General features: G+C 43.5%; 1 protein-coding gene across 1 annotated transcript; it reads right to left on the bottom strand.

The window, feature by feature from the left end:
• Nucleotides 1-22318: 22318 nt before the first annotated feature.
• Nucleotides 22319-46784, bottom strand: MYLIP (myosin regulatory light chain interacting protein). The gene is made up of 7 exons (XM_037518900.2): nucleotides 46675-46784; nucleotides 45394-45584; nucleotides 33671-33856; nucleotides 30672-30869; nucleotides 29161-29325; nucleotides 27872-28292; nucleotides 22319-24370 (listed from the first exon to the last, which is right to left on the bottom strand). The coding sequence occupies exons 1-7, from the start codon at nucleotides 46759-46761 to the stop codon at nucleotides 24281-24283; spliced, it is 1338 nt and encodes a 445-aa protein (XP_037374797.1). The 5' UTR covers nucleotides 46762-46784; the 3' UTR covers nucleotides 22319-24280.
• Between the last annotated feature and the right edge of the window lie 25305 nt (nucleotides 46785-72089).

The raw sequence follows: 72089 nt of genomic DNA, 5'->3' as shown, positions 1-72089 counted from the left end.
AGTGCTTGTATAAATAAATAAATAAATCTTTAAAAAAAAAAAAAGAGAATGAAATCAAAATACAAGTCAAGATAAAGGCTCCATTGTCAGCCTCCCCACAGGTCTCTTACCCACATCTCTGTCTCTTTCAAGAGTCTCCTTCCATGTCCCCCAAGTCCCTGGTGCAAGTCCAAAGCAAGCAAGACTTTTCCCCATGTGTCTTTGCTCCCTGTGCCTCCTCCAAGTCCTCTTCTTGATCTTCCTTCTTCCTATCTTCCCCAGCTTCTCCTCCCTGCTCAGCTGCACCCTCCTTTGCCTGAGACAGGGAACCTGGAACCTCTCCTTTCCCTGGCGATTACCCTGTTAAATTCCATTTTAACAAACAAAATTTGTATAAACTTTTGTGGTAGTTGAGGGCTGGGGATAAGGGAAATTTACCCTAAGGACAGGCAGGCTAGCTGTGGGTGAGTTGTGACTTCAGGCTTTGCCAGAGAAGTCAAGTCTGTAAGGACAGATTCTGCTGGAGAAGGCGCTCTAGACCCTAAGGCAGAAAAAGCTAGCGGCTTTTGCTCTGAATGCAAGGCAGTTTAGGGGGCATAAATCTCTCAGATACTTTCATCTCAGCTGCCTTTGCTCTCTCTGTCTCTGGAGAGCCATTTTCCATAAACATATTTGGAGGGCGGTGCTAAAGAAACTATCATTGACTACATTCTGTGGTTAATTGCTCTTCAGCTTCAATATACCTTGGAATAAATACTTCAAAAAGTGAAGACTAGAAGGCCGGATTCCTAAAAGGGATAAAAGTTGTTTTAAGATCAGACCAAGCACATTTATTAAGAAATCATTCATTCACTGGTTCATTCATTCATTCATTCATTCAGTGTTTTTAAACCACCTGCTATGTTCCTGATAATGTCAGCAGGCTCTAAGGTTACCCAGAGGTCACCCAGTGGCCACTTACACAGCGTTGAGTAAGGATGTGTTAAGTTTTACTTTAGTTAAATTAAATACAAAACCAGTTGTTATTTAAGCATTTATATCATTTCAGACAGTCATTATCCGGTTGTTTTGCAAAGGCCCGATTTGACTCAGTGCACCTTTGATTAGGAGACAAGGCAGCAGAGCCATGAAGCATCTCTTCAGAACAAAGCACACCAAAGAGATGATTACATAGGAGGGTTGGCTCAGGAAAAAGGAACAGAGAAATAGCTCGGGGTGCAAAACTCTTTATCTTGGTTTCCAAAGTGCAATGGTTTAGCATTTAAAAGGCTACTCTGGGGAACGTTTTCCCCTGAAAGTTTCTTTCATATATTTACAGTCAGGAAGTACAATGGAGTCAGGAATATCTTCCACTCCAGAGAGGATTTTCCAGCTTCTACTTCTGTATTAGTTAACAATAACACTTTACTTCTATTCAAGCCTGAAGACAGGATTACATCTGAGTTGTCTTCCATTTGAAAATGTGAATTGTTAACCAGAACATGAAGTCTGACTCTTAACCAGGCAGCACTGAAGCTTTCAGGGTTCACTTCATGTGTCCATCCTGTTCCCCCAGGGAGAATGATCCTGAGTTCTGTAAACATTAAAAAACTGTCACTGTCTTGTTGCACTAACAAATATTTCAGTAGATGTCTCTCCCGGTGAGATTTAGCTGCCTCAATAATTATTTCTTTACTTATTTCTCTCCTGAATTTGATTAACTTTTCTCTCCTTAATAGAAAAGGAGAGAGGGTCTCCCTGGTGGCACAAGGGATTAAGAACCGCATTATGAAGCAATCTGCAGCCTCTGCAGTGGGGGTTCAATTCCTGGCCTGCCAGGGAGCTACCCACATGGCGCAGCAGACCTCTCCTGTCTCGCCCGCTGCTCCCCTCAGCAGTGTGTTTCGGTCTGCCTGTTCTGTTCCCCACTCCTCTCACCCCCCTGCATCTCTGGCCTGTACCCCAGCTCTTGTATACATAAATAAATAAATCTTTAAAAAAAAAGAAAAGGAGAGAGAAACAAAGGAGAGACAAGAGGAGAACTTCTGCAGGTGCCTCTCTGGTATCATTTGCTGACAGTTTACACCTGCCACCAGGTAGATCCCAGTTATTTGGGACCTTATCAGCATGTCTGAATCATCCTCCCGATTCATGGAAATGCTAGGATTACATGGCTTCTTTTCAAAGAATTGATAAAACAAAGAGATCTAACAGACAAACTCATTACAAAAGAGTATTAGTCATGTCAAATGTTGATTAAAAATATAGATGTTGGGGCCTCCCCTGGTGGTGCAGCGGTTGAGCGCTGGGCTGCGAAGCTGCCCGCAGCCTCTGTAGCGCCGGTTCGATCCCCAGCCACCTGCGAGGGTCCCACATGGCGAGACAGACCTCTCCTGCTGCGCCCACTGCTCCCCTCAGCAGTGTATTTCGTCAGTCTGCCTGTTCTGTTCTCTGCTCTGGCTCTGGTGAACTCTTTCACTCTCCTGTGCTTCTGACTGTACCCAGTGCTTGTATAAATAAATAAATATATCTTTTAAAAAAAAATATATAGATGTTAACTGTTGGAAAAATCCAAATAGTGCTAGGGGGATTTCTTACAAGGCATCTCATTGATCATCCAGTCTCCTTATTTTGCTATTATGCAAAGTGATGTCATTCTGATGAGATGTTGGGGTTCACTGAGTGGGGTTCTAAGGTTATCTCTGAGAAAACTTTCAGCAGAGGGGCCTCCCTGGTGGCGCAAGGGGTTAAGACGCAACCTATGAAGCTATCCGCAGCCACTGCAACACAAGTTCAATCCCCCGGCCCACCAGGGAGCAACCCATATGGCGCAGCAGACCTCTTCTTCTGACTCGCCCTCACCTGCTGCTCCCTTCAGCAGCATACTTCGTCCAATCTGCCTGTTCTGTTCCCCACTCTGTCTCTGGTGAATCCTCTCACCCCCCACACCTCTGGCCTGTACCCCAGTTCTTGTATGCATAAATAAATAAATCTTAAAAAAAAAAACTTTCAGCAGAGTTTCCCTTTCACTGGCACATGGTCAGTTTACCACAGACGGAAGATGTAACAGGCAGGCGAGGGTTGCAGGTTTATTAGGAAAAGGAGAAAGGGAAAAAAGAGACACCTGCAGAAACATGTTACAGGACAGGGTGAGGGACAACCCAGAACCCCCAAATCTGCCCATTCTAAATAGGTTCTGCCATCCGCCGCATCAACACAAAACATATTCTAGTGTATAAGATCTTCGATGGAAAGGAACTTTAATACAGTTAGTGCACAACAAAGAAAAGGGGAAGAATATAGTTTCCAAATGAAGCACCTGTAGTTACCCTTCCCCTCATGGGTAAACGCCCAGCCAAACAGGGTTGGCCCAAAGCAGGGCTGCTGAGGCCCCAAAGCCTGCCCTGAGTCTAAGTCACATTCTGACGGGGACCCATAGAAAGGGGTCAGAAACAGTCAGAAAAGTTTGGGAGGAAAAGAGCAAAATCAAAACCAAGATAAAAGCTGACATTGTCCCCTCCCCACGGGTCTCCCCCACATCTGTGTCACCCCTTCCACGACCAAAAGGCAAGCGCAGTTTCCTCACGTGTCTCTCGGCTCCATGTGCCTCCTGCAGGTCTCCTTCTGGCTCCATCCTGCTTCCTTCCTTCCTCAGTCTCCTCTGCAGCCTCTTCTCTCCCTGCTCAGCTCCACCCTCCCTTGGGTGGGGCAGAAAACCTGGAACCTCCCCTTTTCCTGGGGACCACCCTGCTACAGACACAGGTGGGCAGAAAGCTGCTGCTGCTTTTCAAAGGGACAGGTTTGTTAAAAGAGACACCTGCCTAGATGCTGGAATTGCTCTAATATAGTCATCCTTTTTGGGGCAGAGGGATTCGTTCCTTTGTAGAATTGTTATCTGTTGTTAACTCAGTCCTCTACTGGCCCTCAATCTCCATATCCCCCCACCCTTGGTCGGGGCCTCGGAATATTTCCCATAACAGTTCACACCTGAGGATTTCCTGTGCCTAGAGATTTTTCATTTCCGTAGCTGGTTTAATCATTTCAGGCCCCACCTATTATTCCTGGCCTTGTGAAACCTCCATCCCAAATTTCCTACCCTAAGCCTCCCTCAGAAAGTGGGGGTCAGAAAAGTGAGGGCTTTTCCCCAAAATCACACCACTAGACTTTAATTTTTCCATTTCATATTGTCACATATTTCTACTGAAAACAAAAGAGGTAACTATCTAATGGCGATCCAAAAGCAAAAAGTCTTTAAAAAAAGAAAACTATTCGTTCAAAAGGCACCTCTTCAGAGAGGCTTATCTAAAAAGAACTGAGCTGTTTTCAGGTTTATACCTTCATTAATATCTAATTGTGACAGGGTGGTCCCCAGGAAAGGGGGAGGTTCCAGGTTCCCTGCCCCACCCAAGGGAGGGTGGAGCTGAGCAGGGAGAGAAGAGGCTGCAGAGGAGACTGAGGAAGGAAGGAAGCAGGATGGAGCCAGAAGGAGCCCTGGAGGAGGCACGTGCAACAGTGAGACATGTGAAGAAGATGCACCTGCTTCTTGGTCCTGGACAGATGTAGATGAGAGACCGTTGGGGAGGTTAACAATAGCAGCTTCTACCTTGATTTTGACATTGCTCCTTCTGTCCCAGACATTCTGAGCCCATCCTGCCCCTTTTCTATGGGCACCCACTGGGAGGTGCCTTAGACTTGTGGTGGGCTTTTGGGCCTCAGTGGTCCTGCTTTGGGCCAGCCTTTTTTGGGCATTTACACATGAGGGGGTAGGTAACATTGGGTGCTTGATTTAAAACTTTATTCTCTTACTTTGTTGCAGACTAATTGTATTAAAGTTCCTTTCCATTGAAGGTCTTACACATTAGTGTATGTTTTGTCTTAACGTGGCAATTGGCAGAACTTATTTAGAATAGGCAGGTTTGGGAGCTCTGGGGTGCCCCTCACCCTGTTTTGTAACATAGCATCTAGAATAGATTCTATGCCACAAGAAGACAAGGACTCTGTCTGTTCTGTTCACTGATGTATCCTGAGCATCTGGGCTTGCCTCCAAGGATAGGTGGTTGGTAAATAAATAAATAAATGAGCAAATGAACGAAATGCCCGGAGTGAAAACTAAAGACTAACCATAGAAGGGGGAAAATAATATATGACAGGGCTTGTTATTGTATTGCAATCAAAAGAGAGACAGAGAAAGAGATCAAATTGGCATTTTGAGACTCCCTCCTTAGTCTGTCCCAGGCAGACTAAAACGATTCTGATATTATAATCTCCCCAACATCCTTTACTCATTGGTGTCAGCATTCTGGCATTTAGTGAACTTATTAATTTATACATGCTAGATATTTTGTCATGCTGTTTTAGACAGTAGAATGAGCGGTAGCAGAGAGGTCAGGGAGCAAAAGGTAAAGCAATGGCCTAGAATTAGATATTCTATATCATGAATATTCACCTCCTGATTGTTCTGAGTTGCTTGAAAATAAGTATTGGGACCACAAATATTACTAACATCGAGTGTTCTTTTCAAAAAGTCAAAATTCACTCATGTTGCCTGTCACCTCGTTGTGACTATGAAAACTCAAAACATTGGGATGAGTGTCTGCTCAACAAATTATGACAGAAAGAGTTTGGGAGAGATACATGAAAAAGGTTGAGTTCTGGGCCTCCCTGGTGGCGCAGCGGTTGAGCGCTGGGTTGCGAGGCTGCCCGCAGCCTCTGCAGCGCCAGTTCGATCCCCGGCTGCCGGGCAAGGGTCCCACATGGCGCGACAGACCTCTCCTGCCGCACCCGCTGCTCCCCTCAACAGTGTGCTTCGTCAGTCTGCCTGTTCTGCTCCCCGCTCTGGCTCTGGTGAATTCTCTCACCCTACCGTGCTTCCGATTGTACCCAGTGCTTGTATAAATAAATAAAATTAATTAATTATTTAAAAAAAGTTGAGTTCTGATGTAATGCCTGCTTGGTGCGACGCCTATGAGATGCTAGCAGCAGGCTATTTTTTTTTTTCTTTTTTTTGGGACCCTCGCCAGTGGCTGGGTATCGAACTGGCGCTACAGAGGCTGCGGGCAGCCTCGCAACCCAGCGCTCAACTGCTGCGCCACCAGGGGAGGCCCCAGGCGATTTTTTTTTTTTTAAATTTTACATTGGTTGGATTATAGTGGAGGGCCCCTTTGTGTTGGATTAGTAAGGAAATAATCAAATCTGAATTGACAGAGGACAAAGATGTCAAATCTTAAACAGAGTTTGGTTAGAAGAAAGAGATCTGAATGATAAACATTTCCAACGGGGAGAAAAATACAAAAATTTAAAAAATGTAAGACAATAAAGTATTAGATTCTTTTCTTAGCATTGATTCTTAAACATAGCTTTGAGTGGACAGCTTTGATTTTATGTAAGATCAAGAAAGAGGGAGAGGAAGATTATAGATTTCTTTTTGATGTACAAGTACCAAAGAAAGAGGAAGGTTTAGACAGACAAAGACAAGAAAAAAAAAAAAAACAAAACATCAGAAGGTCCCATTTAAAACATACTCGGCCCAAAAGAGACCACAAAACATGAGGAGCTGAAAATTTAGCATCTAGCAGGAAAGAAAATAGAAAAAGAGGCAAAAAGGAATGCTTATCATCAAATCATACCATGTTGTCTAAATAGAACCAAAGACAAATTTTGGTAGTTTTTTTTTTAAAAAAATTTATTTATTTATTTATGCAAGCACTGGGGACAGCCAGAAGTGTGGGAGGGTGAGAGGATTCACCAGAGCCAGAGCAGGGAACAGAACAGACAGACTGACGAAGTACACTGCTGAGGGGAGCAGCGGGCGGCAGGAGAGGTCTGCGCGCCATGTGGGACCCTTGCCCGGTGGCCGGGGATCGAACCGGCGCTGCAGAGGCTGCAGGCAGCTTCGCAGCCCAGCACTCAACTGCTGTGCCACCAGGGGAGGCCCAAATTTTGATAGTTTTAAAGGCATTGTTGGCTTAAGTTTCCATTGAATTAGAAAGTGGCTTCATGGGTGGCAAAAGTCTAGTGTACTACCAAATCAGGCCAGTGTACTACCAATAGTTATGATGCTTTGGTCTATAGGGAACAGGAAAACTTAATAAAACAGCTTCAATCATAAGGGGAAAATGTATCACCTCCCACAGCAGTAGGTAAGGAGGTGGTAGGGGTGGGCTGGTTCTCCAGGGTCAAGGTGCAGTTTCTCAGTGCTATTGGGAGGGCCCACATCTTCACACCTGCCTGACCTGCCATCCTTGGCTATATGCTAGCATCCTCATTGTCACAAAAAGGCTGCAGGTGCTCCTGCCATCACATCTTCACATGATACCAAAAGACATAAGAGAGTGAACATGACCCACCAGAAGTCCCTTTTTATAGAGAAAACAGACACTGAGCCAAAATTTCCAGACCTTCACATCTTAGCCTGGCAGGAGGCTGTCAAGTGTCATTCTTCAGCTAAATAGTAATAAGAGGCATGGGATTACCAGTTGGTTTAGGTGGATCAAGGTGTGTCTCCGTGAGACTGGGTGTGTCCAGCCTCCCCTAAGCCCAACAGATGCCTGAATAAAATAGGGGTTGATAGGAAGGAAGCAGGGTGTGCGAGACAGGCTGTAGTGTGGGCAGTGATGGTGTCTGCCACAACCTCTCTCAATTTACACACAGTAATAGTTACTCTTCGTGGTGGACAGTCCTGTGGGTGCTGACAAACATATGGAGCCATACAACCATACATTCAAGATACAGAAAAGTGTATCTTGAAAGTGGGGCGACAGGTTTTTATGACCAACCAGCATGGATTTACAACTGTGCTGTAAACAGGTGACAGGGAATCACAGCTTCTGAGCCCTTTGCTCTTTATGATCACCCTTCCGGGAGATTGAGCAGTGCTGGGGCAGTCTATATGGTACAGGGAGCTGAAAATTGCATGTATGGAGCTTGCAGAAGAGAGACTTTCATTCCTCAGTGATGGCCCACTTTGTCCTCATGACCAAATTGTCACAAACGGTTCCCAGGATGCCTTCCTCCCGTAGCCACCCAAAGGCCGTCTCTGAGGGTGCACTGTGCTTGACCTCATGCTTTATTTAGCTCACAACCCTTGCTTTATTTTGCCCATCCTTCTTGTTTCCCCTCTGCTGGGGTAGTTCGGATCCCTCGTCCAGATTCAGGACCTGGTTTGAGCCGAAAGAGGAGGGTGGTGTGTGCGGAGAGCCTTATTCCAGGGAGTACGGGCTGGCTTCTGGATGGCCTGGTGCTAACGTGGGCTACCTTTCGCTCTTGAGTATGGCAGACAGGTGATGCTGACACACTATTTCGGGAGGCAGGCCTGGCCTCTGTGATGCGTTTGAACACACAAAACATATCATAAGATAAAATAAAGGCATAATAGGGCCCACAACACAGTGGCTAACATTTACAGAGCGTCCGGGGAGAGCAGCTTTTCAGAGCACTCAACAATACTTGCAGTGTTCAGAGCCCCATGAAAGAGCTCAACTGTGGCTGAAACCACAGCCATCTACCCGGGTCGCTTTCTTCCAGGTTGCTGGCGCCAGGGCTTGTCTGCACTGCCCAGGGCTGCCACTTGTCCATTTAGTGCCTTTGTGTGAGCTAGAAAGTCTCCTCTTCCTCCTGATACTTTATTTCCGTCTACTGGGAAATTGTCATAGTGTGCCATAAAACGGAAATCATCCATGTGCAAATCCCAGGGTTGTAAAAGCAAGAGGCCCTTTAGGGTGCCACCAGCACAGCTCTGAACGGTAGCCCAGGGACCCAGTTGTTTGAAGGATAAGAAGAAGCCCCCTTGTCTTAGAAATGGAGCAAGTTAGCAGCAGGCATGGGGGGCAGAATACCTGGCACCTTATGATTTTATGCATTTGGTGTTTAAGGGGTGGTTCATATATTCGAGGTTCTCTACAAGCAGTATCTCATTTAATGACGACAAAGTAACTGTGAACAGTTATTATTTTTAGGACCGTTTTACAGATGAGCAAATGAAAGTTTGGAGAGTTATTAGTCTTCTCTATTTCACACGGTTAGTCAGTGGCAGGGCTTATCCAGGATCTGAAGGGGCTGATGCAAAGTTACTGCTCTGCTTCTGAATATAATCTGGAAAATATGTAGCTAGATAGAGAGCGGTGGATTCACAGGCAACAATTCTGTTGAAATTGATGGTGGTACTTCTTTTGTATATTCATAATAATGACCCTGTTTATTTTATTGGGTTTCTCAGAAAGAGGCGGGGTTCCTGTGCTGTGTCTAGTGCTGCAGACGAAGATAATGCAAACACGTTCAAACTGCAAATATTAAGGAAAAATCGATCTTTTCAGATTGAATTACTGGAGACAATACCAGTAACCACTTCAGCACTAGAGGTGAATGGTGTGATTCATGGGGACTGCTACGTTTTTGTTCAATTAGGAGGATTAGCCTCCAAATTGGAAGCATGTTGGCACAGAATCAAGCCTGAGAGCTTGAACTTTCACAGCAATAATCCTCCTGCTCTTCGGAGAGGAGTTATGGCAGCTCACTCCCGAGCACGCGCCAGACAGGAGCCTTAGCAACCAAGGACCAGCTTTGCTTTTTTTTTTTTTTTTTGGTTTCTGTGGTCATGAGAGCATAGTTTTTGGCCCAATCAAACACTCTTGCTGAAGTCCTGCTCTCTTCCTCCTCTGCAGAAGCTGATTGAAGTGAATGAGGAATCACAGATTTTGCCCAAGAGCTTTTTATTGGGTTCACCTATGTGAAGGAGTCTTCATTGAACCAATTTTCTCTTCCTCATTAGATTAAGCAATTAGGGTTGCGATTAACCTAGGGTTTTCCTGTAAGAGTCTCACCGTCCATCATTGTCTCTGCCTACCTTGAAGACCACGACTGTCTAATTGCAGTGAAATCAGCATTTCCTCTCCAAAGCAGAGGAGATATAAGTGGTCAGATCCAGGTGGCTGGGTTTTCGATCCAGTCCAAATCAGAAGATATTTTCACAGCACTGGGCCAGCCACTCTGGGTGAAGGGATGAGCAGGGCAGTCTGTCATATCCAGATTCCCATGAATCATTCATGTATTCATTTAACAAATATTCATTGTGTATCTGCATGTCCTAGGCAGCATTCTAAAGAATGGGGCTACAGTAATAAAGCAGAGAATATCCCTATACCTTCTTTTTTTTTTTAGAGGCATGTATTTTTATTTATTTATTATTTGTTTGTTTTGTTTGTTTGTTTGTTTATACAAGCACTGGGTACAGTCAGAAGCGTGGGAGGGTGAGAGAATTCACCAGAGCCAGAGCCGGGAGCAGAGCAGGCAGAAGGACCTAAGTACACTGCTGAGGGGAGCAGTGGGCGGCAGGAGAGGTCTGCGCGCCATGTGGGACCCTCACCAGGTGGCCGGGTAGTAGCTGGGGATCGAACCGATGCCGCAGAGGCTGCGGGCAGCTTTGCAACCCAGCGCTCAACCGCTGCACCACCGGGGAGGCCCTATCCCTATACCTTCTGTTGGGGATAGACAATGAAGAAATCAATAAGTTAATGTATAGTTTGTCAGATGGAGATAAGTTGTAAGAGAACTATTATAATCTAGGGATATATATTAAAAGACAAATAAACAAAACCTTCTGATGTTATGTGCTGACACAGAGAGCTGGGAGGAAATAATTCATTTGGGGAGAGGAGAGGGGATTTGTGGGAGATTTGTGCAAGTGGTAAAACTTAAGCTGGACTCTGAAGACCATTTCGGCTGGCTGACTATAGCTGCAGAGCAAGCAGACAAGGAGAATAGATCCTCTAGACTTTTTTTTTTTAAAAAAAGATTTATTTATTTATACAAGCACGGGTACAGTCAGAAGCACGGGAGGGTGAGAGAATTCACCAGAGTCAGAGCGGGAAACAGAGCAGGCAGACTGATGCAGTACAGTGCTGAGGGGAGCAGCGGGCGGCAGGAGAGGTCTGCGCGCCATGTGGGACCCTCGCCGTTGGTCGGGGATCGAACCGGCGCTGCAGAGGCTGCGGGCAGCTTCGCAATCCAGCACTCAACTGCTGCGCCACCAGGGAGGCCCTCTCTAGACGTTTTTTATGAAACATTCAAGCAAAGGTGCAGAAGCGAGAAGAGAAGGGGTGGAGAGCACATGAAGAAGAGCTCAAAGGCTTGACCCCGCCTCTGCAGTGGGTAGGATGACAGATGGAACAGGGATGTGGTCTGGAGAGAGATGCAGATGCCAAGCAAGAGAGGATTTTGACTGCCAAAGAGTATGACTTGGACTCTGGGTACAGTGGGGACCCACTGAGTGTTTTGTGTGGGGGTGCCGTGAGCAGCTGTGAGTATTTTGTGTCAGCTGGTCACATGCCAGCTGGGAAACCTGGTCCAGATGCAGGGAAACACCAGAGATGGTGCTGGTGACTGGCATCTGGTGGCACCGAGAAAAGAAGTATCGGTGGTTTCTCTTAAGGAACAGATGACACCGCCTTATTACTGAGACGAATCAGGGTAACAAGCTTTCCTTCATTCCCAAGTCCCTGAAGTTCAAGTTTAAAGGCAGTAAACTGAAGTTCTAGCAAACAGATTCACAACTTCTACCTTTTGTAGCTATAGTGACCAAGTTGGCAGCTGAAAAGCTTAAGATCTATCAATAACTCTTAATGATTTGTTGAGCCTAGCAGCCTTGAATTAAGACTTGGATTAAGAGTGTGACTTGTGGGGCCTCCCTGGTGCGCAAGGGGTTAAGCACTGCACTATGAAGCAATCCGCAGCCTCTGAAGCACGAGTTCCATCCCCGGCCAGGGAGATTCCCACATGGCGCAGCAGACCTCTCCTGTCTCACCCGCTGCTCCCCTCAGCAGTGTATTGCAGTCAGTCTGCCTGTTCTGCTCCCCACTCTGTCTCTGCTGAATCCTCTCACCCCCCGCACCTCTGGCCTGTACCCCAGCTCTTGTATGCATAAATAAATAAATCTTAAAAAAAAAAAAAAACATGTGGCTTGTGGAGTCTTCAGGAAATTACATAGAGATGACCAGAGATGTTTTAGAAAGGAAGGAGTGAATTCCATCTTCACTCTCATAACACTCTCATGGTTGGTAAGAAACACAGGATCCTAAAGAGAAGGAGCAAAATACTTTCACTTCCCAAGTTAATTGCTCTGTCATCCCCATTGGACCACCTTGGTAACTTAGCAAAGATATTTGCTTCACTCAAGTTGAAAGCAAAATATTTTCCATGCCCTTGTGCTTTCCATTCTACCACATTTTCCTCGATGTACTGCCTTGGCCCCTCTCTTGGTTGATGTTTATGGTGCCTGAAAAGAGATATGGATGCGAAGGTGTTTAAGCACCTTTGCCATCCCGTGTGCATAACTTGAATCATACCCCATCTTTCCTCAAAGTCCTGAGTAAAGTATCCATTTCTTCGGAATGCTTTATGCAGCTGGCTCTAGAATGTTGGCTTCTTTCCCAGGGGGTGTGGGCCTGGGGCAGTCTGCCCAGGGGGTCCGCCATGTGGTTACTGAACTAAGAAGCTTTGTGCACACATTCTCTGCCTCCAACCTGACTGTCAAGCCAGCCCTGGCTCTCATTCTGGCCCCAGGGATTAGTGGTGGAAATTTGAAGCCAGTCGAGGAGGGCTGGCCACGAAATGGGTATTAACGTTGATACTTTGAAAGTGCGAAAGCTTGCCAGAACTTAAGTCCTTCAGTTGTTTTCTATGATCCCCTCAGCCGGTCAAGGATATGGCGCTGGGAATCCCAGAATCCTGATCCCATTGGCACTACCTTTATGCCTTCTCATTATTGAAGGTCTTTTTTTTTTTTTTCCCTGAAATAACACAAGAAAATTAAAAAAAAAGTTGCAAAATTGCTTTCTGAGATGAAATTGGATTGCCTCAAAGGGGAGGTGTAAGAAGCATAGAGTGAGGATCTCCGCAGTCAGTGATTGTACCCTCAACTCGAGGCACTTACAGAGGGAACGTGGGCTGTGAGTCATATTCCCTTATTTATTTATTTTAAAGATTTATTTTATTTATTTATGCATACAAGAACAGGGGTGCATGCCAGAGGTGTGGGGGGTAGGTGAGAGGATTCACCAGAGTGGGGAGCAGAACAGGCAGATCTACTGAAATGCACTGCTGAGGGGAGCAGCGGGTGAGTCAGGAGAGGTCTGCTCCACCATGTGAGTCAGCTCCCTGGCCGGGGATCAAACTCATGCTTCAGTGACGGCTGATATCTCGATAATGCTGAGATTTAACCCCTTGCGCCACCAGGGAGGCCTGAGTCATATTCCTTGGGGGGGGGAAAAAAAAAAAAAACCAGAACAAAGACAAATAAAACAATTGATTTGCTACTATGCCCTTCAGATGTTCTTTGTGAAAATATTGAGGGCATGTCTTTTCGAAGCAGTTTTGGGTGAGGCTAAAGCGCGCTGGTGAGAATCTACCTCTGAACCACCAGATGCTTACATCTGCCATATGACCTAGCAAATCCACTCCCAGGTATCTATGCAAAGAATACAAAAACACTAATTAGAAGGGATTTATGTTCAATGCCATTTACAATAGCTAAGTTATGGAAAAAACCTAAGTGCCTAATGATGGAAGAGTGGATTAGAAAAATGTGGTTTGTACGTACACACACACACACACACACACACACACACACACACACACACACACACACAGTGGAATACTACTAAGCTATAAAAAAGGATGAGCTACTGTCATTTGCAGCAACATGAATGGAACTGGGAAGGATAATGCTGAGCGAGTTAAGTCAGAAGGAGAAATACAAATACTGGATGGTCTCACTTCTATATGAAAGACAGAGAAACAGGGCAGATACAAATATATAAGCCTAATTTACCTCCCTAAACATAGTTTTTTTTTGGGGGGGAGAGGGAGCTATATTGGCATACCGGCTCTCCCTCTTCCTAGTTCTGTGGCCTCTGTAAGTGAGATCAATAGTGTCCCCACTTTAGAGGCCTGTTGTGAGGATGAAATAAGCCAGTTCCCAGAATCAACTCACTACAATGGCCTCACATCTACTACTGGACTTTTGCTACACCCTCGCTGTGGGACCCTAACAAAGCATCTTTTGGACTATGTGTGAATTTAGGTTAAATACCAGAGGAATGGCTTTTTGTCAACAAAAGGAAAAAGAACTTCCAAATACAGAGGTCCTATAAGGAGGGAAACACTTTCTAAAATCAGTTATGAAGTGGGGGTGGGGCTCCTGGCTCCCACTGACAAGAGTGTTGGGGTGCATACCTTATCCTTTCTCCTGTAAAGGGGGGGAGAGTAGGAGACTCAGAAAGAATTATAAAGCTGCTTTAAGTTTCCTTTTCCAGTATAATGGCTCATTTGTGTGAGCTGCACTTGCTTCGAGGGGAGTTTATGTGATAACTAGAAATCAGGAACACTGGGCCACCCCTGTGGCACAGCAGGTTGAGCACAGTGCTGCGAAGCTGTCTGCAGCCTCTGCAGCACGGGTTTGATTCCTGGCCAGCCAGGGAGACACCCACATGGCGCAGCAGACCTCTCCTGTCTCGCCCGCTGCTCCCCTCAGCAGTGAATTTCGTCAGTCTGCCTATTTTGTTCCCCACTCTGTCTCTGGTGAATCCTCTCACCCTCCTGTGCTTCTGGCCTGTACCCCGGTTCTTGCATAAATAAATAAACCTTATAAAAAATAAAAATGTTAATATAAATAAATACTACTGTCCTTTGACTTTGTCTTTAAAAAAAAAAAAAGAAAGCAATCAGGAACGTCATGGCTGTGCATTTGTAGAGACATGGGCTGTGCATCTGTAGGGAGCAACTGACCTGGTACCATGTCAGTAGGGGCTGATGACCTCAGGGGAGTTGGTCTACTTGCCTCCGCCCATGAGGATTAGATGCCTGTGTAGGGGTAACCTGTGAAGGAGGTTGGACATGGTTGCACACCCCTGACCCCCGGCCCTGGCTCCCCGCCCCAAGCCTCTCACACAGGCATTCTGCAGGTCCACGGCAGCAGCAGCCTCTAGTTGCAAACGCAAAGGACATTGTTGCATCAATCATTTCCTAAAGCTGATCTATTTCCATTATGAATAGTCATGAAACTGGGGGTGAAGGAGAAAAGTAACTTTCCTTTTGAAGCCCCAAAAAAGGCCATGATTCATTTCTGGTCTCTTTATTAAGAAGCTTAGTCTCACTCAGTTAGATAATTTGCAGCAAAATTTTACCCTGGAGCAAGTTTCTCCAGTCATGTTAAATTCATGGTTAAAATCCTCCTAGGACTTTGAGCTGAAAAACAGACAGCTTTAATAGCAGAATCGCTGATGGAAAGAGCAGGAAAAGGCGGTGTGTTCTAACCATTTAGGGAAAAAATGGATAAGATGTTACTAACAAGCTCTGCTATATTTTTATCGACCCGTTTCCTTCATCTGAAGGAATATTGAGATGAGCTTTTAAATTCCAAATGATTATCTGACAGCTTCCATCTCTAGGGCAAATCATCAGTCAGGGTTTTATTTTGCTATTATCTTTACTAAAAACTCAGAGGACATTTGCTAACCATAACCCAGATAAGGAAGAAAAATTTATAGTCAAGGATGCTGGCAACAGAATTGTGGAATCTGTTCCAGCTAATTTTTGATTTTTTTTCCATGACCTTCTATGAAGTGGCAGGAGGCATCCTCCTAAATGTGTTCCGAACCAGGCAATGCCTTCTCTCATCATTCCCCGCCACCCATCCAGAAACATGCCCTGTGTTCCAGCTTAGCCAGTCCAAACTCAGTCCTTCCACCCACTTCTGTATTGAGAAAGCTTCAACTTATCTTTTTTTTTTTTTAAGATTTATTTCTTTTTGCGTACAAGAACTGGGGTACAGGCCAGAGGTGTGTGGAGGGGGGTGAGAGGATTCGCCAGAGACAGAGTGGGGAGCAGAACAGGCAGACTGACTGAAATACACTGCTGAGGGGAGCAGTGGGCGAGAAAGGAGAGGTCTGCTGCGCCATGTGGGTAGCTCCTTGGGCGGGGATCGAACTCATGCTGCAGTGGCTGCTGATACCTTCATAGTGCTGCAGTTAACCCCTTGTGCCACCAGGGAGGACCCTCAACTTATCTTTTAAGACTCATCTCCAATGTGACTTTCTTCCAGAAATCTTTCCAACTCCATGCCAAATTAATGGCATTTTTTCCTGCTCTTCCATAGTACCCAAAACCTGCTTTGATTATAGAGCTTAGTAGACTGATTTTAATTTACAGTGTCAGCTCCTGGTAATCCAGAGAAGGCAAGGAATTGATTGCATATAGCTATATAACCTCTAACACAAAGTTTCCAAAAAGCAGCAATGTTGACTTTTTGGACAGAAAAAGCCCTTGTTGTGGGCCTGTCTTGTGCATTTTAAAATGTTTGGCATCTACCCACTCAATTCCAGTAGCACCTCAACACCAATGTGATAATTAAAATTCTTCTGCAGACATTGCTTACTGCCTCTTGGGGGAGAAAATTGCCCTTAGTTGAGAACTTAAAATCTAACTTAGAGTAGGTATTTAATACCTAGTTGACCCAATGAGTGATTCAAAAGTTGAGTGATGAGGGGCGTCCCTGGTGGCGCAAGGGGTTAAGACTCAGCCTGTGAAGCTGTCCGCAGCCTCTGCAGCATGAGTTCGATCCCCGGCCAGGGAGTTACCCCCATGGCGTGCAGACCTCTCCTGTCTCGCCCGCTGCTCCCCTCAGCAGCGTACTTCTGTCAGTCTGCCTGTTCTGCTCCCCACTCTGTCTCTGGTGGATCCTCTCACCCCCCGCATCTCTGGCCTGTACCCCAGCTCTTGTATGCATAAATAAATAAACCTTAAAAAAAATGTTGAGAGATGGAAGAAAGACCTTGCTGTAGTTTACACACTCACCAACTCAAAACTCTCTTTCTTCATCCCAGCGGTCAGTTCTCTGAATTGGCCCCATTCTTGTCCTTTCATCTCATTCCCTCTGCTCCCTGCTTACGGGCACTTCGACGCTCTCATGTTCTGCTTTCCTTCCTGCCCATCCAAATTCTGTACTTACAAGATAAAGAAAAACTTCCTCCCCAATTCACGCAATCCACAGTGATTGTAGGGTAAAGAAAATATCAGGCTTTTCTGCCCTTCCGCCATCAGGATAGATGATGGATCCTTGTCCTGAATGCATGCCTGATGGTGGGCACCTGGAGTAGGGTGTGGGCATAGGTAGATGGGATTCAGCTGAGCTAAGACTGTGCTTTTAAGGGCAGCGTCACGGGGGGGACGCCAGCAGCCCCAGCCAGCAGCAGCAGAACCTGAAGGAGAAGCCGAAGCAGAAGCAGAGAACGCCAGAGAGCCCAGATAGAGTGAAGACTTGCTGGGGGCTGGGAGGCTGGCAGGCCTCCCAGCCCCCCAGCCAGCACCCCTGCCTGCCATATGCCTGGTGAACCCCAAATAAAAAACCTGCAAAACTACTGAGGACTCTGACTCCTCCTTTACCCGATCTGCATGGGATCAGAAAACCTGCCTTGTGCCCTGTCCTGCCCCTTACAATTGGCGTATGTCGGCAGGATCCATGCAGACGGGTATTGGAGCCCTCCGAAGACCTGGAGGGACTAAGGAGAACAGACTTTGCCTGTGACGACGCTGGAGGCACCATGGCGGTATAGAAGATGGATACGTCCACGAGCTACAGGATGAGACCTGGCGTGAAGGAGACGCCCGAAAGGACCAGCCAACGACACCGGAAAGGACCAGCCAACGACACCGGAAAGGACCAGCCAACGACACCGGATAGGACCAGCCAACGACACCGGAAAGGACCAGCCAATGACCCCTGAGGCAGCAGGCCATTGCTGAAGCAGGGAGAGGCCAATGGACTGATAGACTGATGAACTGATGATTTTGGACTGACAATCCCGCCAGAAGGCGGAGGACCTTAGCAGGTTATGTTTATTTTTTGAGAATCTGGGGGTGGCCAGTGGGCCTAGATGGCCAAAAGCAGCCTGTGTATGCCCAGTGGCCAGGTGGAGGAGAAAAGCCATCTAAGGTGGCAAAAGCTGGTACTGATGCTAAGTTGAGAAGCCCTAAAGCGGCTGTTAAGCAGCCTGGGTATGCTGAAGCCCTGTGAGTCTCGTAAAATCACCTATGGGTGATGCCCTGCTCATTCTTGAGTGAGGGTGAGGAGCTGAGGAGCCCGTCCTTGGGGGACGGGTGGGGAATGTGGCTTGGGGTAGAGCCCAAGCCAAATGCAAAGTTTGGATCCCCAACCCATGTGCTTGTGCAGTGGGTTGGCTTGAGAGCAGGGGTCTGTGAGTCGCATGGGTGGCCATGAAGGCCGAGTGTTGGAGCGACTGCAGACAGAAACCCTGAGGGTTGGCGATTACCCCCAACAGAATAAAATTGCCAATCCCAGAGCTAGTGCATCCTGGGGGTGGATGCGGTGTGTGCCTTGTAGCCGAGACTACAGCCAGAGAAGGCCAGGAAGCCTGACGGCTCCTGGTGTGATATAGCAGATGCCGTGTGTGATTTCCCCTCCCTCGCATGAGCAGTGCCTTCGGCAGCAGATTTGGTGGCTCATCTGCTGGTACCAATAATTGTCTTTTGCACTTGGTTGGTGCCCTGCCTGGACTTATTTATGTTCTGTTGTATTTTGTTATGTTGTATTTTGTTATTTGATGTATTTGCTTTTGTGGGCCATGGCTGCATTGTTTGTTTGCTTAGAAAATTGTGTATATATGTATAGACTGTATGGCAGAAAACCCTGAGGGGGTGGACTGTAGGGTAAAGAAAATATCAGGCTTTTCTGCCCTTCCGCCATCAGGATAGATGATGGATCCTTGTCCTGAATGCATGCCTGATGGTGGGCACCTGGAGTAGGGTGTGGGCATAGGTAGATGGGATTCAGCTGAGCTAAGACTGTGCTTTTAAGGGCAGCGTCACGGGGGGGACGCCAGCAGCCCCAGCCAGCAGCAGCAGAACCTGAAGGAGAAGCCGAAGCAGAAGCAGAGAACGCCAGAGAGCCCAGATAGAGTGAAGACTTGCTGGGGGCTGGGAGGCTGGCAGGCCTCCCAGCCCCCCAGCCAGCACCCCTGCCTGCCATATGCCTGGTGAACCCCAAATAAAAAACCTGCAAAACTACTGAGGACTCTGACTCCTCCTTTACCCGATCTGCATGGGATCAGAAAACCTGCACTGTGCCTGGTCCTGCCCTTACAGTGATCTTATGTCATGTTCTTTAAATATTTATGAATAGGGTCTGCGATGGAAAATCACATGCATTGTACATACACATGTGTGCGTACATGCACATATACATATATACCTGCAACTGCACTATTTTTGCTCCTAAAACTAGTGCCACCTGTTTTTCTCCCCACAAATGTGTACGGGAATTTTCCTCTTAGCCAGAAGAAGTGCTCCTAGATAGGGGATTTACTCATGCCTTTGAGTTTTTTTTCTTCCCCTTTAGCTTTAACACAAGCTTTATGAACAACAGATGTTTAGGTTTTGCTTGAAGTGAATATTTTTCTTCAAGCACTGGCAGGTGTGTTAAATCTGTAATTTGTGTGGTCCTGACATAGTTTTGTTTTTAGGAGGTGTAGGGCCAACTCCTTAGCTGTTGTAGTTTTTAACAGACTGATTTCAAGACCTAAAAATAGAAAGAAAAAGTCATTTGCAATATTTTAGAGGGGTTGTGAGAAAGTAAGAAATATGAGTGATGAGGAAGACAAAAATGTCTGCTTTTTGTCTTAAGTTCTCATTAGGCTCAAACTTTATCCAGGCTTCTTTTCCCACTGGTTGGTTTAACCATATTAAAGAATTTGGCCTTCCTGGTTTATTCTGAGCTCTTCACCCAGCACCCTCTTTGGGCAAACTTGCTGTGACCCTTACATTCACTTCCCCCCATGATTGAGTTTGCAGTTTTCCCAAACTTCTGTTCCACAGGGCATTCCTGTCTCAGGATTTTTTGGAAGAGTTCATGCTTTACCAAGAGCAGGCCCCTGGGTGGCCTCTGATCCTCAGTGTTCTATGGGAGAGCTCAGGGGACAACCCCCAGAATTTAGCAGCATTGCACTGGAGCTCCACATCTGTGACAGGATAAATATTGGAATAGGGGGTAGATGGGAGAGACCATTGTAAGTTGAAACTTGGGCACTGTTTTCCCTCCACTTAATAAATTAAAGCTGAAGGAATATTTTTGTTCCAGTCTCTTGAGGTTTCAGTATCTTCAGAGTTGAGTTGAGCCTCTCGCATTTATTCCTCTCATGTATACCTTTGACTCACTCTCTCCAGGGTGCTCTCCTCCCACTGAAAACATGAAACCAAAATGCTTCTCTTTGCCCCTGCTTCCTCCCATGGTACCATCTTGCCTTATTGCACCTTGCCACCAAATGCATGTCACCCCCACTATCAGGCCCGCGTTCTTATCTCACATTCGTGCTCAGCTATCACAATCTGGTACCCTTACTGCATCCCTTTTCAAAATGCACTTTCTCCTTGGAACCCTGGGCCTCCTAACACTACACTTTCTCTGCACCCCTTAACTCTATTGCAGGTTTTTTTTAAATTATTTTTTAAAAGATTTATTTATGCATACAAGAACTAGGGTTCAGGCCAGAGGTGTGGGGGTGATGAGAGGATTCACCAGAGACAGAGGGGGGAGCAAATCTACTGAAAAACCCTGCCGAGGGGAGCGTCAGATGAGACAGGAGGGGTCTGCTGCACCATGTGGGTCAGTTCCCTGGCTGGGGATCGAACTCACGCTGCAGTGGCTACCAATAGCTTGATAGCACTGAAACGTAACCCCTTGTGCCACCGGGGAGGTCTTCTAACTAATATTGATCATACTTCTGTCTTTTGATCTGCCTCTTTTTGTATTGATAGATGATCAGAATTGATTAAAATTGTTCTCTTCCTGCTTTTACATTTGCTCTTCTGTGTCAGGAATTCTCTGTGTAAGAACCTGAGATTGCTACTCTCCTACTCCAGAAGCAGTGGAGAACCAAGCCCATGTGAAATCCGGAACTCAAGGATCCCATTATTGTAGCTCACAGTTCTTCAGAGCCTAATTTCTTACCTCTTCCCTGAGAGGAGGGGCAGGTCCAGGCTCACCAAACTGCATTCTAACCCTGCACATGCCATGCACTTTCCTTTTTCTTTTTTAAAGATTTTATTTATTTATACAAGCACTGGGTACAGTCAGAAGCACGGGAGGGTGAGAGAATTCACCAGAGCCAGAGCTGGGAGCAGCGCAGGCAGAAGGACCGAAGCACACTGCTGAGGGGAGCAGCGGGCGGCAGGAGAGGTCTGCGCGCCATGTGGGACCCTCCTCCAGTGGCCGGGGAGCAGCCGGGGATCGAACCGGCGCTGCAGAGGCTGCGGGCAGCTTCGCAACCCAGCGCTCAACCGCTGCGCCACCGGGGAGGCCCCACTTTCCTTTTTCATCTGAAAAATTCCTACCAGAATGTGAAAGTTCAACTCAAAGGTCCTTTGGGAAACACCCTTCCCCTTGGCACTTAAGCAGAATTAATCACTCTCTTCCGTGCCACCAGAGGATTTTCCATATAGTTCTATTATACCATTGGGCAATACAGTGGTTTGCTTGCTAGTCACGGAGCTTGAGGCTGGTAAGTAGAACAATGTTGTCCTGTTCATCTGATGACCTGACATCCATCTATTCACCCATCCACCCACCTTTCCATCCACTCATCCATCCATCCATCCATGCTTTCATCCATCCATGCATCTACCCATCCACCCACCTTCTGGCCATCATTTTGAGGCTAGCACTGTAACATCCCCTCCAGTGCTTAATACTGCATGATTCTAAATATTATTTAACTTCTCTGTCTTGATCAGTTAAATTTCCAGCACCCAATAACTTAGTAGGTGCTCAAAATTAGTTGAATGAGCAAATGAGTTAATTTGTAGAAATGGATGATGAACTTAGTAAAGGAATGGTAGAACACCAATCCCCATCTCTCACTTTTTTAAAAATTATTTACTTGAAGTAATTGTATTTGTACTGAACTTTTGCAGCAGCTCCAATGATTTCTTTCAGCCGCTGCAGAGAATTACCACTTACATACATGCAGTGTTCTCTACTCCACAAAACATTTTTTTAATTTTATGCTTTTTACATCATTTTTCATTTTTGCACAATGGATGCATTTTCATCTTGGTTATAGTCCCCATACAATTCCCACCCCCCTTGTTTTGATCCTACCCCCTCCTACCCCGCCCCCTGCAGTGCATGTTTGGTTTATAGTTGCTTGATGATTTTTTCCCTGGTCCCTATTTAGGTTTTCTAAATTCCTGCTATGAGTGAGACCATCCGGTATTTTTCTTATTCTTTCTGGCTCCTTTTGCTGAGCTATAAACATATGCTATAAACATAGGGGTGCGGGTGCCCTTTTGAATTAACGTTATTGTGTCCTTTGGGTAAATACCCAGGAGTGGAATTGCTGGATCCTATGGAAGCTCCGTCTCCACAAAGCATTTCTTGAGCAACACAGCTAGCAGACACTGGCATGCTTAGAGCAGTTAGGTCCTAGCAGTAGCGAGTGGGCTGGGCTGGAGGAATCTAGTTCGAGAGACTGAGACTGTGGACTCCTGGGTCCTAGACAGGCCCTCCCTGTCCTGAGCAGGAACACACCAGCAGCAGATCTGGGCTTAAATTAACTTTCAAAGCAGCCATTGTTGTTATTCCCTTCCTTCTCCAACACCTTTCAGTCCTTTTCCCAACTTTAACTTTTCACCTCATGTACACTCGCCCCATTTTCATCTCCACTGTCCAGTCCTAGAGCCAGAAAGCACAGGTGTGGGAATGGGTGGACATTCTCCTGGACAAGAGCCAATACTCTAAGCATTTTCAAATTGTCCACATAGCATCAAAGCAGACACCAACTATGACATTATCTACGCCCTTTCCAATGAAGGCAACTGCCATGGGTTTGCTTTAAAGTCTTTATTGTCCTGAATATAAAAGACAGAAGTCCTCTAGGATATAACAGAGTTCTTTATGTGGAAACATTATTTTTTTACAAGTGAAAAAATAAATACCTCTTGGAATAAAGGCTTATATGCTAATATGTGCCATAAAAAAGTAGAGTTTTAATATCTGACAAAATGTCTGTGCAAAGAAACAAATGCATAAACACATTACTGCTACATTAAGGCAATATGAAAAGTATACTCAGAAATTTCAGTAAAGTGACAGTGTAGGTTCCTAGCTTTTACTGAGCTAGTATTGCACCCAATAAGGTCATCTAGGTTTCCCAACAGCCTAGAAAACCCACAAGCTGACCGGCGTCCAAAATGCCCAAGTGGGAGTGGAAAACATGATTAAGAATACAAAACCAAAAAACCTGAACCCCCCCAAGACATACGATGGGGACAACCAAACCAAAAGTTAATACTTCAGCATTTACTTAAAAAAAAAAAAGTATACACTATCTATTATACCTATGATAAGGCTGTAGAAGGCTCGAGCAAAGCAACCCCGCTGGGTGGAGCTAAAGTAGAGGGCTTGGGAGAACTGAAGACCGCCCCCCGCCCCAGGTTTGGAAGCTTCATCTCTGCCAGCAGGGTTCTCTCTTCCAAAGGAACATGCACCCCCTTTTTAATCTGAAAACAAAATGTTCCACTTACTCAAGAGGCCCCAAGAGAGCTTGCCTACTGCACAGAAACCTTATAACCAAATTGGTAGCATCTTATAATCCAAAGGCTTGGAGTACGGAGAGGTGGTTGAAAAGGAACTGGAAGCCACCCACACTGCTTCCCACTGGCCAGACTGGTTTAAATCTGACGCCCTGGTTGTCGACGTTTTAAAAGCACAGAATTGACTGTTCAATCTGTCGGCCTTCCAATCATTCTCGAACGAGTTATAAAACCAGAAATGACGTGAAAATGACTACTTCTTTAAGAAAGATTTTCCTGTTAAAAATGTTCGGAGTCCCATGACCATACAAAAAGAACCAAGTAAATTCTTAAAGTTAATTCTTACAAACTTTGCTGCAGGTAGGAAACTTACCTGGGGATACATTAAGGAGATTGACACCAACATTTTCTAAAAGGTATCCACTTTTTGGCTAGGTTGCCACTTAACTGACATCAAAGATTTTACTTATTCTTTTACTTGCTCATAAAAAGAATTAAAGTCTAAGGAATATCTCTGCGTCCCAGAACTCCTCCTGGTCCCCTCACTGGACCCGCGGGGTCTAAGCATGGTATGTTCTGGCGGCGAGGTGTAGCTGTCTTCTTTTCCTTCTCGGTTTAAATGTTGCATGGCAGAGGGAGTGGAGTGGGAGTATTTCTTTTCTCCACAACCTATTATTTTTATAGTTCGTCATAGTGCAGTTCATGGGAAAGTGGCAGGTCGCCCAGATCAGATCACAGTCAGGTTGAGAAGACTGGTGTGGGTCGGGAGGTAAACGTGCTGGACATGCTCCACTCGTGACCTGCATACCGGACACGACTGGAAGAGAGAAGCCAACAGCACCTGTTAGGGCACCTTTCAGGATACCTGTCTGCAGTGTTCACCTGTGGCACCTGTTACTTTACATTTTCTCTTTTCTTTTTTTAAAAAGATTTATTTATTTATGCATACAAGAACTGGGGTACAGGTCAGAGGTGTGGGGGCGTGAGAGGATTCTCCAGAGACAGAGTGGGGAACAGAGCCGTGGATTGACTGAAATACACTGCTGAAGGGAGCAGCGGGCGAGACAGGAGAGGTCTGCTGCGCCATGTGGGTTGCTCCCTGGCTGGGGCTCAAACTCGTGCTGCAGTGGCTGTGGATAGCTTCATAGTGCAGTGCTTAACCCCTTGCACCACCAGGAAGGCCCCTACTTTCCATTTTCTAAGTGAGAACACAATTACTTCTGGTTACGGGCTCCCCAGTGGCGCAGCAGTTGAGCGCTGGGTTACGAAGCTGCCCGCAGCCTCTGCAGCGCTGGTTGGATCCCCGGCTGCAGGTGAGGGTCCCACATGGCACGCAGACCTCTCCTGCTGCCCGCTGCTCCCCTCAGCAGTGTCCTTCGGTCCTTCTGCCTGCTCTGCTCCCCGCTCTGGCTCTGGTGAATTCTCTCACCCTCCCGCACTTCTGACTGTACCCAGTGCTTGTATAAATTAATTAATTAATTAAAAAAAATAATTACTTCTGGTTTTCAACCAGTGGACACCTTTGCTTTCTAGTATGTTCCAAAGTGTATGCTTTACAAAGGATTACAAAGAGTAGCTAAAGAAATGTATAAACTGAAGGAAACGACTTAGCTTTAGTTAAACTATTAGATGAGGCACAGTAAGAAAATGATGATTAAAGATTTCTTGCTGTGCAGGAAAACTGGCCCCAGCATGGGCAGATGCGGAGCCATGGGCAGCGGCTAATAAGGAAAACCTTCCAGACACCATGACCTTGGCGAGGCTGGTGGACACAGGCCAGTGCCACAGGCCAGCGAGTGCGGCTCTGCTCCTGTCACAGGTGATGCTCCACATTCTGGGCTGGTCTCTCAGCAAGCATGTGCCCTTCCTCAGCCCAGGAGGAGTCTCAGGATATGTGGGTGCAAAAAGGCAAATCCATGACTACTTCTGGGGAACTAAGCCATCACAGGAGCACACTCCACTCCGAAGGACACAGGCTTCCTGCTGGCTCATTATGTAGCCATAAAAATAGTTCTGAAATTAGCAGCTTCAGGGGGACTAGATGTTATTTAGGGCTAGTTTTACATAAAGCCACAGTGACAGTTCTAAGAAAAGAAAAAAGAGTCAAAAAACATTTTAAGAGTAAATGTAAGGTGCAAGAAAGAAAAATTACTATATTCAAGTTGATTTTATTTTTTATATCAATGTTATAATTAGTTCAACTTGCTAATAGCCAATGCAAGGAGCCCTGAGAGGCAGTAATAAAAAGAAATTGATCACAGGGCCTCCCCCATGGCGCAGTGGTTGAGCGCTGGGTTGTGAAGCTGCCCACAGCCTCTGCAGCGCTGGTTCAATCCCTGGCCGCCGGGCGAGGGTCTCACATAGCGCGCAGACCTCTCCTGCCGCCCACTGCTCCCCTCAGAAGTGTACTTCGTCAGTCTGCCTGTTCTGTTCCCTGCTCTGGCTCTGGTGAATTCTCTCACCCTCCCGTGCTTCTGACTGTACCCAGTGCTTGTATAAATAAATAAATCTTTTTTTAAAAAAGGAAAGAAAAAAATTGATCACAAATAATCAGAGTAAAACATCAACGATGGATAACTGTAGTTAACTGTAACTCAAAACTCCAGTATTCCTTTCCAAATATTTGAGGTAAATAATAAACAACATCCTCCTCAGTGTCAGAAAGCAAGAGACAACATGAAATGCAGAGGAAGTCCGGAGCCAGCCCTCTGGAGGCCTGGATTCTGGTCCTTGATTCAGCCACTAAACTAATTTGATACTCAGTCGAGTTTTCAGAACTTGAAGCCTATGATTCAGAGTATTTACACTGTTGGAAAGAATATGCTAATTAAGGTATCAAAACAGAGATAACCAAATGCAGATGAAAATGAAAATTGGTCTCCAAGATCCAAATAACAAGGCGAAACCATTCTTCTGGCAGAGAACTCAGTGAGAACACTGAGCAGTTAAGAAAATAAAAGTAACAATAATAATTCTTTCTCATGAATTTTCTATTTTTCTACGTTAAAATTTTCTATGTTAAATCCATTTTTCATATTTATGGAGAGGATATTTTTGTATCAGTTGGACAGAAACAGATTTATAGTCCAACATTAGAGTAGCTTTGAATTTAAATGGAAAAGGTAAATCCTCTCAATAGGTAAAAATTCAAGCAATATAATCAATCTTATGACTCATATCTTTAAAGAAAGATGGCAGCCGTGAAATACTCCAATTGTTGTGCAGTGATTCATGGAACGGAACAGAATGAACAGAGAAATGTACAGGAAGAGATGGAGAACTGGTCTTTTTTTTTTTTTTTTTAAGATTTCTTTCTTTATGCATACAAGCGCTGGGCTACAGGCCCAAGGTGGGGGTGAGTGTGTGAGAGAGGATTCACCAGAGACAAAGCAGGGAGCAGAACAGGCAGACTGACTGAAATATACTGCTGAGGGGAGCAGCGGGTGAGTCAGGAGAGGTCTGCTGCACCATGTGGGTTGCTCCTTGGCCGGCCGGGGATCAAATTTGTGCTGCAGAGGCTGCGGACAGCTTCATAGTGCTGTGTTTAACCCCTGCGCCACCAGGGAGGCCCAGAACTGGTCTTACGTGTTTGGAGAAGCTGTATATGGTTATGCATCTCAGAACAAACCTAGAGTGAGAGAGGACTTGCATCCTTGCAAATTCATATTCAAAATCTCCACTGTGAGGAAGCTCTATATAACCAGGTAGAGGATCCACTTAAGGATGCTGCTCATCTCCCTCTCTTCTCTGTGATCATAATCAAACTGGCTCTGGTAGCAGAACAGAGATCACACATGAGCTTTTCCACATGGATTTGGCGTCACTTCCACTGACAGCCAAAGACTTGAGTTGTAACTAAAGAAAATGGTTCTCATAACCCTGGAGGACACTAGTCAACTACATACTGCAATATTTATACTCTGTATTTTATGGTTATGCAATATTTATACTCTGTATTTTATGGTCATGAAATGATTTCTTCTTGTTGAAGTAGAAACATAGAGTGTGCTGTTAGTGGTAAGCTTTACAATTTACACATTATAGAATATTGAGAGAAATTCATGAAAGTGGACAGACAGATGCTAGACTATAACTAATAAGGTAGCAGAGTGAAAATCTTTGGACCATGGAGACCATATTCTTAGCTGCACCAGAAAAGAAAGAAAAGAGTATGCTAATCTCAAGTGTCCACAGGGCAACACCTTTGAAGACCCTTGTAGGTGGACACGGGCTTTATTTGGGTCTGAGTTAAAGGGCCAGCTCCTTAGGTGCCACAGCTGGGAATGAGAGGGATACAGCAGGCCAGCAGAGCCCTTACCTGGAGCTGGGAGGCACAGCTCTCACAGCACACAGTGTGGCCGCAGGGACAGAAGGCCGAGTTGATCTCCTCCTCACAGCACACCATGCACAGCATGGCTTCCTTCAGCTTGCGCAGCTTCTCCTGGAGGGCTCTGGTCTGCTGGCAGCTGAGGCCCTCACAGCTGCTGCAGTTCAGCCCGTTCTCTGAGGACTTAAGGGGAGAGTTGGGGGGACTGTGGTCGCTCCTCGAAACCAGGTCCACGACGCCGGCGTTGTACAGAGCCCTCCTGGCGTGGTCATAGACCTCCTTTGACGTTCTCTTAATATCAAAGACATACTTCTTGCCGAGGTTAATGTTTTCATTCAGAAAGAGAGACGCCAGGTGGCCCTTCAAGTCTCGGCTGTACTGCATCATGACGGCGCTGGTCACCGTGTCACACCTGCGGGGAGAGAGCGACACCCACGTCAGCACAGCCAAGCCCAGGCCGCGCCCGGCTCAACCCTTCAAACACTGCTGTGATTAAGAGACTCACACCCACAGGTAGTTAATTGTTTGCAAGTTTGAAATGAACACATCCAGTTACTACAATTTCACATGTGCTGAGTCTTCTACCTGTTTCTCAAATGTCTCCAAAGGCAAAGCAGCTATAATGCAGGGCACAGTGATTGTCCACCTCTGGGACATGAGCTACTGTCCAAAGCAGCTTGGGCAAAAAAAAAGGACATTTCTCTTTGAAGTCTTTATTAAACCTTTCTATGAATTTTTAATTCTGCTTCACAATTTGCAGGTGTATTTTAACATAAAAAAGGCTGTTTGCCTGCCTATTAAAGTGCTCATTTTTAATTTCCTAAATATTGGAGTCATATCCCACTCTAAAGCACCCTCTGAAATGGGAGCGTAATACTGTTATTAACAAATCCTTGAGGGTGGAGCGCAGATTCAGGGTAGCAGCTCCCCAGGGAGGAGACACGCTGTATCGCCTGCTGGGCACAGGCAGAGGCTCAGTGAACAGACTCAACCCCTCGGGAGTTATCTGGGGGAGCAGAGGTGCTCAGAGAGAGCAAGCAAAGAGATGAGCAGCAGGATACATCATCTGTGCAGAGCGTGGAGAAGCCCCTTCTGCGGGAAGTCAGCCCATGCTGATGAGGACTCCATGGCTACAGCAGACACGGTATGTTTGAAAGCAGCCGCTTTCTGTCCAAGATTCGATGACACAATGATACAAAAAACGGTAGGAGCCTTGTGGCCACCTGAAAAACTAGCACAGTGGATGGGCGCTGAGTTAAGGGGTGCAGAGCAGTACATACCTGTAGAAAGCATGCGTCTCTGTGATCGCCCGGTAGAGCCCGCTGGCTGCCCTGGTGCTGATCATCTTAAACAAGAGCACGATGCTGTTCCCAGACTCCTTGGTGACAGTCAAGTACACGTTCTTTCCTGACTGGGTGGCCATCTGCACCACAGGGTAAGCTATCCTAGGAGACGGGAGGAGAGACGTGAGCAAGACCAGAAGCGATGTCACCAAGTGCGTCTTTGTAGTTTTCTTGGTGTTCATGGCCCAGCAGTAAAATCAGGCGCTCAGTCTGAGGCCGACACAGCAGCACTCTGCTCCCTAGTTATGAAAGTGCACTGGAACAGCTGTGGGTAAGTGGAGAGGGCTGTGGGAGGGAGTTCTGGGGCGTGTGCAGGTGTGAGTAGGTGAAAAGTGATATTTTTATAGCAGTGAACTTAGTTGAAAAATATTAACTCTGCTCCATTAGGATGCTTGAGTTAGGATTTCAAAAACTAACAGGGGGAATTCCCTGGTGGCGCAGGGGTTAAAGACAGCACTATCAAGCTATCGCCAGCCACTGCAGCACGAGTTCTATCCCCGGCCAGCCAGGGAGCTACCCACGAGGTGAAGCAGACCCCTCCTGTCTCACCCGCTGCTCCCCTCAGCAGTGTGTTTCAGTTGATCCAACTGTTCTGCTCCCCACTCTCTCTCTGGTGAGTTCTCCCACCCCCTGTACCTCTGGCCTAGGCCCCAGTTCTTATATGCACAAAGAAATCTTTTTTTAAAAAAAGCCTAACAAGGCCAATGAAGGCCTGAATAATAGTAATGTACAAAACAAATTAAACCACTTCATTCTTTTATTTATTTATTTATTTATTTATTTATTTATTTGTTTGTTTTTTTGTTTATACATGCACTGGGTACAGTCAGAAGCGCAGGAGGGTGAGAGAATTCACCAGAGCCAGAGCGGGGAGCAGAGCAGGCAGAAGGACCGAAGCACACTGCTGAGGGGAGCAGCGGGCGGCAGGAGAGGTCTGCGCGCCATGTGGGACCCTCCTCTGGTGGCCGGGGAGCAGCCGGGGATCGAACCGGCGCCGCAGAGGCCGCGCGCAGCTTCGCAACCCAGCGCTCAACCGCTGCGCCACCGGGGAGGCCCTAAACCACTTCATTCTTAAAGGATGATTGTCCAGTAGATCCCTGTCCATTTTCTTTTTTCAGGGTTAGAGCTATAAAAGTATACACATGCGTATGTATTAAAAATAAATAAGGGGCCTCCCCAGTGGTGCAGTAGTTGATTGCTGGGCTGTGAAGCTGCCTGGGGCCTCTGCAGTGCCGGTTTGATCCCCGGCCGCCGGCGAGGGTCCCACATGGCGTGCAGACCTCTCCCACCGCCTGCTGCTCCCCTCAGCAGTGTACTTCGTCAGTTTGCCTGTTCTGCTCCCGGCTCTGGCTCTGGTGAATTCTCTCCCCCTCCTGCGCTTCTGACTGTACCAGTGCTTGTATAAATAAATTAATTAATTAATTAAAAAAAAATAAGACTGGGTTTACCTATTGATTGGACTAAAGTCATCTTTACAAATTGAGATGCCGTCAGGTCCAACCCCAATGAGGAGTTTCTGCCCTTCGCTGTCCCTCACAGCATGCCATTCTATGCCATAGTTCTCCATTGCCGACACGATCTGCAAAACCTGGTATTCCGCCGAAGCCTGGCTGGTCCCCTCCAAGTCCTTATGCTTTGCAACAATGCTGTAAGGACACGAAAGGGGCAGAGAAATGAACTTACGCAGTGTTCAGGGATAAATCTGCATCATTTTCACAAGCGAATTACATTGACACCATCATTTATGCATCACAAAAATTAAATACATTTATTATTGATGTTTCATTTAGCAAACACATTGTCTTTGTCTTGCTAATTGAAGTTACCCTGCATTACGACATTACCTAAGTTTCAGGTGTACAGAACTGCAAATCAACACGTGTGTATACTGTTAAGTTCACTTTTGCTAAAAGTTCTAATCTAATACTACTTCATATTCACCAAGATAGCTATAATAAAAATGAGCGATAACAAGTGTTGGCAAGAATGTGGAAAATTTGCAGCCCTTGTTTATTGGCAATGGTAATGTAAAATAGAGCAGCCAGTTTGGCAGTTCCTTAAAAATTAAACTGGAGTTGGGCCTCCCCTGGTGGCGCAGGCAGTTGAGCGCCATGCTGTGAGGCTGTCTGCAGCCTCTGCAGCGCCGGTTTGTTCCTGGCCAGCCGGCGAGGTTCCCACATGGCGCTGCAGACCCCTCCTGTCTCGCCCGCTGCTCCCCTCAGCAGTGTATTTCATCAGTCTGCCTGTTCTGCTCCCCACTCTGTCTCTGGTGAATCCTCTCACCCTCCCGCACATCTGGCCTGTACCCCGGTTCTTGTGTAAATGAATAAATAAAATCTTTTAAAAAAAAAAAGTTCTAATCTATCCTATCTCATACCTTGTTCTCATTTTCCCAGTTTATCATCCCGTCTTTTCCCTACCTTACTGGTAACCACCAGTTTATTCTTGTTTTACTTGTTTCAACTGTTTCTTTTTTCTACATATATTCACATATGAGTGAAATCACACTGTCGATTTCTGTCTGGCTTATTTCACTAAGCACTAACTCCCTCTATATCCATCTTTATTGCAGATATTAGGATTTCACCTTTATTTTTTATCTTTTTTTTTCTCCCCCACCTTTACTTTTTAATAGCTAAATAGCATTCCGCTGCGTGTATAAACCGTATCGTCTTTGTCCACTTGTCAGATGATGGGTATTTAGGCTGTTACAGTTTGTAGCTACTGAAAATTATTCTACAATAAACATGGGGATGTAACTGTTTCTTCAAGTTGTTTCTGTATTTTTGGGTAAATACCCAGCAATGGAATAACTGGATCATACAGAATTTCTATTTTTAATTTCTTGAGGAATCTCCATCCTGATTTCCATGTGGTTGTAGCAATTTACATTCCCGCCAGCAGAGTGCAAGAGTTCGCTTCCCTCCTCACCCTCTCCAGCACTTGTTTATTTTCTTTGGGGAAATCATCAACCTTTCAAGATCTCAACTAGTAAACATTATTATTTAACTATTAAATATTCAGTAGGAAAAACAGAGGATGCTGGATGGGGATGAATTAGAAGAATTATGGAAAATTTTCTTTTTTTTATTTATATTTTTTACATCATTGTGTATTTCCTGTAAAATTCCCACCACCAATTCACCTGTGAAGCATCACCATAGTCCCTTGTGCTCCTCTCTCCCCTGTTTTGATTCCTTTTCTTCCTCCTCCCTAATAGAGTATCTCTGATTTATGGCTGCCTGCTAATTTTGTTTGTTATTTTTTTTTTCCCTGATCCCTTATTTGGCTCCTCTATGTTCCTCTTATAAGTGAAACCCTCCAATATTTTTCTTTTCCCTCTGGTTGATTTCACTGAGCATAATCCCTTCCAGCTCCATCCATGTTGCTGCAAATGGCATGAGCTTATCTTGTTTGATTGCTGAATAGTACTCCATTCTGCATATATATCACACCTTCTCGATCCACTCATCTATTTTTGGGCATTTGGATTGTGTCCATATCTTACCTATTGTAAATAGTGCTGCAGTAAACATAAGAAGTTTTTCTAAAAATAATGTAAGAAATTTATATGTAGGAACTTCTCATGCATTGTTTACATTTACCTTATAAACCTTAAAGATCCCTACCTACCTCTTTCCGTCCATGTCCTTGTGTATTTCCTTATTTCCTTCCCTCGAGTGTGGACTTACTTCTGATGAACAGAATATATGGTGGAAATGACTGGACATCACCCACTGCTGAGAGTAAGTTATAAAGAATTTGACTCCATCTTAGGTGTTCTCTGTTGCTCAGACTTGGATGGCTGGCCCTGGGTGAAGCCAGGTACCACGTGATGAAACAGTCCCTGGGAGAGGCCCACGTGCTGAGTAAGGGACAAGCCCTGCCAACAAGCCACATGAGTCAACCTGGAAGCAAATCCCTCTCTCCATGAAGCCTTCAGATGAGACCATACTCTCGACCAGAGTCACATAAGATCTTCAGCCAGAGGACCCAGTCAAAACAAGTCCAGATTCCTGACCCGCACAATTGTGAGATAATGTTTGCTGTTTTAAGTCACTAAGTTTTAGGGCAACCTGTTACACAAGAATAGAGAGCTAATATGCAGGCTTCTTGGTTTGAGCCTTGCTGGTATGAAGAAAATACCAAAACACTTGGTAGATTTTTTTTCTTTTAGGAGATTTGCATTCTGCAAAGATCAGAGGTTTTTAAAATTCCTGTCATGTAGCATTTCACAAGGGCGTTTATTTGTCTGGAACGATTGGTAGCTATACGCTTTTCAAAGAAAAGGCCAAGAATCTTTTGGAAATAATTGGTTAAACTGGCAATGGCTAGGTCTTAAGCCTCACGAATTATCTGTATATACCGCAAATTCATTTTGCTGTTGGAAACTCTTCTAAATGTGCTAGAATCTGAGTTTCAACACAAGCCTTCCCTGCAGGCTCACCTGTTCAGGGCGGCACTGGAGAGCTCCTTTGCACACAGCTCCTCGTAACTGTACTTGGCGGTGTTCTGGTTGTAGTCTCCAAACTTGGTCTGGGCCAGGAGAGCGCTGAGTTCCACTGCTTGCTCTGGGGAGCATGGGAGGTGGCCTGCCAGGAGGGACTCCCTGATGTGCAGGAAAAAGATATGCCTGCAGAGCAACATGAGAATGAGGTTATGCTGGGATTAACTTGATATCAAACTCAACCTGCTTAGCAATTTCACAATCCCTTTTAAGTAGGGAAAACAGCAATTACAAAAGCCATCCTGAAAACAGTTTCCATGAAAGAACCTTTTTTATATTATGAATATTAAGGTAAAATAAGTCTAAGGATTAAATTTCCCTGGAATTAATTACAAGTATAACCCAAATGAATCTAATGAAGTTTAGTAGCAGTCAAGTTACAAATGTACACTAATTCTATTTTAGCATTATACTTAAAAATAATCAGAAAATATTTGTTAATATCTTGAAATTCTTAAACTTATTCAAGTGACTCCCCCTAAAATCTTTAGTCTTAGTCCAAACTTCTGTCCTTAGAACTGTAGTCAAAGGCCCACTTGCCCAGAGACTACTCCATTTGGATGTTCTTCAGAATTCAATTACTGTTCATTTAAAACCAAACTCACTGTCTCCTCCCAAACCCACCATTGCTCCCAGTGGAAACCACAGACTCACTTCTGATTCAATCCTATTTCCACCTATTTTCTGTCTCTGAAAAATCTTTAAATCATGCTCCATTCTTCTCATTTTTACCTCCTCTGTTACAATATCCTCCCAGGTGATCTCTCTTCTGGACGCTGTGGTAATCCATCAGCTAAGCACCTGCTTCTGGTATAAACCTGACATTTCTCTGCTCAAAATTCTTTAAGGGATTCCCCACTATGTGCCAAGGGAGCATGCACCCTGGGTTCGCATTGCCTGGCTGCAGGCTTCTAATCACATTTCTTGTCATTCCCTCCAGCTACAATGGCGCAGGAGGACAAGTCCTCTTTTTGGAATTGCCAAGTACGCGCATGCCTGAGTCTGGCCTTGCTGCTCCCTCTGTCCTGAAGGCCACTGATTCCGTCCCTCACTTATATACCCTTTTGTCTATATCGCAGGCAAACTTCTTTCTACAGAACAGTATCTGACATAGTCTGACTTCTATTACTTAGATGCACATAAACTGACTTCTTAAGTGTCTCCAACATCAGAGAACACTATATGCAAAGCTACATATTGTCTGCAATCGGTTCATATTCTACCTCAATTTCTTTCTCTTTGAACCTGTCCTCACTGTGCACAATACTATTTTCTACATTACCTGAAAGGTATGGCATATTTAGAAATTCCTGGAAAACTTCAGGTGGTATTGCCTGCCAATCTGTATTACCCAAGATTCTAAACAGAGTGTCTGCACTGCCAGAGGTAGACCAGCTGACGTGGTAAAGTTTGTTTCCGCAGACATACAAGCACGACTTCCTGTGATGACTTATTGGGGCCTCTCAAACTTGCTTAAATGCCCTAATAAAAGGATGAGAGAGAGGGCCTCCATGTTGGCCTAGAGGTTAAGTCTCAGTACTATCGGCCCTACAGCCTGAGTTTGATCCCCAGCCAAGGAGCTAACTCACACATGGCACAGCAGACCTCTCTTGTCTTGCCTGCTGTTCCCTTAGCAGTGGATTTCAGTACATCCATCTGTTCTGCTCCCCACTCTGTCTCTCATCAATCTTCTGAACCCCCACACCTCTGGCCTACACCCCAGTTCTTCTACGCCAAAAAAAAAAAAAAAAAAAAAAAAGAATGAGTCAGAAACTGAAATGCTCTGGACACTACGTATATTCAGTTCTCCTTCTGATCAAGGATACCCTTATCCTAGTCCTCACTACTGCTTTCGTTTGCATCCTACTCTTGTGTCTGACATGCCAGCTAGAGGACAGCATGAGCAAAGTCAGAACAGCAGGAGAAAGTGAGGCTGGAACACAGGGAGAGGCTCTAGTAATGTCTCAAAATAAAGAGCCAGCTACCTTCCTTCAACTCAAAAATGTTTAAATTCAATGTTTTGTGCCTTTGACAATGACAAAGAAATATTTTAAATGATCAAGCTCTGCCAAATACTGTGTTTTTTCCCCCCTTATTCAAAGCCCCTATGAAGAAATCACAGTAAGAAAGCATAATAGCACTGAAAGAAGATAAGTATGGTTTTTATTAACCCAAACATCTGCTAGTCTTTAAAGTATTTCTGACATACTGCTGAACTGAGAAAGGGGTCCTTTCTGGGGCAGAGAAATAACTACAGAAATGACTTGCTTGAAAACAGCTATCTGAGGAATGAGGTCTAGCATTCCCACAGAATCTTGGCACGCTGCTTCGGTCCTCAAAGGGCTTTTAGGTGACCATTTGGTAAACTTCACCTTGGTTAACGCTGCACCTCTGTCTCTGTAGTCACTGGGAGTATGTTAGTATGAAATGAAAATATGCACATATGCTTACATTAAAGAAATTCCACACTGAAAAAATATTAAGGGTATCACCACACACTAAGTGTTCTCAATTTAATTTCTACTGACATGAAAGTGTCTTTTAACTTACCCCCAAGTTAGAAATTAGTTCCTGCTTTATTAAAGAGTAAATAGAGTTTGCAAAAGAAGAGTTTCAAAACTGATCCAATTCTTTTTCCAAGCTGTCCACGCCTACTTCTGGAGAGACAGCTGCCAAAATCAAAGGCAAAGAAGCAGTAACAGAACATGAACAGGTGGGCGGCAGCCTGACAGCAGTGCTGTCTACGGCCTTGTGTGTCAGGATTAAAAAAAAAAAAAAAAAAAGGAGACAATTGGTGTTTTCTACATACTTCACATTCTAGGCTAGTCTGCAATCAAAACCTGTAAGCAGAACAATTCTCCTTACTGTTTACATAAACCTACCGACTGGGTTCCTCCTGTATTTTATAGTTTTGTGGGCTATAAAGCAATCTTTCGATTTCAAGTTCAAGAAATAACGAACATCATGCATTATTGCCTCTTCACCAAGGCTGAGGTTAAAGGTGAACACAACTGGTGTTATCTTTTTAGAGGGAACTTAGAGCCATTTAGCACGAAGGAACGTTTCCCATCAAGGTAACTCTGGCCACAAACTGGGTTTTGTGTGACAAGTTTCTGCTCTCCAGGATGGAGCTGTGACAGCAAAGATCACCAGCTGTAAGGAAAGTCACCAGTGGACTCTTTAGTGTGATCTTTCCAAGCCGGAGGATGACAGAGCTTAGAGACACATTTCTAAGAAGGAATCCAGTGATGGCTCAAATGTTAGGGGTGGTTTGGAATTAAGGTTTCCCCTATTATTTTCTCTTGAACCAGCTGGCCTGTAACTGTCTGGCTCATGGATTAACACCACCCACCCCCCCAAACCTCCACCCCTTTCTTTTTTTATAAAGTAGGGGAAAGGTTACCAAAAATTTCAAAATAAGCAGATGTGGTCCAAGTGGGTCTGCAGTGAACTGTTGTGGTTTATTTTTCCCCTACGGATCAAAAATGGGTGGCCTATTTAATTCAATTTAGGCTCCATGCTAGAATTACATATCTTATAGGCATACCAAACTGCATCTTCTAAACTTTCTTCTAGTTACCCTTTAAAATTCATGATTCTTCATGTTTTATCCAGTTACTAAAGAAAATGGATATTTTCAATTTATGGATCACATTTTGTGCCCATAGGGAGGTTAACTCATGTCTTTCCATCACTGGTGCAAATGAATTCATACTTACTGTAGCATTATGGAAGATTGAAAAAAATTTTTTTGGTATGCCAATTTTTCATTTTAAAACGAGTCATATAGTCTTCACATATTTTTCAAAGTACCTCAAATTTCCTCTATTTTAAAAAATTAATTCTTTTCTATAGCTTTAAGGGATGAAGTTAAGTCTTTCATCTTTTAAGAATGTGTAATCGGTGAAGTTTCTGCTAAACACCAACTTGGCTATTAAAGAAATCATCTAATAATCAAAGCAGAACTTTCTGCAAACCAATGGGGAGGTGTAGCTCTGTTCACCATGGACCGTTACTCTCCATTACTGCCCTCCAGTTATATTCCCTGCTACCTCAATTCAAAGAGCTTTTCGTGGGCCTCCCCTGGTGGCACAGCGGTTGAGCGCTGGGTTGCAAAGCTGCCCGCAGCCTCTGCAGCGCCGGTTCAATCCCCGGCCACCAGTGAGGGTCCCACATGGTGCGCAGACCTCTCCTGCCTCGCCCGCTGCTCCCCTCAGCAGTGTACTTCGTCAGTCTGCCTGTTCTGCTCCCCGCTCTGGTTCTGGTGAATTCTCTCACCCTCCCACGCTTCTGACTGTACCCAGTGCTTGTATAAATAAATAAATAAATCTTAAAAAAAAATTTATTCAAAGAGCTTTTCGTGACAAAAATGTAAAATATCTACATTCAGATTCACTGTTTAACTTCAAATTTAAGGATTTAACCTAAGTAGTTATTTTGAAAAACTCTCCAGTTTCAATAAATGAACATTATTTCTCCCCCCAAAACGTGACTGTCCCTGGCTGTGGTTAGTAGTGGTTTGTCCCACAGCTAGTTTGACCCCCGGTGAGCTGTCTTCCTCAGACCAGCAAGTTATTTAACCACATCAGTATATTTTGAACCAAACTGTGACTGCCAAGTTATATTTAGAAACATCATCAAAACAGAATTGCTCTAAGAGTTTCTTTGTTTTGTATCTTAAATTTCAGGGCAACAAAAATCAGTTCAAGATGGATCATAGGTCTAAATGCAAAAGCTAAACCACAACACTTTTAGGAGGATATAAAGCACAGAGCATCTTCATGACTTGGGGGAGAGGCAAAGACTTCTCAGAACAGTCAGCAAAAAACCCATAAAAGACTAAAATGGGTAAGTCAGACCTCACCAAAATAAAAACTCCCACGCATCAAGAAAACAGGCAAATCAGACAGAAGATTGTTACCTGGGTAATATATAAAGATTGTTACCTGTGTAATATATATGCAACTCAAACATAAAGGTAGCAACTCAATAAAAATAGGTAAATGACAACAGCAGCCCCATTAAAGATGTATGAAAAGCCACCAAACTCATGAAAACGTATTTAACACTATTAATCGAGAGACATGCAAATTAAAACCACAAAACAGCCACACAAAGGCTGGCAAGGATGCAGAGGACCTGGATCTCACTATTGAGGGGGGTACACAATGTTAAAACGGCTTTGAGAAAAGGTGTGACAGTTACTTATAAAAGTCCTCTATGACCCAACTATTCCATCCTTAGGTATTTACTCAAGAGAAATGAAAATACTCTTCAACAAAAAGATGTGTACTAGAGTGTTCAAAGCAGTTACATCCATAACTGCTGGAGAACAAGGTGTTTCTCAATAGGAGTGTGAATAAGCAAACAGTTGTACATTCCTATCAGGGGATGCTATCCAGCCATAAAAGCATGGGCCACTGAGATGTACAACAATAGGTTGACACTCAAAAAATGTTTGATGAACAAAAAGCAGCTAAACACAAGACAGTGTTCACTGTCAGATTCCAGCTACATGAAACAGAAGAGGCATAACCAATTTATGGTAGAAAAACCACAGGACCCTGGTTGTGAAGTATGTGGGTGGGGAAAGGATTGGAGAATCTTCTGGAGTAGTGGTAATATTCTAAAACTTGATAAGGGTTTTGTTCAAACAGGCATATCCACTTGTCGATACTTATTAAATGTTATAATTAGGACGAACATTTCATCATATTTAATTTTGGTATCAAAAGGAAAGAACAACGAGAGGCAAATACTGAATTTAGTGAATGATCTGCATACTTTATTTAGGGGGAATTGATCTTACACACCGCTTATTTGAAAAGCATCAAAACAGGAGATGATGGATGAGTGAAGATCAACATATGCATAAACGTGATCAAGCAAGTAAACTTTTAACAGTAGTAGCCAGCTAAGGCAACTGGATGTTCGCTGTAAAAATCTTCAACTTTTCTGTATATTTGAACTTATTTCTAAGAAAGATTTTCGAGTGAAAGTCCCTAAGGGTGAAGGTTCAAAATTCAAATGAATAGCAACACCTAAAATGACCATGAACCGTCAGGTCTACTATACTTCAAGCAGGGCTTGGAGCTGAGAAACCTGTCACAACCAAACCACTACAAAGTTAGCGCTCATTCTGGTTTGAGGAGATCCTTCTCTAGCCCCAAAATACAAAATGGGAATCACTGATAAATCTGCTCCTCGTCGGGCTCCAAAGCAGCTCCAAGTTATGGGGCATGAGGGGAAGGGATATTCCCAACATCAACATTCATTACAATCCACCCCAGAAGAGACCTTGGGAGCAGAAAATCTGTACCTTTAAAAAATATAATTATTCACTCAGTACCTGTCCTTGGTAAACAATAATCCAGGCAATCCTGTAGTTTGAAAGTGTTAACTACAACCTCTTTCTAGATCAGCAGGTGCCTGACCAGGCCTGGAAAGGTCAGGCTGCATTAAGAAATGGCTCAGATCATAGCTGTAACTGTTGGCTTGGAGACGTGTGGTGCTGGTCACACAGCACACCTATGTGAGTCTGACCCTATGCGCCTTCTAAATATTCAGATTTCACTGAATATAGTTCAAGATTAGAAGTTCATCTTGGTAACTTAAAAATCACTATCTCAATGCTTCATACAAATACGTTAAATCCTTAAAATTCAAAAAGAGACTGAAGATATCCAGGTGGGAGGTCTGTGGCTAAAATAAACATGTAATAGCACAAGCACCCTATATTTTTAGCAAATAAGCAAAATAGAATCTAAATTAGATGCCTCCCTGGTGGCGTAGTGGGTTGAGCACAGCGCTATGAGGCTGTCCGCAGCCTCTGCAGCGCAGGTTCAATTCCCGGCCGGCCAGGGAGCAACCCACATGGCACAGCAGACCTCTCCTGTCTCGCCCGCTGCTCCCCTCAGCAGTGTATTTCAGTAGATCTGCCTGTTCTGCTCCCCACTCTGTCTCTGGTGAATTCTCTCACCCTCTCGCACCTCTGGCCTGTACCCTAGTTCTTGTATAAATAATCTTTAAAAAAAGAAAAGAATCTAAATTAGAATTCAAAAATTTAGTACTGTTTTGGTGACTCATATTTATGTTTGTATCAATCTTTTTAAACTGTCCTGGGGTCTATTTTGTGTCTGGGCATGCAAAAAAGTGTCATTCCACTCTGAGGAATGCAGCTGATAGGAAGAACATAAATGACATCTCTATAATAAACACTTTTGCAACAGCATTGTACTTAACCTACCCTGCCTAAACCACACAAAGGTAAATGATGCTGTTTTTAAAGACTTGGAACATGACTACAGGCATTACTGATTAAGGCCAATGTGAATCAGCTCAGAGTTGGTTGAGATTATCACATTTTATCTTCCTATAATCTGCACAGGGCATTTGCTCTGTGTTTCAATAATGCCTCTTCTCTATGTTTCTATATCCTAAGTGATTTTTGTTGGAAGACGGGAAAACTGAGTTTAATAAGTATTTAGGACTTACAAATTGGTTGAAATTAGATAAAGTGCTACTGTAGCTTGAAGATTATCTGAACTTTAAAAAAGATCCAGGCAAACAGAAGTTCATTTGAGATAAGAACAGCTGCAATAAACAAATGGGGTGGAGAAGATGAAGGAAAGAAAGGAAGCAAAAGAATGCCAAGCGCTGAGCAAATTCTTAACAAAGAATGATTGCTACGAAACATTTTTTAATGGTGAGATTTCTCTTTGATAGTCTCAACTTTCCAGGGTTTAGAAGCAAACTGGAAATTAATGTCTGTAAGAAAATTTACATCTTCAGTATCAGTGAGCTCCATTTTAATTTATTTCCCAGTTCTTAATTGTTGATTCAATACATTTATGCACCAGACATTTGCTTGACTCTGGGAATACATGTTGATCAGCTCCCTGCTTAAAGGATTTGAGATTACCAGAATGACTGACAATAAACAAATTGTCACACAAGTAAATGTAGTGTTAATCGCTCATTAATGATGTAAAGAAAACCTTCAGGACACCTTGGGAGACTTCAGTTTCCCCAGCAGGCCTAGAGAAAGCTTTCACCAGGAGTGATGACTGGCTGAGGTCTAAAGAAGAGGGTGATTTAACTGGGGACCAAACTCCTCACATCTCCGAAATCTTGTTGAGGTCTAGCATTCAAGATCACAACAACACTTTCCTTGAATAGTTAGTTCAGGCTCATGAGTCCTGCTAGGAAATAGAATTCAGGTGTTGGTGAGTCTCAACTAAGCAGAGTTACCCCAGCAAAGACCACACAGCTCTGGGAAAATATGGCAAGGTCAGGAGAAAAAGAAAGATTTTATTGGCAGTGGATGGTGTAAATATCATCTCTGGGGCCTCCTCGGTGGCGCAGCGGTTGAGCGCTGGGTTGCGAAGCTGCCCGCAGCCTCTGCTGCACCGGTTCGATCCCCGGCTGCTCCCCGGCCACCGGAGGAGGGTCCCACATGGCGCGCAGACCTCTCCTGCCGCCCGCTGCTCCCCTCAGCAATGTACCTCGGTCCTTCTGCCTGTTCTGCTCCCCGCTCTGGCTCTGGTGAATTCTCTCACCCTCCCGCACTTATGACTGCACCCAGTGCTTGTATGTATGTATGTATGTATCAATCAATCAATCAATCAATAAATAAATCTTAAAAAAAATAATAATAATTTCTTAAAAAAAAAATCATCTCTGTAGATTCAGCATATACGTCTCCAATCTCTGGTTTTGATAATGTTAACAAAATCTCACCTAAATTGCTGTGAATAACTGAGAGTCCTTTGAAAGGCAACACTTTCAAAGATCATTATTATTTCAGATGTATGTCCAGAATACATTAGTTTCACTTTTACTTTTAATCATAGCATGGCAAACATCTGTTGGAAGTACCTGCTGTCTCCATCTCTAGACTCAGCCAGCCTAAACAAGACTCTCCCATTATTGTCAGGACTCTCATTCCAGAGAAAACATAATAATGTGGGTAAAGAACCAAATCTGCAATTAGGCCTAATCAGAAACCAGATTAACTCTATCTACTAAAGTAAGCAGACATCTGATATACTTTCTGTCTTCAGAGGAATGTATTTAGGGAAACATGGAAAATACTGCAGACAGAAAGCAAAAGCAAAGGCAAAAAGTCTATAGCTAGAAGAGAGTTGAGAAATAATTTCTTGTCTTTTAACAGTGATAAGGAGCTGGGCTTAGTCTTGGAAGTCTGTGCACGCTGATAGTAGGTGGCTCACTCCGACCTAGAAGGCAGGGCCTTGGCAGCCCCCTCAAACTCTCCTATTACAAGCAGGCCTGCCTTCCAGCCCCTCATTCTCACATCTAATCAGATGCAAAGGAATACTTGAGCTGCTCCCATTCCAGTTAGGTCAGCTCTACTGTGAGCCTGCTACTCGGATTATCCAGAGGACAACTTGGCCAAGACATCGCAGCATCATTTAATAAACTGTCTAGACACTTTGATATATACTAAATGTTCCCTCGTGACTGAGAGACAGTGACTGAGAGACAGTTTGCCTGTTATAACTGAACAGGCAAAGCTGAGTTTACTCACTACATGAACAGGTCTATTTCATCTTCACAGCTTTTTTCTATGACAAATAAACATTAAAAAGTCTGTCAAGCCTGCTTTATCTCGCAAACATACCATTAAGAAAAACAATTATCTTTGTTCGATAAGTACCATTGAAAAACAATGCTAATTGTAACTAAGCTGGACCAATTACAACTTCCAATCCTAATTAAAAGGTGCAAATGCTAATTATAAACTACTTTATCTAGCTATTAAAACAGGATGCTGTATAAACTTTAGGTGACAGTTCCTTAAAATTCTGTTTTTCAGACAACCCCACAAGACAAGAAAAATTCACCAGTATTTTAAAAGCAAGTCAAAAGTTTAGCTCACATGAATTCTTCAATAAGATTTCAAAAAGGAATTAAAATCAATTACAATTACCTAGTTAACTAGGTGTGTGCAGTCTTCAAGTGCTATTAAGCATGAATCTCAAGAGTCAAAGTCAATTGAGTCAATAAAGTAGGAAATTTGATTCCAGTTCTAATTCATAAAATGTCTCTATTTCTCGTATGAATAAAATAGATTAGATAATAGTTATTAACTCAATTACCAGAAAGCACTGGTAAAGACCATCTAGTAGTAAATTTTAAAGTCTGTATGCATTCATAATATAAATGCTTCACACTATTGTGGCTGCAGTCATTGCTTAAATTATTTACTCAGTCCTCTACGCTTTTGCAGATTTAAAAATTACATCTGTATCACAAAAAAACTAGGTTTGCATCCAGAGGCTTGAGATGATTGCAAAATCATGATAAGACTATACAATGCAAATTCCAATATGTTGTGTTATATTTTGCCTCTTACTCAATTTCAAGTTATCACATGAAACATGAAGTGGAAGCAAGCTTCCACTAACCAGCTTTAAGGGAAAAAAACAAAACAAAACAAAACAAAAACCAACCTATTCTGATTAAAAATGATGACCTAAACATTCTTAAACATGCAATCATTTGAATATTTCACATGTTCAGGAGCATTAAGGGTTCAATATGCTAACTGCCCTCAGAAGCAAAACTGAACATTTCCTTTACCCTTAAAGCTCTCAAACAAGGCAAAGCCAAAGCAGACATTTCAAATTCAAATAAATCGTACTTCAGAACATGTTTCTATCAATCCTTTGGTAAGCAAAAAAAGACATGTTAAAATTCTTAAAAGATACTGTTCACTCACCATTATGCAAAATTTTCACTCACATTTTCCACAAACATGGCAAATTTCCAAGCGAAAGGATTATGAAAAACATTAGGACTTAGATTTAAAGTTTGCTGTGTTAAAAGTACTCATTTTTCTTTTCTTTTTTTATATGCCACCCTAAAATTTAGGTCTCTTGCATCTCAGCCATCAATATTAAATACTGGTTTTCTAGTTTGGCTCATCCTTGAGAAAAACATGAGTCCAGGGAAGAAAATAGTTTCCATTTGAAAAAGGAAACCACAAGCTTCAGCTGTCTACCACTCTTGGTGTTTTTTTTTTTTTATAAATAAAGAGATAAATGCAGCCATCTAAACTCAACAATCATAGGTAATAAGTCTGTGGGTGGAGTCTGGTTACACTGGCCTCAAAAGCATTCTCTCACTGAGTTTTCAAGAAACTTAAAAACTTCTAGAATTCTGCCTTACCTTCCACGGAGCTCTGTGCTGCACACTGTAATCTGACACTAGCCTGAAGAAGTTGACCAAGTTTAAGTAACCCAAGAGGAACTGTTTCCTGCTTTCTGTTAGAACAGTCCACAATGACCTATAGTAGCATTGCTCAGACAGAGGTTACTATCGGGCATTAGATGCTGCTATCAGGAAGTCAGTTGGGTTTTTTCCCCCTTTTTGTGTGTGTTGTGGTACTCATCTCCAATTTTGTAAGGATTCAACCCCGTTTTCAGATTGTTTACAAAGACAAGGCCATCCCCAAGGAGAGTTGGAAAATACACCCCATGCCAACTCTGTAGCTCCCCGTTCCAACAACAAAGGACTGTGCTATGGAAAACTAATTATGAACTCACTCTCCATCAAAGCGAATTTGCCTAGAAGGTGCAAAGGCCCTTTCTAAATGGGCTCTAGAGTCTACCTGACATTGGTTTACTTGAGCATCACTTTACCTGGTCTGCTCCTGTAAGATGAGATGAGGTTCCACGAAGAACTTGACTCTCAGTTTAAGCCGGTAAGGGGGTAGCCCATCCATCTGCTGGGAGATGCGGTTCCTCAGATTGAGCCATAAGCTTTCACCTTTGCTACCAGTGAACTGCAGTCCAAAATAATCCACTTCTATGATTCCCAACCGCCTGCACACCTAAAACAAAAACGAACGCAGCATGGGTGAACAAGTGGCCTGCACAGTCCACGTGAACCCAGATCCCCTGGTCCCCTTCCAGAAAGTCTAAGGGCCTCAACATTTCTGCTGTAAATTGTTAGAACAAAGTTCTCAGGCTCCAGGGATACTATACCATTAGGTGTAACAGAAAGGATGATCCTTCCTTTAATATCTGGGACATGCCAATTGCAGAAGAGAAAAAGGTGAGTCCTCAAAAGCACCTTCCAGAAGAACCAGGCGGGGAATCTACAGGTATTTTCTTCCTTCTTACTCCAATCACCGGAATTCCCTGCACCCTCCAATCTGCACAGCTGACTTGGCAGCACATTATCTGGACAATGTGAACCATCTGGATTCCCCCAAAAATAAATAAATGAAAAACCAAACTAAACACGCCACAAGTGTCAGCTCCGCTTTGCAAGGTTTTTTTTCCACACATCTCGGGTCTGGGGTTTTTTTCCACATCATCTCGGGGTCTGGGGTGGTGGTGGAAGGCACAGGGATCTCACTGGAGATCTAATTCGCTCTCTGCCGTGCCAATGCGCACTGCTGTCCACGCTTAAGGCCACGCTCGCTTACAGCTCACCGGGCAGTGGATGCCCCACACCTGCTGTCCTCTCCCGTGCCAAGCCAACCCGGAGAGGCAGGTGAACAGCCCATTGGAGATGCAGCAAGACACAAGGGCTCGAGGTGCCTGCCAAGCAACCCGAGGACTTGGCCTGTCTCCAGCCACCTCACCCCGGGACGCGGTGGCGCTGCCAAGCCCCGCGGGGACGCCCCAGGCGGCATCAGCAAACACCTGCAGCAGGTGTGCGGGGCCGCCTCGTTCTGCAAAGTGCGGGGCTGGGGCGCGGGCTGGCAGGGCCTCCGCGGGCCCCCCAACCCGAGCGCGCCCCGCGGGCCCGCAGGGGGCCGGAGGGCGCCCCGCGCCCGCGCCCAGGAGGGGGTGCGGGCCGTGCGCCCAGGGCGCGCTCCCCGGGGGGGCCGCCGCAGCGCCGCGGGCCCCCGGCAGGCGCCGCGCCCCGCGCCCCGGGAGGCCCCACCTGCGCGCCCGCGGGCCCCGGCTCACCTGGGTGAGGCAGTCCTCGCCGTTGGCTTTGGTCTCCACCTCCACCTCCATGAGCACCGCGTCCGGCCGCGTCACATAGCACAGCATGGCTGGGCGCGCCGCCGCCTCGCCCCCGCGCCGCCCGGCCCCGCCTCGGACAGGCCGCCCCGGAGCCCGCCGCGCCGCAGAGCCGGCCCCGCGCGCCCGCCGCCCCCTCGCCGCCCGCGCGCCCGCCGCCCGCCGCCCGCTCCCCGGTACCGGTCCCGCGGCGCGCGGCTCGCAGCAGCCCGACTGCCGGCGCCGCGCCGGGCGCCCCGCTTATATAGCGGCCCCGCCCCCTCCGGCCCGCGGCCCGGCCAATCGCCGCGCCGCGCCCCGCCTCCGCCGCCCCGCCGCCCAATGGCGGCGCGCGCTCGCTCGAGGCCCCGCCTCCCGCCGCCGCCGCCGCGCTCCAGGACCGCCCGCGGAGGGGGCAGCTCGCGGGAGCCGGGGAATCGCGGGCGTGGGGGGGGTGCAGGAGGCCCGCGAGGGCACCCGCAGCCGCTGCCCGCTGGGCGACGCTGCTCGGGCGGAGACGCGGGGCTGGCAGGGCGTCGCCAGGCTGCCGCTGTGAGGAGGCGCCGGGCTCGCTCCTGCTGGCTTTTCGGGAGGCGAAAGTCAACACAGGAGGCAAAACCCTCTGGAGCCAAAGGAAACTGTTTGCACTGGGTGCCCTCAGTGGGGGTGGCGGGAGGGAGGGTCCTCGGGCTGGAAGTCGTCATTGCAAAAGAAAATCTGAGTCTGAAAGTTTTCTGCCACTGATAAATAAGCCGGGGGCTGCAGCTAGTGCTTCTATGTGATTTGTTTTTTAATTTTTTTTATTTTATATATTTTTTTGCATCATTTTTCATTTCTGCACAATGGGTGCATTTTCATCTTGGTTATGGTCCCCATAGAATTCCCACCCCCCCTTATTTTGGCCCTAATCCCTCCTCTCCTCCCCACCCCCCAGTGTGTCTCTGGTTTATAGTTGCTTGTTGATTTTGATTTTTACTTTATTATAATTAGTCTTTTTCCTGGTCTCTTATTTAGGTTTTCTAAATTCCTGCTATGAGTGAGACCATCCGGTATTTTTCTTTTTCTTTCTGGCTTCTTTCGCTGAGCATGATCCCTTCCAGCGCCATCCATGTTGCTGCAAATGGCATGAGTTCATCTTTTTTGATTGCTGAGTAATATTCCATGGTGTATATGGACCACATCTTTTTTTAAAGATTTATTTATGCATACAAGAACTGGGGTACAGGCCAGAGGTGGGGGGGTGAGAGGATTCACCAGAGACAGAGTAGGGAGCAGAACCAAATGACACTGCTGAGGGGAGCAGCGGGCGGGTCTGGAGAGGTCTGCTGCGCCATGTGGGTACCTCCCTGGTACAGTGGCTGCAGACAGCTTCATGGGTTGTGTCTTAACCTCTTGGGCCACCAGGGAGGCCCCTCTGTGAATCTTCTCCAGAGGCTTCTATTGCTTGTGCTGAGTCAAAACACCTTATGGGGCACTTGGGTCCTCTCTCAGGCTGCCCCTTCTATCCCATGTCTTACCTCATTCACTCATTAAACATTAATTGAGCCCCTGCTGCAATGCCAGTCCCTTTTCTAAGGCAGCGAGATGTCAGGCCCCTCCGAAGGCAAGCGACCCATCTCACAAACAGGTGGTATCACCTTAATAGTTGCTATTAACAATTAAAGGTCTGCAATTCTTGACTCGCTTACTACCTGTTCTTTGCCAGTACATTATTTAGCTCACCTCTATGATTTCTTTGTAGGAAAAGGTAGCTGTGGGTTTCAGCCTTGAAATGTCCCTCCTCTCGCTGACACTCGGTGTTCTCAGAGTAACAGGGAGGCAGATATGCACTCTTTTTCCCATTAGAAATGCATTCAAATCTCCCTGTACATGGAAGGACATCAATAATGTCGGCTCTCACTGCTGGCCAATGACTTCTAATGTTCCTGCCACTGATCCCGAGTCCCAAGCATCTCTGTCTGAGTGGCCTTTAAGTAAAATGGTTATCAGAGCAAAAGGCCAACCAACTATTAAGGTCACTATATAAGTCCAAAGAAGAGGTTTCTTACAACAAAATAAAGCTAAACTAAAAACAGGAAAACAGCACTTGGGGAGGGAGAGAAATTTTGAAGACTGAGAAGAAAAAGAATATGGAAAATATGACTCTCTCTCTCTCTCTCTCTCTCTCTCTCTCTCTCTCTCTCTCTCTCTCCCCTAAGGATAGGAAGAGCCTGGTTAGCTAAGGAATGATAGACGTGTAGTCAAACTAGTGAGCAGCCCAACATGTGTGTGCTCACACCTTTCTTTGTCTTATGAATACACTTTTTTTAAAGATTTATTTATTTATGCATACAAGAACTGGGGTACAGGCCAGAGGTGTGGGGGGTGAGAGGATTCACCAGAGACAGAGTGGGGAGCAGAACAGGCAGATTGAGGGAAATACACTGCTGAGGGGAGCAGCAGGGAGACAGGAGAGGTCTGCTGTGCCATGTGGGATTTTCCCTGGCCGGGGATCGAACTCATGCTGCAGTGGCTGCGGATAGCTTCATAGGTTGCGTCTTAACCCTTTGCACCACCAGGGAGGCCCCATGAATATACTTTTAATGGTGCTGCTGAAATAATCCTGTCTTGTTTCAGTTCTGTTCCTCATTCCCTTAATTCCAGTTTACTGACCTGAGAAATTTATCTGTACTTGGATCATCATCTAATCTATACTTCATTGTTAGGAATTTTTAAAGAGGGAAAACAAGAGATGAGGGGCAAGATGCAGGCCAGCTGTATTGGTTAATATTTTTATGAGTGTCTAAACTGGCGAAATCAAAGCCAGCTCTAACCAAAAGGTGGCTGAGTAAAGCAAAAGTGAATTTGGTGCTGACAAAATCAGTGGGGGCTAAGCATGGAAACGAACAGAAAGGAAGATATATGGTTGGCCAAGAACACACCCACTCTCCAAGCAAAAACCAAAAACCAAATATTCATTTTGTGAAGCAACCACTTTAAAAATAAGCTATAGGGCCTCCCTGGTGGCGCAAGGGGTTAAGCATTGCACTGTGAAGAAATCTGCAGCCTGTGGGGCACAAGTTCCATCCCTGGCTGGCCAGGGAGATTCCCACATGGTGCAGCAGACTTCTCCTGACTCGCCTGCTGCTCCCCTCAGCAGTGTATTTCAGTCAGTCTGCCTGTTCTGCTCCCCACCCTGTCTCTGGTGAATCTTCTCTCCCTCGGCACCTCTGGCCTGTACCCCAGCTCGTATGCATAAATAAATCTTAAAAAAAAAAGCTATAGTTCTGGTTAGGGCAGGGTATTTCCAACTCAAACTCACGTCATGCTCCTGTTAGGAATGCTTGGTAAAGATTTCATTGTTTTTGAAATTAAGGTCACTATATAAGTCTGAAGAAGAAGTTTCTTACAACAAAATAAAGCTAAGCTAAAAACAGGAAAACAGCACTTGGGGAGGGAGAGAAATTTTGATGACTGAGAAGAACAAGAATATGGGAAATATGAGTGTTTCTCTCTCTCTCTCTCTCTTTGTCTCTCTCTCTCTCTCTCTCCCCCCTAGAGATAGGAAGAGCCTGGTTAGCTAAGGAACGAGAAGGTGGAAGTGCACTCTGCTCAAAGACCCTGCTAGGGAATAGAAAGCCCACAGTAGAACTACTTCCTAGAGCATCCCACCATCTGGTAATGCTACTGAACGTCTGGAGCCGGTTTCAAACCCCAGCTGGGTCTAACTCCAAAATAAGAGAATCTGAACACCCAGGCCTGGGGGTGGTAACTGTATTGCATTGAGCTGTGACTGAAGCAGATCTGAATTAGCCAGAGAGAGGCTACATTTGATCTACATTTTTTTCTTTTGCTCTCAATTTTATTTTATTTTTTTTAAAGATTTATTTATTTATTTATTTATTTATTTATTTATTTATACAAGCACTGTGGGTGCAGTCAGAAGCGCAGGAGGGTGAGAGAATTCACCAGAGACAAAGCGGGGAATGCAACAGGCAGACCAAGGAAATACACTGCTGAGGGGAGCAGCGGGCGGCAGGAGAGGTCCGTGCGCCATGTGGGACCCTCGTCCGGCGGCCGGGGATCGAACTGGCGCCACAGAGGCTGTGGGCAGCTTCGCAACCCAGCGCTCAACCGCTGCGCCACCGGGGAGGCCCTGCTATCTATCCCTTTTTAAAGATACCATTCAAGTTAACCAGCAAAGTCAAAAGACCAGCAAAGTGACAGCTGCCAGAAATGCTATAGAAAGGTATTCACGAAGGTAGATTTTTAAAATAGAGAACAGCAAAGTGATAAAGTTGGCTAAACCATTGGAGTCGAAGCTGTTCAAACCCACCCAAGCACCAGTATTTCTCTGTATCCTATACTAGGGTTCAAGATAGAACTCTAGATATTTGTAGCACATGATGTGATAGATGCAAAATTTTTCTTCTCGTTGAACGTGAGGTGTGAGCTGGTCCACTGGATTCCTGTTCTTGCTTATTCTTGTCTCAACCTTGCATGCATGACTATGCTGGGTTAAAAGGCAAAGAGCGGCTCTTGGGAGAGCACGTATGGTCACCTGCCACACCCTCTCTTTATCTCTCCTGTTCATTCCTGGGTTCCAAAAAGGAGGAAAGACTTGTGACTGCCTAAGAAACTGTCCATTTGCCTCCACACAGTCTTCAAGTTAATTATTCACATAAGCAAATGCTTCATCAAGCACAAGTGTGTTAGAATGTGTTGTGTGAGTTGAAATCTCTCCTATGAAATATTAGACTTGTGAAATTCAGGAGTAGTTTAATTTGATCCTGGCCAACCACCAAAGCAGAACGTGACGTTTCCAAAGCTGGCTGTTTGTAGAGGATAGAAGAAATGGTGAAAGAGTAGGCGACACCCACATCACAAACTCTGGAATACAGAAAATGGCATCGTGTTAAGAAGCAGGGAGTTTAAAGGAGTTTCTTTTCTAGTTGTGAGAGTCTGTGTCCACAGTGGACTCGTCGGAAAATACTGAAAAATACGAGGGGAAAAAATGAAGTCCCTGTCACTTTATCAGATTTCCAGTTAGTACTGCTATTTTACTTCTGTGCAATGTGCTCTAAATTTTGATTGTGATATAATCAAATACTGCACATGGACTTCTGAGGGCAGATGAGAGCAGGACGCACTTGAGGAGTTCCAAATCTAACACTGCTATTATGCATATCAGGAATATTATAAACAGAAAGAACTGCCATCCGGAAATAAACACCCAACTGTTACTATCGTCAACCATCTTTTCTTTTCCAAATACTACACTTTCCTTGGTTTGTCTTCCTTCTCCCTACTCATATTCCCTGAAAGCTCACATTTTGTGATATGCATATGTCTTTGTATCATTCAGTTTCATTTAGGTGAGAGATACTCAGAGCTGGGAAATAATTTCTCATGTGGCACATTTTAACAACAAAAACATCTTATTCAATATTTCGATGTCTTTTACTTATGGAGCTGACCAATATCTCAGCATGTGTTTTTAAATTCCTACTCAAGGCCTCCGTGGTGGCACAAGGGATTAAGACACAACCTAGGAAGCTATCCACAGCCACTGCAGCACGACTTCGATCTCCGGCCAGGGAGCTACCCACATGGCACAGCAGACCTCTTCTGACTCGCCTGCTGTTCCTCTCAGCAGTGTATTTCTGTTGATCTGCTTGTTCTGTTCCCCACTCTGTCTCTGGTGAATCCTCTCACCACCCGCACCTCTGACCGGTACCCCAGTTCTTGTGTGCATAAATAAAAAAAATCTTTAAAAAAAATAATAAATAAATAAATTCCCACTCAAGTTTGGTGATGTGCAGCTGCTGTTCCACCCACAACAGATTCACTGTCATCCTGATTTCAAATGGGTTAGGTAGATGTTGGGGAGATGGTTGGGAGCCATGAAAATCAGTGCCATGTCCAGTGCTGAAACTCAGGAAACTGTCCTCCCTAACTGGTAGGCGTCCTAGCCAGCTTATCACAAAGACACCTCTCCCCCTGTGTCTGAGGAAGCCTTTCTGCAAGGGAGATCATGATGGATTGTATGGTGGATGGGACCATTCTTGACTCCACTTTTAGTGGAAGTCTGGACCCAAGGAAAAATCTGGGTAAGCATGATCATTCTCCAGATCAGTGCCACATGAGGGAGTATCAACTTTCCAAAAAAAAAAAAAATGACAACAGTTAGAAATGCTATAGAAATATATGAAATCTGCCATGTAGGTTGGCACAACCACAAGCTTTTAATAATCAAGATAGAAAACAAGATAATGAAAACTATGAATGCTTTGGAATGAAGAGACTTTTCACTGAACTTCAATTACACCATCTCTGCCTGGCTCATTTATTGGAGCTGACATTTGCAGAATAAATCATTTGATATGCAAATCTAGCCCCTTTCCGTTATTCAACATTTTTGTCCTTGCTTGTATTTCCTGAGATTGTGATTATTTGAAAATGACTTGAAAACAAAAGTCTCCTTTCTGCCTGGCAATTTCTCAATGATTATAAGTGCCCAGCACTGTCTATCCATTGCTTTTTCCTCCCTCTTCTCTCTGCAGGTTTAGATTTCCTAGAAGAGGTTGTGCAGGCAATCATTTGCATCCCAGGGTGAGGGGAAGCAGCCTGTCTCTCCCTCCTTGCCTTGATGGATTTGGACCTCGGACCATTCTGTTTCTCTCCAAGGCAGACAAAGCTCAGTTCCGAGAGCCCAGAAACACAGCATTGACCTGATGGGGGTGTGGGCATTTCTCAATCTGCACAAACAGGCCTTTCCTTAGGTCCAGACTTCCAGGAAAAGAGTAGTCCAAGCTCACGCCCCCTCAGTGCTTGGTGTGAAGTAGGTAGGCACCCACACTTAGACTAGATGGGTACCGTGAAGCCCCAAGAACAAACCAGATCTTCAACTAACGAATCGAACTTTTGCACAGTTGCCCTTGGTTATCCCTTAATCATTTGTAAAAACATCCCCAAACAGCCCAGCCCTGACTTGGCTTTGTGCAGATTCTTGTGGGAATGGTCATTTAGGTCTGAGTTTTTAAATTAAATAGAATCCCCTTCCTTCACCCCATTACTGCCCACCAGAGTGCAGGTAGTAATAGTAATTACAGAAGAGTAATTCTAGAGGAAGGTAAGAAACCCAGCTGCCTACACTGCAATGAGTGTTTACCTCTTATTTTCCACGTCAGAGGACAAGGCTTTTAATTTTGTTCAGCGTCTTAGTCTGCTCAGGCTGCCAGAATAAAATATCTTACTGCTGACTTAAGTGACAAAAATGCATTGTCTCCTGCCTCTGGAAGCTGGCAAACCCAAGATCGAGGTGCCATCATGGTGAATTTCATTTTTTTTTCCTCTGATGACATTATGTGGACCATCTATTCCCATGCTTATTTATCACTGCTGCATCTTCACCAGTGAGGGGTCTGTTCCGGTCTTAAACCCATTTTTTTTTAAATTTTTATTTGTTTTTTATTTGTTTACTTCCTATTCAGTTTTTTAAAATCATCATCACTCATTTTATTACCTTTTCTTTATTTTTTCCCACCTCCATGTTATGTCCTTTGTGACAGCAGATCCATTCTGCTCCTTCTTGATCCACCTCATTTATTAAGGCCCATAAATTCCTATAAATATTTTGCTCTGTCAAACTATAGCAGGGTGGTCCCAGGAAAGGGGGAGGTTCCAGGTTTCCTGCCCCACCCAAGGGAGGGTGGAGCTGAGCAGCGAGAAGAAGCTGCAGAGGAGACTGAGGAAGGAAGGAAGCAGGATGGAGCCAGAAGGAGCCCCGGAGGAGGCACATGGAGCCGAGAGACACGTGAAGAAACTGCGCTTGCCTTTTGGTCATGGACGGGGTGACACAGATGTGGGTGAGACCTGTGGGGAGGGGACCATGGCAGGTTTTGTCTTGATTTTGATTTTGTTCTTTTCCCTCCAGACTTGTCTGGTTGCTTCCGAACCTTTTCTGGGGGTCCCCACCGGAAGATGCTTTAGACTGTGGCAGGCTTTGGGGCCTTGCTCTGGGCCAGTCCTGCTTGGGTGGACTTTTACCCACGAGGGGATGGGTCACTTTGGGTGCTTGATTTAGAAACTAGATTCTTTGCCTTTTCTGTGTTGTTCCCTAATTGTATGAAAGTTCCTTCCCATGAAAGTCTCACATGTTTTGTGTTGATACGGCGGAGGGCAGAACCTATTTAGAGCAGGCAGGTTTGGGGGGTCTGGGCTGCCCCACTCCCTGCCCTGAAACAAAACCATCTGCCATGCAACTGTCCAATATTTTTCCTTGTCATTGTGACTTTATTACACAGAACCCCTCAAAATTCTTCCATTTTGCAGTAAATGTCAACATTTTGTCTTTCCTTATGGCTAAGGGTGGATATACCACATCTTCTTGATCCAATTCTCTGTCAGTGGAACTTTGCATGTCCTAGCTTTTGTAAATAAAGGTGCAATAAACATTGTAGAGCACATCATTTTTTGAGTTGATGGTTTCATGCCTTTGGGTAGATGCCTTAAAGTAGGACTGATGGAGCCTTGGGGCTAAATATCAGCGCTATTACGGCTACTGCCTGAGTTTGATCCCCAGCCAGGCTGCTAATCCACATATAGCGCAGGGGACCTCTCCTGTCTCACCCTCTGCTTCCCTCAGCAGTGTATTTCAGTAGATCCACCTGCTCTGCTCCCCACTGTCTCTGGTGAATCCTCTCACCCCTGAACTTCTGGACTACAACCTAGTTCTTCTATGCAAAGAAAAAAAAAAATAACATAAAGAAAAAATTAAAAAAAAATAAAGTGGGACTGCTATATCATATTTATTTTCATTTTTAGTTTTTTAAGGTAAATACAGAGAGCTTTCCAAAATGGTTGCACCATTTCCAGTCCCACCAACAGTGCAACACTTTCCCACCACATCCTCTCCAACACGCTTGTTGGGAGTTTTTTTAAAATATGCCATTTTCACCAGTATGAGATGATATCTCATTGTGGTTTTGGCCTAATGATGGATATTTTTCATATATCCATTGCCCTTCTGGATATTTTCTTGGTGAATTGTCTGTTGATATATGCTGCCCATTTATTAACTGGGTTCTTTTCTTTTTTTATTGTTAAATTGAATACTTGAATTAATATGTCTTAGATATTAACCCCTAAAGCAGCAGCGATAGTTTTACAAAATATATGTCTTAAATGTAAGACTTCAAAGTCAAAATGACCTCTTGATCCATGGGCTGCAGAATGAATGTCATTTTAGAACTCATGAAAATAACATTTATCTCCTTGCACAATTCCATTAGAGCTCTTGGGTGACTAGGTGCAGTGTCAGTGAGTAGTTATGTTTGGAGAGGAATTTTTTCCTGAGTGCTAGGTCTCAGCAGTGGTGTTTGGGCTGTCATCCAGTCCAGGCTTTGTTGCTCCATTTACAGAGCATAGGTAGAGTAGATTGAACATATTCCTTAAGGACCCTAGGGTTTAAAAATGGTAAATGAGCATTGGCTTCCACCTTAAGGCATCAGTCCCTGGCAAGAGTCAGTCCGTCTCAGAAGCTTAGAAGCCAAGCTTTGATTTCACTCTAGCTATTAAAGTCCTAGATGGCATCTTTTTCCATAGAAGTCTGTTCATTTGAATTGAAAATCTGCTATTAAGTACAGCCAACTTCTTCAGTTTTCTTTTTTTTTTTTTTAAGATTATTTATACATACAAGAACTGGGGTGTAGGCCAGAGGTGCGGGGAGTGGTGAGAGGAATCACCAGAGCCAAAGTGGGGAGCAGAACAGGCAGATCTACTGAAGTACACTGCTGAGGGGAGAGGCGGGCCAGTCAGGAGAGGTCTGCTGTGCCATGTGGGTTAGCTTCCTGGTTGGGGATTGAACTCATGCTGCAGTGGCTGGCGATAGCTTCATACTGCTGATATTAACCCTCTATGCCACCAGGGAGGCCCGTTCTTCAGTTTTCTTAACTCAATCTCCCCTGGATCACTTGCTGCATCTTCTTCTCTGGCACCTGCTGCTTGACCTTCTCTTGTAATGATAGGGAGATAACGTCATTCCTTAAACCTCGTGAACCAACCTCTGCTAGCTTCTAACTTTTTTTTGCAACTTCCTCACCTCTCTCAGCCTTCATAGAATTGAAGAGAGCAAGAGTCTTGCTGTTGATTGGACTTTGACTTACAGAAATGTTGTGGCTGGTTTGCTCTTCAGTCCAGACCACTAAAACTTTCTTATCATCGATAGGATGTTTCATTTTCTTATCATTCATGTATTTACTGAAGTAGCACTTCATTTCCTTCATGAACATTTCTTTCGCTTTCACAACTTGATTATTGGTTGGTACAAGAGGTCTAGTTTTTGGCCTATCTTGACTTTCAGCATAACCTTCCTCACGAAGTTTAATCATCTTTAACTTTTAGCGTACAGTGAGAGATATGTGACCCTTCCTTTTACTCAGACACTTAGAGACCACTATATTGTTGGTTATTGATTGACCTCATTCCAATTATTGTTGGGTCTCAGGGAATAGGGAGAATTAAAGAGAGGGAGAGTGATGGGCAGATGCCTGGCCAGTGAAGAAAACAGAACGCATACAAGTTCATAAAATTCACTGTCTTGGGCCTCCCTGGTGGCACAGGGGTTAAAGTCTCAGCACTATCAAGATATTACCAGCCACTGCAACAGGAATTTGATCCTTGGCCAGGGAGGTGACCCACATGGTGCAGCAGACCTCTCCTGTCTCTCCTGCTGCTCCCCTCAGCAGTGTATTTCAGTCAGTCTGCCTGTTCTGCTCCCCACTCTGTCTCTGGTGAATCCCCTCACCTTTTGCACCTCTGGCCTTATGCATACAAGAACCCCAATTCTTGTATGCATAAATAAATAAAATAAATGAAAAAAATTTTTTCACTATCTTTTATAAATTCAATTCATGGCTCCCTAAAACAATTACAACAGTAACCTCAAAGATTGCTGACCACAGATCATCATAACAGATATAATAATAATGAAAAACTTTGAAATATTGCAAGAATCACCAAATATGACACAGGAACATGAAATGAGAACATGCTGCTGGGAAAAATGACACTGACAGAGTTGCTCGAAGCAGGGTGCCACAAACCTTCAATTTGTAAAAGGCAGTGTCTGGGAGGTGCAATAAAGTGAAGCACCATTAAGTGAGGCATGCCTGTACTCTGTGATTTTACCAGTTTTTTATTTGTCCAAACTAAAACCAAGATAAAAGTAAAAATCAACAATCCAGCAAACAAAAATACCCCTAAGTGACAACATTGGCCGTGTACAGTTCATATATTTTTCTATTGCTATTATTACAATTATTATAATAAATATATAAAATATTATAAAAATAAAATTATGTTTACTAATTGCTTGGAGGCTTTATTTATTCATTCATCTGTTCAGCAAATAAAAGACATGCCAGACATGGAAACTTTCACTTTAAAACATAGTATTATAAGGATACTGGAAGTCCTAGCCAGAGCAACAAGACAAGAGAAAGACATACAAGGAATCCAAATAGGAAAAGAAGAAGTCAAACTATCACTATTTGCAGATGACATGATAATATACATAGAGAACCCCAAAAACTCCACAGAAAAACTAATTCAACTCATCAATCAGTTCAGTAAAGTGGCAGGATACAAAATCAACACACAAAAGTCAGTAGCCTTTCTATACACAAACAATAAATCTGAAGAAGAAGAAATCAAAAAAACCATCCTTTTATTATCGAAACAAAAAAAATCAAATATTTGGGAATAAATCTAACAAAAGAGGTAAAGGACCTATACAAAGAAACCTATAAAACACTGTTAAAAGAAATAGAAGAAGACACAAAGAAATGGAAAGACATCCCCTGCTCATGGATTGGAAGAATAAACATTATTAAAATGGCCATCTACCAAAAGCAATATACAGATTCAATGTTATTCCAATCAAAATTTCAATGTCATTCTTCAAAGAAATAAAAGAATTATTGATGACATTCATAAGGAATCACAAAAAACCCCGAATAGCCAAAGCTCTCCTGAAAAAAAAAAAGAAGGAAATGGAGGCATCATACTCCCAGACTTCAAACTATACTACAAAGCCATAATCATCAAAACTGCATGGTATTGGAACAAGAACAGACATACAGACCAATGGAATCGAATAGAAAATCCAGAAATAAACCCACAGATTTATGGTCAACTAATCTTTGACAAAGGAGCAAAGACTATGCATTGGAGCAAAGAAAGTTTGTTCAATAAATGGTGCTGGGAAAACTGGGTCGCTACGTGCAAAAGAATGAAGCTTGACCACTACCTCACACCATACACAAAAATCAACTCAAAATGGATTAAAGAACTAGACATAAGACCTGAAACCATAAAATACATAGAAGGAAATATAGGCGAAACACTACGTGATTTGCACATCAAAGACATCTTTACAGACACATCACCCAAAGCAGTGATAGTGAAGGCAAAGATAAACAGCTGGGACTACATCAAATTAAAGAGCTTCTGCACCGCAAATGAGACAATAACAAAAACAAAGAGAAACTCGACCAACTGGGAAAACATTTTTGCACCCAACACTAATGATAAAGGACTGATCACAAAAATCTGCAAAGAGCTGATGAGACTCAGCAACAACAAAGAAAATAATCCAGTCAAAAAATGGGCAGAAGAGCTAAAAAGAAACTTCTCTGAAGAGGAAATGCAAATGGCCAACAGGCATATGAAAAAATGTTCAACATCACTTGTCATCAGGGAAATGCAAATCAAAACTACCATGAGATACCATCTTACACCAGTGAGAATGGCACATATTAAAAAACTAGCAACAATGTTGGCGAGGTTGTGGAGAAAAAGGAACTCTTCTGCACTGTTGGTGGGAGTGCAAAGTGGTCCAACCACTGTGGAGAGCTGTGTGGAGATTTCTGGACCTACTAAACATACAGCTTCCATATGATACAGCAATTCCACTCCTAGGTATTTACCCAAAGGACACAGAAAACATCAATTCCAAAGAACACCCACACTCCTATGTTTATAGCAGCACTATTTATAATAGCTAAGCTTTGGAAACAACCCAAATGCCCGAAAATAGATGACTGGATCAAGAAGATGTGGTCCATATACACCATGGAATATTACTCAGCATTCAAAAAAGATAAACACATGCCATTTGCAGCAACATGGATGGCGCTGGAAGGGATCATGCTCAGCGAAATAAGCCAGAAAGAAAAAGAAAAATACTGGATGGTCTCACTCATAGCAGGAATCTAGAAAACTTAAATAAGGGACCAGGAAAATGAATAACTATAAAAAAGTGAAAATCAAAATCAACAAAAAACTATGAACCAGAGACACTTTTTGGGGGGTGGGGGGTGGGAGGGGAGGGATTGGGGTCAGAATGGGGGGGTTGCAATTGTATGGGGAATATAAAAATAAAATTTATTATTTAAAAAAAACATAGTATTATAAGGAAACGACATTGAATGAGACAATGGCACTTGAGGAACTTCTGTATGTGAACAACAGCAAGCATACAAAAATGCAAGGTAAAAAGAGAAAATATGCAAGAATGCTTTAGAAGAGAAAAAATGATATCAAAACATGCAGTGACACACTCAGTTATAAAAGGAAGATGAAATTCCCATTCATGAAAATGTGGATGAAAGCAGAGGGCATTATGCTAAGCAAAATTAAGTCATATGGAGAAAGATGAATTGTTTGTTTTCACTCATATTTAGAAAACAAAGACCAAAGCAAACAAACTTGACAAAACAAAAAGCCTGCTCTTAGCTATAGAGAACAGATTGGTTATTACCAAAGGGGAAGAGGTTGACAGTTGGGTGAAAAGTAGAGGGATCAATTGAATATGATGGATGGAAACTAGTCTTTTGATGGTGATCATAGGTATCGCATACCGATGTCAAAGTATAATGCTGTGCAACTGAGATTATAAAATGTTGCAAACCAATGTTACTTCAATAATATTTTAAGAAATAATGTGTGGTGGTGAAATGCTGTTCCTTTAAGCCTCATAGATGTTCTGTGTTTCTATCATCCTTTTGATGTCCTGCTCTAGGAAACAGTTCTCTTTGGATACAATTCCTGCAGGTGGAAGACTGCTGGAATTTGCATCTCCTGGTGATACTCATAAGTAAGATCACTTAGATTAGTCCTTAATTTTTTTTTTAAGTTTTTGTTTTTAATTTATTTATTTATGCATACAAGAACTGGGGTACAGGCCAGAGGTGCAGGGGTGAGAGGATTCAGAAGAGACAGTGGGGAGCAGAACAGACAGACTGACTGAAATACACTGTTGAGGGGAGCAGTGGGCAAGACAGGAGAGGTCTGCTTCGCCATGTGGGTAGCTCCCTGGCCGGCTGGGTACCGAACTCGTGCTGCAAAGGCTGCAAACTGCTTTACAGCATGGTGCTTAACCCCTTGCGCCACCAGGGAGGTCCTCTAGTCCTTATTGTTAATGCAAGGTTGTGTTTTGCCATTAGAATTACAGAGTAAGCCATGAAAAGGTAAATGCAAATTACTAGGACTTAAAACTACCTTTTTTACAGTGGTGCTTTGGAATATTTATGTAATGTGATAAACATTTTTTTTTTTAAGATTTATTTATTTATTTATACAAGCACTGGGTACAGTCAGAAGCGCGGGAGGGTAAGAGAATTCATCACCAGAGCCAGAGCGGGGAGCAGAGCAGGCAGAAGGACTGAAGTACACTGCTGAGGGGAGCAGCGGGCAGCAGGAGAGGTCTGTGCGCCATGTGGGACCCTCCTCCGGTGGCCGGGGAGCAGCCGGGGATTGAACCAGTGCTGCAGAGGCTGCGGGGCAGCTTCGCAACCCAGCGCTCAACTGCTGCGCCACCGGGGAGGCCCTATAATCATTTCTTAAGGTAAAAACAAAGATGGCACAAAGTAACACAGGCTTTCCAATATACATAGAAAGTTTATTAAGCCCAGACCTTCCCCACGATTTCTTTCATATACTTTTGTTGTTTTCTAGCTCAGTTTGTCATATGAGGCTTTCAGATCTGGATTCTTATTTGGAGATCATAAGGAGGAAAGGTTGAGTCATGTGCCTTCAATTACTGTGATGATTTGATTGCTGTGATGGATCAAATTCTAATGAGAAAGATTAGAAGTCAATTTTGTTAGGGGTTGGCCATTCCTCACTGGCCTAACCTTCATGTTGCAGGTTTTTCAAGCTATGCCAGCCCTCACCGGAGCCTGTCACCAAAAGAAATCAAACCACAAAGAGCTCACTGTTCACCATTCCCTTCTGCATCTGCCAGGACTCTTCAATTCCTCTGCCTGCTTACTAGGTCCAATAAACTTTCTTCCTTCTCTAATATCAAAACTCTGGTCAGTTGATGATATTGCTGGCTCACAGGTCTCTGGCTGTGCTGCTGTTTCCAGCTCTTCTTCCCCCATGTGGAGATTGACTTCTCCTGGTGATACTCATAAGATCAAAATAAGTCATTATTCAGTAATTAATAATTAGTCCTTATTCTTAATTTGAGAAAGTGTCACATTAACCTAAGTAGCAGGGGAATTGCACCACACGAGTGGTACTAGCCAGTAGCATGTTGACAAACATTCAGCCCAGGCTACCTCGTAAGTGCTTACCTTCAAGATACCCTTGGCTTTGTCTCCATATTTCAACCAACAGTAAGATTCTCCTGCAAGTTTCTGGAGTCAACATCCCCCAAACTCAGCAAAAAGAGCACAAGAGAACAGAGTACATTGAATCTGCCTATTTTCAGATGGTGCCTGTTCCTCCTCTAACTCATCACTTTCCTGAGATTAAAGTTTTGTTTTGTTTTTTTAAGATTTATTTTTATTTATTTATACAAGATCTGTGGTACAGGGCAGATGTGCAGGAGGGTGAGAGGATTCACCAGAGACAGAGTGGGGAACAGAACAGGCAGACGGACGAAATACACTGCTGAGGGGAGCAGCGGGCAAGACAGGAGAGGTCTGCCATGCCATGTGGGACCCTCTCTGGCTGGCCGGGATTGAACAGGTGCTGCAGAGGCTGCGGGCAGCTTCACAGCACTGCACTCAACTGCCTGCGCCGCCAGGGGAGGCCCACCTGGGATTTAAGTTTTAAGAACCAGAGAGTAATATTACTGGAACAAAAAATACATCCAAATCTAAACAAGAAAGTAACCTGAAAGGAAATTCACAAAAATATTGACTGATGATTTGGGTTGGCAGGGATTTATAAAAAGAAATAATAATGAAGAGAACCTTATAATTTTCTTCATTTTAGAACTTTTATTTTAATGGTGCGCGGCCATTGCTTTTATTATTTAAAGTAATACTTAAAAATAGCCAGATGTTGTAATTCATTAGAATCCCTTAAAATATCACTCAAATATTTTAAACTAACCAAAAGAAATAAAATTTTGATATGGGCTTCATCTATGAGTAAAATGTTCAGTCTTCAATAGTGGTATCCAAATATAATTATTAATATTATTCTACCCACTTTTTTTTTTAGAGATTTATTTATTGATGCATAGAAGAGCTGGGGTGTAGGCCAGAGGTGTGGGGATGGTGAGAGGATTCACGAGAGACAGAGTAGGGAGCAGAACAGGCAGATCTACTGAAATACACTGCTGAGGGGAGCAGCAGGCGAGTCAGGAGAGGTCTGTTGTGCCATATGTGGGTCAGATCCCTGGCCGGGGATCAAACTCAGACTGTAGTGGTGATAGCACTGGGACTTTACCCCTACACCATCAGGGAGGCCCCTTCTGTGCACTCTTTCAATGCCAGGTACTAATTAAACATTCAAGTTATTTCCCCAAATAATGTTTAGCAGCTATTTGGACAAGCAGAGTAATGGAAAAGTAGTACAGAGTTCTGGTCGTCTTTCAATTCTACTAAATCCATCTTTGTTTTTAAACTCCATACATTCTAAGTACCTAGAAATCCTTTGAACATTGTTAATTACAATACTATTGCCCCAGGACAAATATTGGAGTAGAACCATTTCAAGGTTCTTCCTGTAACACCAACATACATAGTTTGAGATATAAAGGAACAAATTTAATTTGAGAGATAAGCTGTATCACGCCAGTGATTTTCATACAGAAGAATGCATCTCTATATGCATACACAAACCGAGTATATTTTTTTAATCTGACAAAGTCTGAGATATTTCCAGAGAGAAATAAAAAATGGTGATTTCTCTAAAGACTTGGGAGCTAAATTAAACAGCAGGCCATTCGTTACTAGGCTGCCGTATTTCCTACTCCTCGCCTGTAAGATCATCTGTTCTCAGCTCTTCTTTAGAGAGCTTTATGCAAAATCCACATGGGCAAAATGGAAATGTGGTCAGCCGTCAGCTTAATAGGCTAGAAAAGTGTATTCATGTACATTTTAATGCTGACTTGGCAAGTGATATCAAAGTCACAACCTGGTTAGGGTCCTTGAGACCCAATTCCAAAGTGTGTGAAGGCTCCCCAGCAGATACCAGTAGCAGGTCTGAGAATGTTACTCAATTCAGCTCGATTCTGACATCAAATTGGTGATGCACCAGATTCTGTAGGAAAAGACTCAGTCTCACAAGACTGCCCTCCATTTAAGACACCACTTCGGTAAGTGGAGGAGAGGCTGTCACTGGTGCTTTTGATCAACTGGCTACAAATGTGAGGTTGCCTGGATAACCTCCTTAGACTTCAGGTGTCAACCACAGCCTAGACTATTGCCTGTGCTTTTGATCAACTTGTTTGCTCACTAGATTGCTCGTTTGTTAAAAAGGCTATAACTCAGGGATAACCAGATGGAAGACCTAGGCAAGGTATAGAAAAGGGTGTGGAGCTGTTCTATGTAAGTGTAACCAATGCCTATAAAAGTTAAATTTTTAAAATGCACTTTTCAATGAAATGAAGCCTGATATACAATTTTCCAGAAAAGTAGCTATGACCCTGATTTCTGTAGTTATGGACTTTTGTCACTGCTCTATCTTCACAGTTTTTGTGTATAAATTATTGGTCTTGCTAAGCCTCAGTTTCCTAATCTTCGTGGAGTTTGCTTGTTTGTTTGATATTTGTGAGGGCTAAATGAAATTTTGCAAAGTCCTTGCTTGGTACACAATACGCGTCCCTACAATAACCATTGACTACCACCATACTCCTTAGGTCTCAGTTAAATGTTAAAGGAGGCCGTTGGTTAAGGGGGGCCATTAGATTAGCTTATATACAAAAATATTTTTGAAATTTCCTACTGCAACCTAAGAAAGAAGAGCTTACAATAAGCTCTTCTTTAGTGTGGGCATATGGGTAAATGATTAAAATCATTTCTTGTATTTATGCTGTCTTTTCAAATTGTAATTACTACTATATTTCATTTTGAGTTAATTCTACTGGTTTCAAATTTATATACTTTTTTTTTTTTTTTTTTAATAAATTTTATTGTTATATTCCCCATACAATTGCAGCCCCCCATTCTGACCCCAATCCCTCCCCTCCCACCCGCCCCCCCTAAAAGTGTCTCTGGTTCATAGTTTTTTGTTGATTTTGATTTTCACTTTCTTATAGTTATTCATTTTCCTGGTCCCTTATTTAAGTTTTCTAGATTCCTGCTATGAGTGAGACCATCCGGTATTTTTCTTTTTCTTTTTGGCTTATTTCGCTGAGCATGATCCCTTCCAGCGCCATCCATGTTGCTGCAAATTGCATGTGTTTATCTTTTTTGAATGCTGAGTAATATTCCATGGTATATATGTACCACATCTTCTTGATCCAGTCATCTATTTTTGGGCATTTGGGTTGTTTCCAAAGCTTAGCTATTGTAAACAGTGCTGCTATAAACATAGGGGTGCAGGTGTTCTTTGGAATTGATGTTTCTGTGTCCTTTGGTAAATACCTAGGAGTGGAATTGCTGGATCATATGGAAGCTCTATGTTTAGTAGGTCCAGAAATCTCCATACAGCTTTCCACAGTGGTTGGACCAGTTGCACTCCCACCAACAGTGCAGAAGAGTTCCTTTTTCTCCACACCCTCGCCAACATTTGTTGTTGTTAGTTTTTTAATATGTGCCATTCTCACTGGTGTAAGATGGTATCTCATGGTAGTTTTGATTTGCATTTCCCTGATGACAAGTGATGTTGAACATTTTTTCATATGCCTGTTGGCCATTTGCATTTCCTCTTCAGAGATGTTTCTTTAAGCTCTTCTGCCCATTTTTTGACTGGATTATTTTCTTTGTTGTTGTTGAGTCTCATCAGCTCTTTGCAGATTTTTGTGATCAGTCCTTTATCATTAGTGTTGGGTGCAAAAATGTTCTCCAGTTGGTGGGGTTTCTCTTTGTTTTTGTTATTGTCTCTTTTGCTGTGCAAAAGCTCTTTAATTTGATGTAGTCCCAGCTGTTTATCTTTGCCTTCACTGTCACTGCTTTGGGTGATGTGTCTGTAAAGATGTCTTTGATGTGCAGATCACGTAGTGTTTCGCCTATATTTCCTTCTATATATTTTATGGTTTCAGGTCTTATGTCTAGTTCTTTAATCCATTTTGAGTTGATTTTTGTGTATGGTGTGAGGTGGTAGTCAAGCTTCATTCTTTTGCATGTAGCGACCCAGTTTTCCCAGCACCATTTATTGAACAAACTTTCTTTGCTCCAATGCATATTCTTTGCTCCTTTGTCAAAGATTAGTTGACCATAAATCTGTGGGTTTATTTCTGGATTTTCTATTCGATTCCATTGGTCTGTATGTCTGTTCTTGTTCCAATACCATGCAGTTTTGATGATTATGGCTTTGTAGTATAGTTTGAAGTCTGGGAGTCTGATGCCTCCATTCCCTTCTTTTTTTTTCAGGAGAGCTTTGGCTATTCGGGGTTTTTGGTGATTCCATATGAATTTCATCAATAATTGTTCTATTTCTTTGAAGAATGACATTGAAATTTTGATTGGAATAGCATTGAATCTGTATATTGCTTTTGGTAGGATGGCCATTTTAATAATGTTTATTCTTCCAATCCATGAGCAGGGGATGTCTCTCCATTTCTTTGTGTTTCTTCTATTTCTTTTAACAGTGTTTTATAGTTTTCTTTGTATAGGTCCTTTACCTCTTTTGTTAGATTTATTCCCAAATATTTGATTTTTTTTGTTTCAATAACAAAAGGGATGGTCTTTTTGATTTCTTCTTCTTCAGATTTATTGTTTGTGTATAGGAAGGCTACTGACTTTTGCGTGTTGATTTTGTATCCTGCCACTTTACTGAACTGATTGATGAGTTGAATTAGCTTTTCTGTGGAGTTTTTGGGGTTCTCTATGTATAATATCATATCGTCTGCAAATAGTGATAGTTTGACTTCTTCTTTTCCTATTTGGATTCCTTGGATGTCTTTCTCTTGTCTTATTGCCCTGGCTAGGACTTCCAGTATTATATTGAAAAGCAATGGTGAGAGTGGACATCCTTGTCTTGTTCCAGATCTTAATGGAATTGCTTTCAGCTTTTCACCATTGAGAATGATACTGGCTGTTGGCTTGTCATAGATGGCCTTTATGATGTTGAGGTATGTTCTTGTATCCCAGAATTTCAAGGGCTTTTATCATGAATGGGTGTTGCACTTTGTCGAAAGCTTTCTCAGCATCTATTGATATTATCATATGGTTTTTATATTTCTTTTGTTGATGTGTTGGATAACGTTGATTGATTTTCGGATGTTAAACCATCCTTGTGCCCCTGGAATGAATCCAACTTGGTCGTGGTGAATTATCTTATGGATACATTGTTGGATTCTGATAGCTAAAATTTTATTGAGGATTTTTGCATCAGTGTTCATTAGGGAGATTGGCCTGTAGTTTTCCTTTTTTGTGTTGTCCTTGTTCGGTTTTGGTATTAGTGTAATGTTGGCTTCATAAAACGTGTTTGGTATTGTCCCTTCCTTCTCAATTTTTTGGAAGAGTTTGTGAAGGATAGGCACTAATTCGTCTCTGAATGTTTGGTAGAATTCATTTGTAAATCCATCAGGTCCTGGGCTTTTGTTTTTGGGGAGGTTTTTTATTACCATTTCAATTTCGCTAATTGTAATTGGTCTGTTTAGGTGTTCTATTTCTTCTTTATCTAGCTTTGGGTGATTGTAGAGTTGTAGGAATTTGTCCATCTCCTCTAGATTGTTAAACTTGTTTCCATATAACTGTTCATAGTAGTTCCTGATTATTCTTTTGATTTCTGCTGTGTCCGTTGTGATTTCTCCTCTTTCATTGATGATCCTGTTTATTTGTGCTTTCTCCCTTTTTCCTTTGTGAGCCTGGCTAGGGTTTGTCTATTTTATTGATTTTTTCAAAAAACCAGCTCTTGGTTTCATTGATCTTTTGGATTGTTTTTTTAGTTTCAATTTCATTTATTTCTGCTTTGGTTTTTATTATTTCTTTTCTTCTACTGGTTTTGGGGTTTTTTTGTTGTTCTTTTTCTAGATCTTTGAGCTTCGAGATGAGGTTGTTTCTTTGCGTTCTTTCTTGTTTCTTGATGTGAGCTTCTATTGCTATATATTTTCCTCTTATTACTGCTTTTGCTGCATCCCATACATTTAGGATATTAGTGTCCTCCTTGTCGTTCAATTCAAAAAATTTTTTAATTTCTTCTTTGATCTCATTAGTCCAATGGTCTTCTAGTAGTGTGGTTTTTATCTCCATGAGGTAGGAAGGTTCCTTGCCTTCTTTTTATGGTTTATTTCTAGTTTGATGCCTTCATGGTCAGAAAAGATGGTTGATATGATTTCAATCTTGGTGTATCTGTTGATGTTTGTCTTGCGCCCCAGTATGTGATCGATCCTGGAGAATGATCCGTGTGCGCTTGAGAAAAATGTGTACTCCGTTTTTTTGGGGTTTAGTGTTCTATAGATGTCTGTTAAGCCTAATTGCTCTAGGTCCTTATTTAGAGCTTTGGTTTCTTTACTTATTTTTTGTCTTGTTGATCTATCCATTGTTGATAGTGGTGTGTTGAAGTCTCCCACTACGTATGTGTTTTCTCTGATGTCTGTTTTCAGAGAGGACAACAGTTGTCTGATATATTTTGGTGCTCCTTCGTTTGGTGAGTATATGTTAATGAGTGTTATTTCTTCTTGAAGTATTGTCCCCTTGATCATAATGTAGTGACCATTGGGGTCTCTTTTTATCTTTTTGAGTTTGAAATCTGTTTTATCTGATATAAGTATAGCTGTTCCTGCTTTCTTTTTTGGTCCATTTGCTTGTAGGATTGTTTTCCATCCTTTAACTTTGAGCCTATTTTTATCTTTTGTAGCTAAATGTGTTTCCTGGAGACAGCAAAAGGTTGGGTTTTGTTTCTTAATCCAGGCTGCCACTCTGTGTCTTTTTATTGAAGAGTTTAGTCCATTTACATTTAGAGTTAATATTGATATGTTAACATCTGTATTTGCCATTGTGTTTGTCTTTCCTTTGATTTTATTTATTTATTCTTTTAATAACTTTTTTTTTTTTTTTTGGCCTTCTTTCATTGTTATTCGTCCCTCTGAGGTTCTGGCTTTAGGACTCCTTGTAGTATTTTTTGGAGTGGGGGTTTAGTTGCAATGAAATTCCGGAGTTTCTGTTTGTCTGGGAAGGTCCATATTCTTTCTTCAAAGAGGAAGGAGAGCTTTGCGGGATAGAGTATTCTTGGTTGGCATCTGTTTTCTTGGAGTCTGTTGACTATGTCCCTCCACTCTCTCCTTGCCCGTAGTGTTTCTTCGGAGAAGTCTGATGTCAGCCTGATTGGTTTTCCTTTGAATGTTATCTGTTTCTTCCCTCTTGCCAGCTTCATTATTTTTTCCTTGTCCTGGATTCTTGGGAGCTTTACTATTATGTGTCTTGCTGTATTTTTCCTTTCGTCGTGGAAGTTTGGTGTTCTTCTTGCTTCTTGTATATCAATTTTCAGCTCCTTCTTCACATTTGGGAAGTTCTCTTCAATTATCTCTTTGAATATTTTCTCTGTTCCTACATCTCTCTCCTCTCCTTCTGGTATTCCTATAACTCTTATATTTCCTTTCCTCATGGAGTCAGATAGTTCCCGAAGTCTTTCTTCGTTCTTTTTCCTTCGTACTTCTCTTTCCTTTTCTGTTTTGGTTCTTTTTATTTCTGTGTCTTCAAGATTACTTATTCGTTCTTCCATTTCATCTATTCTGCTTTCATTGCTTTTCCCAGAATTCTTTAGTTCTTCCATTAATTCTTTGATCTCCTGCATTTCTTTTACTTCCCTCTTTAGGGACTCAATTTCTTTCTTCTGACCATTGTTTTCCCTCTCTAGGGACTCAATTGCATTCTTCTGATCGTTGATTATTTTTCCCTTATCATTGTTTTCCTTTATGACTTCTGTCAGTTTTTTAATCACGGCAATTTTAAATTCTCTTTCTGGAAGGCTCAGAAATTCTTCCAAGTTATTGTCTTTGCAATCTGGGGGCTGGCTTTCTTTTTGTGGTGTGCTTTTTCTCTGGAGAGTTGCTAGGTTGCGTGTGGTTCTTCTCCTCCCTACTGTCTGTTTTCTAATTTGCCGTATGCGTTGGGACACTGTGTTGTTGGGACTGGCCGGCATCTTGGGTGGGCTTCTCTGTTCCCCTCTGGTTCTTCCAGGAGTCATCTGTCAGTTTCAAGCAGCCGGGCGGCCGGGGCTGTGTGCTGGTGCTGGTCTCCTCCTGGGGGGCGGGGCTCTCTTTAATGGCGCCTGGAGCTCACCTCCGCGGCGGATCCTGCAGGGTTCGCCTCAGCTCCCGTTCACGGGGTGTGGTGGCTGCAATAGTTCCTTTCCACTCACAGTCCCGCTTGCTGTGTCCGTTTTTCTTGTTGGCCGTTTTGGTTTGTTGTTTCCCTCCTCTCTGCGGGTCGGAGAGTGCCGCCTCTGTGGGCGGGGGAGGGGAGCAGGGTTCTGTGCTTCCCTCCCTTCTCGTCCTCTTTTATGGCAACTTTCTTCTTCGGGCAGTTTGCTGGAGTCGTCCGTTTATCTTCCGTGTCCCAGTTCTCACTGGGACCTGCCGCTTTTCCTCCCTATTCACTTTTTTTAATGGGAGATCTTACTCGCAGCGTCTCCTCGCCGCCATGTTGCTCCTGATTCAAATTTATATACTTTTCACGTTAATCAAATATGTGAGAAAATATTAACCCAGGCCATTTTGTTGTTGCTGTTGTTGAACTTGATTTATCATTTTATTCAATTGGGTCCATCTGTCCTAAATAGCTTTCTGCCTTGGGCTGTTGGAAAGTAGGACTGTCAATGCTGTCCACCGAGGTGACCATGATTTATTTAGCATAGTGGCTTTTACTAACATAATGAAGTAGGTGGTTTGGGATCTGAACAGCAAAAATACTAGATTATAGAGAGAGGCTATATAACTCAATCTAAGTAGGTGTAAATGATCAAGTGTTCTAAATCAGGGTAATTTCTACATGGCATTTTGTTTTACTAAATAAGTGCTAAAAATCACCAAACTGTTACGTAGGCAGTTTCAGTATTATTGGGCTTAGCTAAACTTTTACATTAAAAATAAACAAACAAAAAAAGCTATTAGCACAACAGGTTTATGCCAAATGATTTCTTTGAGCTAGCAATACTTTCTTAAGAATAAATACAGAGTTTTACAATCATATTTCTTCAAAATTATACCAGTTCTGTAATTTTCTTCTCTTATTTATCCTATTCTTTCAGTAAAAAATGGCCATTCCTTTTTTCACTCTCCACCATCCTGATTGTGATTTAAATTGTACATTATACAGGTTTGAGCTGACGTCAATCGAAAGTTATACAGGTGTGAGGAAGCACAAATTTTTATCGTTGAGACCTTTTTGTGTAGGTTTAAAAAAAAATCTGCTTTCCCTTATCTTCATGAAAGAGACTCATAACCTTTCCCCCTCAATCAGGCATTAATAGTTAATATTCTTCAAAGCTCAGTTTGAATAGAATCATCCCTGATTGTTATTTTACGTCTATAGTTTTATTTTATGGTTCCTTCACTTCCAACCAAATCTTTCAGCAATTTTTTTTCTTTCTGGTCTTGAAAGTAGAAAATGGAATGTCATTTGGGCTAATATGATCTGAGTTCTCATTGTTTAATAATGTCTTCAGCAGGCTAAGTGAGTTCTTTCTGAACTACTTGACAAATTGTGGAGATATATTAAATACGTTTGTGTTAATATTCAACTTTCAAGCAAGTTGTATTCTAGTAATCTTCTGAGTAGATTTATATTAATGGAAGAATGTTTTAATTAAATTAAATAAACCTTTTATTTAGAATAACTTAAAAAGGATAGTGCATACACTTTTATCCATTTTACCTTTCTTCAGTTTATCCCAATTTAACATATTATATTACAGTGGTAAGTTTGTCAGAACTAAGAATCTGACATGGGCATATTACTATTTAATGCAACTATAGACTTTTTTTTGGATGG

Source organism: Talpa occidentalis, unplaced genomic scaffold (assembly GCF_014898055.3).
Source record: "Talpa occidentalis isolate TD23 unplaced genomic scaffold, MPIMG_talOcc4v2.1 talOcc4.2, whole genome shotgun sequence".
Taxonomy (NCBI): Eukaryota; Metazoa; Chordata; class Mammalia; order Eulipotyphla; family Talpidae; genus Talpa; species Talpa occidentalis.
The sequence above is the reverse complement of the archived record's forward strand: the minus strand, read 5'-3'. Positions and strand labels throughout refer to the sequence as shown.

What these genes read in the sequence shown, in the direction of transcription:
- MYLIP (XM_037518900.2), bottom strand. Translation starts at nt 46,761, where the DNA reads ATGCTGTGCTATGTGACGCGGCCGGACGCGGTGCTCATGGAGGTGGAG. An exon ending in ATCTTACAGGAGCAGACCAG is followed by an intron (nt 33,857 to 45,393) that starts GTAAAGTGATGC and finishes GTTGCTCTGCAG; the next exon opens with GCATATCTTTTTCCTGCACA. An exon ending in GCTGTGCCTCCCAGCTCCAG is followed by an intron (nt 24,371 to 27,871) that starts GTAAGGGCTCTG and finishes TCTCTCTTCCAG; the next exon opens with TCGTGTCCGGTATGCAGGTC.